The sequence below is a fragment of the Tamandua tetradactyla genome, chromosome 10, assembly GCF_023851605.1.
Source record: "Tamandua tetradactyla isolate mTamTet1 chromosome 10, mTamTet1.pri, whole genome shotgun sequence".
Classification (NCBI taxonomy): Eukaryota; Metazoa; Chordata; class Mammalia; order Pilosa; family Myrmecophagidae; genus Tamandua; species Tamandua tetradactyla.
The window spans coordinates 1,917,893-1,978,840 of record NC_135336.1 but is presented as its reverse complement, the minus strand read 5'-3'; the positions used below and the strand labels follow the sequence as shown (position 1 = coordinate 1,978,840).

Below are 60,948 nucleotides of genomic sequence, written 5' to 3'. Positions count from 1 at the left end.
CCCTGACAACTGTCCTCATGGTATTTCCAGGGAGCTCAGGCTATCAGGAGAAGGAATAAAGCCCTGGGCTCAAGCAGAGACCCACACACTAGGCAGCAGCTGCATGAGTTCCACAGACTGGAAGGCTGGATGGCGGATGAGATCCCCAACCGTTACCAGGATCAAGGCGGAGGCAGAAGGCAACTGCAGCTTGGCACCACTCTGACCTCTGAAAGGAAAACCAGCCACTGCCCTTCTCTGTACCACACCTCCCCCTTTTCCTGTGCTTCTAGTTTCTGCATTTGATGGGTTTACCTGTGGGCAGTGGTGTGAAACAGTTGTAATAACTCAGATAAAAAGTGTTGCTTTATGAAAAAAGAAAAGAAAACCCACTCCCAACCAGTAAATTCTACATGCATTCAGTGGCTGCAGTCACTGGCAATGACCAAACCACACAGCATTGGTTTCCTAGGCTCAAAGTGGAAAGAAATATTGTTTTAAATGTAGGGATATGCCTAAGGATAAATATAAGTAACTTTTTCTTTGCAAAAATATTTTTCCTTAAAAAAAAAAGTCTCCCTCGTTGAATGCACTTTGATGGTGACTAAGAAATTTAACTTTATAATAACCTAAAAAAATTTAGGTTTGCTTCATCCAGGAGGACAAGTTAAACAAAAACAGTAAGACGCCAACAAATTCATGCCTCGCCATGACAAAGTAAAGCTTTCTAAATGTGAAATCTCTTCAGCATGCAGAGAAGTTAAGTCTACTCCCAGATGATCCCAACTCCTTTAAGCAGCTTTTGTTTCTCTGAGAAGCAGATACATCCAGTATGACATAAAAGCACCGCAGAGACCTGAAACGTAAAATAATATGAACCCACATTCTTTCTCACAGAATTAGCAAGCATATTATCACCTGTTTCTTTTCAGATCATTTATTCCACTATCTCTTTTTTTTTACTTGCAGGACTGTCCAAAACTTCAATCTTGCCTTTCCCACCTTGGGAGTTAGGAAGCTTAATGTTGTTTATGTTGACTTCGTAAGGCAGGCTGTCGTCCTCACCCTCAGACTCTGAGCTCTCCTCTGAACCGTCGTCTTCTTTTGAATCAGACTGACTCATCTCAAATAAGGCGACATCCATTTGTACAATTCTCCCAAGAGTCCCATCAACATTCTCAATATTGAATCGACCAGGTGGTGCAGTTGCCATTTCTCTCCTCAGCTTTTCATTTGCCTGGGCCATCTGTGGAAGAAATGTCCACACTTGGTCCAACAAGGGAGTCCTCTCTACCCGAACCGTTTGAAGAGTGGAGTTCTTTTCGGAACTGGGCCTGGAGTTGATGAGCAGCCTATCCAATATGCCTGCGCCGCTGCCGCTCCCGGCCGCCAGCAGCTCCTTAGACACCGAGACCCGGGCACAACCCCGGGAGGGGGTCGGGCAACTCGGCGCACGCTGGTGCCCACCGCACAGCTCCATGCTCCCGCGAGCCTCCTGCGCCCGCCTCTGAGCAATAGCTCCTTTTTTTTTATTACTCTCATTAAAAACCAATGAATGTAACTGTGAATTAATCTGGCTATTTAATTTCTAAAGAAATTAACTCAGTTTCAAGAGTTTTGTGATAATAATATAATACTCATAAGGAACTCAAATAGAAATACAGTCTAAAATCTAATTTTATTATTATTATTATTATTTTGCATGGGCAGGTACTGAGAATCGAACCTGGGTCTCCGGCATGACAGGCAAGAACTCTGCCTGCCGAGCCACTGTGGCCCACCCTAAAATCTAAGTTTCATAGAAAAAATTAAGGCTCCTACCATGCAAGAAAGGACTTTGGAAGGAGATGTGATTATCACCACCCTCATTGTTAGCTCCACATATTTTTGTACATCTATTATAAGCAAAGATCTTTTGGGTAAACAAAACTTCCAAATTGTTTCTATCTAGAGTTTATTGTTTGTGGCAATAAACTATGGATCTGTGAAGTTTCCAAGAACATAGTCATCAATGAAAGGCTGGGGGCGAGAGGAGGGTTGCGGTTCCTGGGTCCCAGAGAAGCTCACCCCACAAAACACCTTCTCCAACATGGCCCCCTTTAGGGGGATTTGTTTTAATCTTTTAAATAAATCATGTACCTGACTGGTACCTTGCCATGTTTAATTTAGAACGTGGAAATTTGCTATCATTTGCTTTGGCCAAATGCAATTATATTTTTCAGAACTATTTCTTTACCTCCTTTTCATAGTCAGTGTGGGGAAATTATAAGCAAAACAAAAACAAGGTAATTACTTAGCAAAGCAGTAAGTATTTAAACTCCGTTAGATTAACGAATTGCATTGTCATTGCTTCTAAGTTAGCTTTTGTATCACAAATTAATTTCTAAATGGGGTTTAAGAGTTATGTACATGCAACTAAATTCTTATTTTTGTTTCTTTACATATTGAACATTCTTAAAACTTTCAGAGAATTGAGGATCAAAATATTTTTCTGGGGTGGGCCACAGTGGCTCAGCAGGGAGATTTCTCACCTGCCATGCCAGAGACCAGGTTCAATTCCCAGTGCCTCCCCATGCAAAAAAAAAAAGTTCTTCTGAAAGCAATGTACCATGCCAACCTGATTCCCTGATATTGCAAACTAATGTTATTTTGCCATCAAATAGGTTTACCCTACTTCTTTGAAAGTGGGTAATGTTTATAAAACGTTACCAAGGTCTAAGTGCATTCAAGGCATTAAACCCCAACTGTATGTTGTGCTTGTCTGCCAAGGCCCAGCTCAGATGCCACCAGAAAGAATCCTCACCTCTTCTCTCCCCAACCCCTCTTTCCTGCTGACAGAATTCCATTTTGCCTTCCTTGGGATCTCCTTATGTTCTATGTACATTTTAAATGTTGTCTTCCCAGGAAGACCATCCTCACCCCAAACACAGCCTTCCCATGGCTTTCCCACATCTAACTCACCACGTGTCCAGTGCCTACTTGGTGCTGCCTCTGGCCAGTATCTGGAGTACGTGAAGGCTGAGGGCTGGACCACAAGGAGAGAACCCTGTGTTCTCTCCTTGGCACCTAGGGTGGCACCAGCTCCCTGCAGCCTCTGTGAATGTGGTAAAGGAGTGAAGGTTTCCTTTATCTTCACTACCAAGCCTGTGCAATAAAATAAGGAATTGGTCTCTCATTTTTTTGTTCTAATGCTTAAGAAGGGGCTGGCCCACATTCACGGTTAATTAGTATTTGTTGAATGAGCAAATAAAACTCCACAGTCATTTACAAGGGAATCAAATGCATATTATAATCACCATAATTTATTTTACATAAATGTTATCAGTATATATATATATATATATATATATATATATATATATATATATATAATGTATGATATGTTTGTTACAATATATTTCCTTAAATATTAGCTCAATGAGTTTGGATTCACTGTGTACTTTTGGAAATTCTAGCACAAAACTGAGCCAACTCCTAACACGTATGATATTGCTTACGTGGATGGCAACAGTGTAGTGGCAGAGCCCGGGTGTGAGATTAGAGGGAGAGAATGCTGACACTGCTTCCTCCTTTCCAATGACAGGGGGAGGGGCAACCTCTTTCATCCCCCTCACACCTCCCCTTATGCCCTCCGCCCTCCAGAATATCTACACATATTTGAGTAACGAGTGTATCCAGTTTCTACCCAGAAGCAAGATCAGTCCCTAAAGAAACTGTTGTTTAAATTTATTTTAAATTAATACATTTTAAATTTGGACTATTATTTTACTCTCCCTATATGTTTCTCTCCATATATGTGTGTTTTTTTTAAGCAATTGAGTTTTGTTTTTTTTTTTTTGCTAGAACAGTGAAGGGAAAATATTGCATGGGTCTTAACACCTAACATCAAATGTGTCCTTGAACAATGAGCATCTTCATGTGAACAGTTTATGAATTACTATTTCAACACACTGCAATATTGACATTCCTTTGTTCTTCCTCATGCAAAAACATTTTAAAATTTGTACATTTACTCACTATCATTATACATTATAGGCATTTCTAGATTATACCATCTCAGTCTTTATTGCCTATCTTTCCTTCTGATATCCTTTGTGTCCCCAGGCCTCCTCCTTCTTTCATTCTCAAATTCAGCTTCATTCAGTGTTCTAATATTATTGTATTAGGTAGTTTTGTCTATCCATTTCTGAATTTTTACAATCAGTACTTTTGCACAATCTGTATCCCTTCAGTGCCAATTACTCTATATCTACCTTATTTCTATCTTCTGAAGGTCTCTGTTACCAACTGAAATTCTCCAAGTTCATTCACTAATATCAGTTCATATCAGTGGGACCATACAGCATTTTCCTTTTATTTCTGGCTAAAGTCCTCAAGGTCCATCCATGTTGTTACATGCTTCATAATTTTATTCCGCCTTACAGCTGCATAATATTCCATCATATGTATATACCACAGCTTGTTTAACCACTCATCTGTTGATGGACATTTTGGCTGTTTCCATCTCTTTGCAGTTGTAAATAATGCTGCTATAAACATTGGTGTGCAAATGTCTGTGTCCTTGTCCTCATGTCCTCTGAGTAGGTACCTAGCAATGGTATTGCCAGATCATATGGTAATTCTATACTTAGCTTCCTGAGGAACCGGTAAACTGCCTTCTAAGTGGTTGTACCATTTGACATTCCCACCAACAGTAGATAAGTGTGCCTCTTTCTCCATATCTTCTCTGGCACTTGTCATTTTCTGTTTTATTGATAATGGCCATCCTTGTGGGTGTGAGATGATATATCATTGTGGCTTTGATTTGCATTTCCCTAATAGCCAGGGAAGTTGAGCATCCTTTCATGTGCCTTTTGGCCATTTATATTTCTTCTTCTGAGAAGTGTCTGTTCATGTCTTTTGCCCATTTTGTAATTGGGTTGTCTGTCTTTTGGTTGTTGAGTTGAACAATCTCTTTATATATTCTGGATACTAGACCCTTTATCTGATATATCATTTCCAAATATTGTCTCCCATTTGACAAAAGTAGGTTGTCTTTTTACTTTCTTGATGAAGTTCTTTGATGCACTAAAGTGTTTAATTTTGAGGAGTTCCCATTTCTTTCTTTCTTCAATGTTTGTACTTTGGGTGTAAGCTCTAGGAAACTGCCTCCTACAAGATTTATAAGATATTTCCCTACATTTTCTTCTAAAAGTTTTATGGTCTTAGATTTTGAGTTAATTTTTGTATAGGGTGTGAGATATGGATACTATTTCATTCTTTTGCATGTGGATATCCAGTTCTCTAGGCACCATTTATTGAAGAGACTGCTCTGTCCCAGGTGAGTTGGCTTGACCACCTTATCAAAGGTCAATTGTCCATAGATGAGAGGGTCTATATCTGAACACTCTACTCGATTCCATTGGTTGGTATATCTATCTTTATGCCAGTACCAAGCTGTTTTGACCACTGGAGCTTCACAATACGCCTTAAAGTCAGGTAGTGTAAGACCTCCAACTTCATTTTTCTTTCTCAGGATATTTTTAGCTATTTGGGGCACCCTGCCTTTCCAGATAAATTTGGTTACTGTTTTTTCTATTTCTGAAAAGCAAGTTCTTGGGATTTTAATTGGTATTGCATTGAATCTGTTAGTCAACTTAGGTAGAATTGATATCTTAACTATATTTAGTCTTTCAATCCATAAACACAGGATGCCCTTCCATTTATTTAGGTCTTCTGTGATTTCTTTCAGCAATTTATTGTAGTTTTCTTTGTCTAGGTCTTTTGTATATTTAGTTAAATTTATTCCTAAATTTTTTATTCTTTTAGTTGCAATTGTAAATGAAATTGTTTTCTTGATTTCCCCTTCATACTGTTCATAACTAGTGTATAGAAACACTACAGATTTTTGGGTGTTGATCTTATAACACTTTGCTGTGCTCATTTATTAGCTCTAGTAGTTTTGCTGTGGATTTTTCAGGGTTTCCAATGTATAGTATCATATCTTCTGCAAACAGTGAGTTTTACTTCTTCCTTTCCAATTTTGATGACTTGTATTGCTTTTTCTTGTCTAATTGCTCTGGCTACAACTTCCAACACAATGTTGAATAATAATGGTGATAGTGGACATACTTGTCTTGTTTCTGATCTGAGTGGGAAATTTTTCAGTTTTTCCCCATTGACAATGATGTTACCTGTAGGTTTTCATATATTCCCTTTATCATTTTGAGCAAGTTCCCTTCTATTCCTATCATTTGAAGTGTTTTCAACAAGAAAAGATGTTGAATTTTGTCAAATGCCTTTTCTGCATCAGTTGAGATTATCATGTGATTTTTCTGCCTTGACTTGTTGATATGGTGTATTATATTAATTGATTTTCTTATGTTGAACCATCCTTGCATACTTGGGATGAATTTTACTTGGTCATGGTGTATAATTCTTTTAATGTGCTGCTGGATTCGATTTGCAAGAATTTTGTTGAGGATTTTTGCATCTATGTTCATTAGAGAAATTGGTCTGTAGTTTTTTTCTTGTAATATCTTTGTCTGGCTTTGATATAAGGGTGAAGTTGGCTTCATAGAATGAATTAGGTAGCTTTCCTTCCTCTTCAATTTTTTCAAAGAGTTTGAGCATGATTGGTACTAATTTTTTCTTGAATGCTTGGTAGAATTCACATGTGAAGCCATCTGGTCCTGGACTTTTCTTTTTGGGGAGCGTCTTAATGACTAATTCAATTTCTTTACTTGTGATTGGTGTGGTGAGGTCGTCTATTTCTTGCCTTTCTAGGAAGTTGTCAATTTCATCTACATTTCTAGTTTATTAGCATAAAGTTGTTCATTGCATCCTCTCATTACCTCCTTTCTTTCTGTGGGGTTAGTGGTTATGTCTCCTCTTCCATTTCTGATCTTATTTATTTACATACTCTCTCTTCTTCTTTTTGTCAACCTTGCTAAGGGTCCATCATTTTTATTGATTTTCTCCTAAAACCAACTTCTGGTTTTGTTGATTTTCTTCATTGTTTTCATGTTCTCAACGTCATTTATTTCTGCTCTAATTTTCATTATTTTTTTCCTTTTCCTGACTTTGGGGTTAGTTTGCTCTTCTTTCTCTAGTTCTTTCAAGTAGACAGTTAATTCCTCAATTTTTGCTCTTTCTTCTTTTTTGATATAGGCATTTAGGACAATAAATTTCCCTCTTAGCACTGCCTTTACTGCATCCCATACGTTTTGATATGTTGTGTTTTCATTTTCATTTGCCTCGAAATATTTACTGATTTTTCTCATAATTTTTTCCTTGACCCACTGGTTGATTAAGAGTGTGTTGTTGAGCCTCCCTATATTTGTAAATTTTCTGGTGCTCTGCCTATTATTGATTTCCAACTTCATTCCTTTATGATCTGAGAAAATGTTTTGTATAATTTCAATCTTTTAAAATTTATTGAGACTTGCTTTGTGACCCAGCATATGGTTTATCTTTGAGAATGATCCATAAGCAATTGAGAAAAAGGTGTATCCTGCTGTTGTGGGGTGCAATGTTCTATAAATGTCTGTTAAGGCTAGCTCATTTATTCTATTATTCAAATTCTCTGTTTCTTTGCTGATCCTTCATCTAGATGTTCTGTCCATTGATGAGAGTGGGGAATGGAAGTCTCCAATTATTATGACAGATGTGTCTAATTCTTTTTTCAGTGTTTGCCTCATGTATTTTGGAGCATTCTGGCTTGGTGCATAAATATTTATGATTATTATGTCTTCTTGTTGAGTTGTTCCTTTTATTAATACATAGTGCCCTTCTTTGTCTCTTTTAACTGTTTTATATTTGAAGTCTAATTTGTTGGATATTAGTGTAGCTACTCTTGATTTTTTCTGATTGTTATTTGCATGAAATATCTTTTTTCAACCTTTCACTTTCAACCTACGCTTATCCTTGGGTCTGAGATGGGTTTCCTGTTGACAGCATATAAATGGGTCCTGTTTTGTAATCCATTCTGACAGGCTATGTCTTTTGATTGGAGAGTTTAATCCATTAATGTTTAGTGTTACTACTGTATGGGCAGCACTTTCTTCTACCATTTTGCCTTTGGGATTTTATATGTCATATCTAATTTTTCTTTTCTTTTCTTTTTTTTTTATCTTTACTGATAGTTTTCATTTCTACACTCTTCTCCACACCTATCTCTTCTGTTTTTTCCTATCTGTCTCTAGTGCTCTCTTCAGTATTTCTTGCAGAGCTGGTCTCTTGATCACAAATTCTCTCAGTGATGTTTTGTCTGAAAAAGTTTTAATTTTACCCTCATTTTTGAAGGACAATTTTGCTGGATATAGAATTCTTGGTTGGCAGATTTCTCTTTTAGTAACTTAAATATATCATCCCACTGTCTTCTTGCCTCCATGGTTTCTGCTGAGAAATCTATACATAGTCTTATTGGGCTTCCCTTGTATGTGATGGATTGCTTTTCTCTTGCTGCTATCAAGATTCTCTCTTTCTCCTTGACATCTGACATTCTGATTAGTAAGTGTCTGAGAGTATGTCTATTTGGACCTATTCTGTTTGGGGTGTGCTGTAACTTTAAGTCTTTCATAAGAGATAGGAAATTTTCAGTGATAATCTTCTCCACTAGTTTTTCTCCTCCTTTTCCCTTCTGTTCTCCTTCTGGGACACCCACAACACATATATTCATGCTCTTCATGTTGTCATCCAATTCCCTGAGTCCCTGCTCATGTTTTTCCATATATTTTCTTTTGCTTGTTGAATTTCAGATGTCCTGTCCTCCAGTTCACTAACTCTATCTTCTACCTCTTGAAATCTAACATTGTAGGTTTCCATTGTTTTTTTTTTTTATCTCTTCTACCGTGCCTTTCATTCCCATAAGTTCTGGGATTTGTTTTTCAGACTTTTGATTTCTTCTTTTTGTTCATTCCTTGCCTTCTTTCTATCTTCCCTCCATTCACTAATTTGATGCTTGATGAGGTTTTCTATGTCTGTTCGAACATTCTGAATTAATTGTTTCAACTCCTGTATCTCATTTGAATTGTTGGTTTGTTCCTTTGACTGGGCCATATCTTCAATTTTCCTAGTATGATTTGTTATTTTTTGCTGCTGTCTAGGTATTTAATTACTGTAATTAGTTTATTCTGGATATTGTTTTCACTTTTTTACTAAGATTTTCTTGCTAGATGACTTTGTCATCCATCTGTTCTTTGACATTCAATTCAGCTAATTCTAAAGCTCTAGCTTAGGTTTCATTTAAAAGATCAGAATTTTTGAGGTCTTGTTTTCTTGTGTCTTGCCTTGCCTGTATGGTGCCCTTTTTTCCACCCCTTGGAGGGTCTACTTAGGTATTACAGACCCCAGACACATTTTCCCAGACCAAACTGGCCTCCCCTCTGGAGGAAAGAGTCACCTGTAACAGTTTTCCCTGAGGGTAGATCCAAAGGTTGAAAGACTTTCCTATGAAGCCTCTAGACTCTGTGTTTAGCTAACCTGCCCAGCATGTGGCACTTGTCTGCCTGCAGGTCCCACCAGCACAAGGTGATGTGGTACCTTTAATTAACTTCAGTGGACTCTCCTTGGTGAGGGAGTGGTTGACACAGAGAAGAGGTTGTAGGCTGGCTTTAATCGCTTCACTTTTCCAGACCCTGGGGTCTGAATTCCTTGAAGGAGGGATTCCACCAGAGCTGGGCCCCACCCCTCTCCTGAGGAAGGCACAGACTCCAGATAAACCCTCAAACAAGTTTCATTCTGCCTATGCCTGGGGCAGTTGGAGCCAGAGAAGCCCTGCCACTGTATCCAAAGAGTAGTAAAGCCATAGAAACACAGCCACCAAAAAGAAAAAGAAAAATATATTTCAGAGCAGGACTCTCATTCCTGAGGTTTGCCAATCAAGAGCTTAAGTTGGTACATTGCTTTGTGTATTTCCAGGTAACTATGTGTCCCTTCCTTTCCCTCAGGGCCCAGGCCCTTTCAAATACTAAGTGATATCTGATTCAAAACACCTCTGTTTTATTTATTTTTCTTTTTCTGTCAACTCTGCCCCCTCAGCACTGGGGCAAAACCCAGCAACCTCAGCTTCTACTCAAAGTTCAGCTGAGCTGGGGGCCTATTCTTAATAGTCAGAATTTGTTAATTCCACAATTGGAGCTTGGTTGCACTCAGCTCCTGCTGCTAGTAAAGTCACTTTCCTTTCCCCTCTGGGAAGCAGAGGGGTACCAACCAACACAGCTTGGAGAACACACAGTTTTGGGTGGGCTCGCAGCCAGTCCAGCTTGTCCAGATTGGGGTACACTGTGTGTCAGTCACTGATGTGGCCCCAGCAGTTGTTCTGTACTGTTCCTGGCTATTTATTAGCTGTTCTGGAGGATGAACTAAATCCCACATCTCACTAAGCCGCCATCTTGGCCACACACCTTGAACTTTAAATTCTTGAGGAAAACAGACATTTCCTCCTGAAAACCTCTTCACATTGTATATAGAGAATCAGCTTATGCTAATCTCATTTCCATTTTCAGGAAGAAGTTAAGGGTAAGGTTGCTTTATAACATCTGTGGAAGAATTGCATAAATGAAATTTTGGTTTGATACCTGTGTTCTGCTAAGTACTTAACTGAGGGAGGCAGGCAGACTAAATTCAAGGCACACACATCTCCTGTTGGCCACAGATGTAGTGGAAGCTTGGAGAGTATTCCTCTCTTTCACCAAGCAGGAAGATGCGTGCACATTAGCACCCAGTCCCATAGCAGATGTGGTTGCTAATGCCCATCCACATGACTTAGGGAAGCCGCACTCCTCCCACCTGGCTTGCTCTGGTCCCTGCCTCCTGGCTGTGGTTACTGAAATGAGCTTTGATTCTTTGTTGTGGAAATTGTCTTCAGGCCCTGATGATTCATTGGCACATTGCTTCTCAATGCCAGAACTTAGTGTTCAAAAGGCAGGAGCAGCAGGTGGATTCTCTGCTAGAGATCCTGATGGGTAGGTGTGGCCCCTGTACTGTGAGCTTCCTTGGCACCTGCTGCACGTAGCATTGTTTATGGCAGGGTATGCCTCAGAAATGAAAAGTTGGCATGACTCAGTGCCCACCCTACAATGGATAGAGCATTCTGACAAAAATGCCCAAGAGTGGGCGCTGCAGAAGGAAGTGTGGTGTAGGAGGAGGCCAAGGGAAAATAAGTGGGAAGCTAAAAAACTGGGAAGTTCTGAGGGGTGTCCAATCTTGCATTGAGGCAAGGCAGGCAACTGAGCAGTCTGGTTCTGAGCTCACTGATGCTCATGGGGACTGTCAAGGAAACCAAGGCAAGAGGTTTCCAGCAGAGACCATCAGGGGACCCTTAATGTGAGAAGGCTGTTGGTAATGCTGTGCATATAAGGCGTGGGGTGGAATGTGAGATTGCCCCTGTAGAGATGAGGGATGAGGCACAGGTGGACTGAGGTATCCACAAGCAGGTGGCTGTGATACACTGGAGTTCAGAAAAAATCTGGGAGATAAAGATGGGTTAGCTACTGGCAGCCCTCAAGTGGGAATGCAGGCTGTGCCTGGCAGCCCAGCAAGAGGAGCATGTGGACCTCCCTGGAGGGAGAAGATAATGAGTCTACAATAGCAGACAGCCTGGAGGATTGCCAGGCAATGGGTCAAATGTGGGCTCGACCAGAAACCCTAGAAGTTGTGACTTCCCTTTCTCAGGGAAACTGCTGGGCACCCCTACACAAAGCCAGCTCATATTTTGCACATCTCCACCTCGCCACATGTGCTGGGGGCAAAGTGGTCACCTGAAAAGGGCTACCCTTAATCTATGCCCTGAAAGTAAGTGTAAATATTATTATATCATGAATTCATACAAAAAATGACCAGGATTCTTAATTTGATCTCCTAAAATGGTTATTCTGGCACAGATATAAAAGGTGCCCTCTCTACCTCTTCAATTCCAATTACAAACCCACGAATATAAATTGTTTGAGTTATTTTTTAGATTGGCTTTGTCAGAGAGAGTGGACTGTGGCACAATAGGTATATTTAAAGCAGGTGGGGAAATCATTGTGAGCTTGTCTGAAAACTGGTTTCTATATAGTTTAATGAGGAAGTCATGTCAAAAGCCAAATAGGAGAAAAACTAGGACTTGTGCCAAATTAGCAAAGTAATGAATGCAAAGGAAATGCTCTTCGATGAAATTAAAAGTACTGCTCGGTGACATGAAAGTTAAATGCCCTTATTGCTCATATGGAGATAGTTTCAGTTGTTTTTATAGATGGTCAAAATAGCCACAACATTTCATTAAGCCAAAGCCTAATCCAGAGCAAGGTCCTAACTCTCTTCTAGTCAATGAAGGCTGAGAGATTTGAGGAGTCTGGAGAAGAAAAGTTTGAAACTATTCTTGATTCATGAGGTTTAAGGAAATATACACTCTTCATTAAAAAAAGGGCACGGTGAATCAGGAAGTGTTGATATAGAAGCTGCAGCAATTTATTCCCAAGAACTAGTTAAGCTAATTGATGAAGGTGGCTCCACTAAACAACAGATTTTAAAGTAGATGAAAGAGTCTTCTATTGAAAGGAGATGCCATGTAGGGGTTTCACAGCAATAGAGGAGAAGTTATTGCCTGACTTCAAAGCTTCAATGGACAGGCTGACTTGCTTGTTAGGGACTAATGTAGCTGTTGACTTAAAGTTGAAGTCAGCTCTTTCACTATTCTGAAAACTTTAGGGCTCTTGATAATTATGCTAAATCTACTCTGCCTACATTATTTAAATGGGATTAAAGAAAACCCTGGATGACAAAAAACGCTTGAATGACAGCACATCTGTATATAAGATGGTTTACTAAAGATTTTTAGCCCACTATTGAGTACTACTGCTCATGAAAAGATTCCTCTTGAAATATTACTGCTCATTGACAGTGTACCTGTTGTACACTCAGATTAAAGTCATTTACCTACCTGCTAACACAACATCCATTCTGCAGCCCATGAATCAAAAAGTGATTTCAACTTCACCTTATTACTAAAGAAATATGTTTTGTAAGGCAAAAGCTGATAGAGATACTTCCAATTGATCTTGATAAATTAAATACCATTTGTAAAGTATTCAGCATTTTAGATGCCATTAAGAACATTCACAATTCCTGATAGGATGTCAAAATATCAACATTCACTATGGTTTGGAAAAAGTTGATTTCATCCCTCATTCATGACTTTGAGAATTTCAAGAGTTCAGTTGAGGAAGTAACTACAGATATGGTGGAAATAACAAGAGAATGAGAATTAAATGTGGAGCCCAAAGATGTGACTTGTTCTACTTTCATGATTAAACTTTTACAGATAAAGAGTTGCTTCTTATGGAGGACCAAAGTGGTATCTTGAAATGGAATCTATTTTACTGGTGAAGAGGCTATGAACATTGTTGATATTACAACAAAGCGTATAGAATATGGCATGAATTTAGTTGATAAGGCATTAGCAGGTGCTGTTGAAGAGTTACATGGTATTTAGCAGTTTTTAGCAATACATTTTTTAATTTCATAATTTTTATCATTGGCATCCATTCTATGTTTAACATGTTACTTATACTGTATTAAACATGGCTTTAATATTAAACTTCTTTAATATTCAAAGTCCTAAGTTCCTATGTAGGCCATGACTCCCAGGTGTGTAAATCTCCCTGGAAATGTGGGACAGAACTCCTGAGATTCTCTGGGACCCAGCATCATGGAGTTGAGAAAGCCTTCTTGACCAAAAGTGAGAAGAGATAAATGGACAAAATAGTATTTCAGTGGCAGAGAGATTTCAAACAGATTTGAGAGGTTATCCTGGAGGTTCTTCTTATGCATTATATAGATATCCCTTTTTAACTTATTATGTATTGGAGTGGCTGGAGGGAAGTACCTGAAATTGTTGAGCTGTGTTACAATAGCCATGCTTCTTGAAGATAACTATATTATGATATAGATTTCAAAATATGACAGTGTGATTTTGAAAACCTTGTGTCTGATGCTCTTTTTATCCAGGACATAGAAAGATGAGAAACAAAAAATGGATAAAATGCAAATAAACAATAGAGGGATAAGGGTAATATATATTGGGTAGATTAAAATACCAACAATCAATGAGAGGAAGGGCTAAGGAGTGTGGTGTGTACAATGTTTTCTCTTTTCTTTTTCTTTGTCCAGAGTGATGCAAATATTCTAAAAATGATCATGGTGATGAACACACAAATATGTGATGATACTGTGAGGAACTGACTATATACCATGTATGGACATATGTGTATGAAGATATGTAAGTAAAAATATTCAAAAAATCAAAGTCACCATTTCCATTCAGTAAATACAAAAATATATACTTAATACCTCTTGCAGTAATGATTTTGGTCCAAACAAAACAGGATCAGAAAAACCAATAAATTCACTTTAACAATCCCCAATTTTTACAAAGATTTCCAAATGGATTAAGACAACTTTGAATAATGAGATTTAAGTAATAAAATCTGAGACAAGATGAAACAGACAATAAAAATATTTCTAACACAAAATTAAAATTTCAAGGTCACAGATTTATTTTCTACCAAAAAAGTACTGAAACAAATTAGTATTTACACATTTTATAATAAAATAGTGAAAAAGGTAAGGTAGGTGATAAACATAAGAATGGAATTGTGGAAATAGCATATAATTAGTAAGCTGAGAACTAGATAGCTCTAACAAGTCCTTAGCATGCACCAACTTTTAATCAGTCTTCCTCTATCAGAAAAGTTTAGTGCACAATGCATCCAACTCATTCACTTCACACAAATACCAGCACAAACTCAGCATGGAAATTATTCATTTCAGTATCCTCTAATCTATAAAAATCTCCTCACATATAATTAAAACTTCAAAGAATTCCATAAATGCATGTCAATCCACACTAATGGCGCAAGAAAGAGGTGCTATACAAAACCATTTGGGTGTGGACTCCATAACTGGGTACAGCCAGACCAGGTAAAATTAGTGAATAATTTGCTGGATGATATAATATTTTTGCTGAAGAACCATTCATCATTCAAGCTATTTTTATAAGGGTTGGGTTGGGTTTGGGTGGCTTCTATATAGCAAGAGCAAGGAGGAAAATCCCAAAATTAAAGGTGTCCTTAGGCAGATCTGACTTCAGATAAGTCCAGCACATAGCACAACCCAGTAGCTGAATGCAGGGCACCAGCTGTTGTTAATAAACTATAGTGTATATATCCATTGTGACTCATTTCCCCTATCTAACAGCAGTCTTTTTCTTGTGAGCAGAAACTGAAGTTTCAGAAGGGAAAAGGCTGGGCCGGGCTGCAGGTATGGCAGGATTTGCATCAAATGTGAACACCTGATAGATTACTGATAGGGAAGTTGAAATTTATAGTGCTGCTGCCAATTATAAGTTGTTTCAGAGCCAAATTAGGTATTAGCAGTTGCTCCAGAACCTAATACAGACTGATGGAGCTACAGGAGTTGGATTGCTTAAGCCAGAAGATAGTCCAAACTTAAAGTTATCATCATTCTTGGACACAAATTTAAGCCAGCAATGGGGACTTGGGATTGTGATATCTGCTTAGTGCACAAGAAACCTGAAGCAATAAAATGTGAAGTTTGTGAAACACCCAAACCTGGAATTGATGTTAGGCATGTCGTTACGTTGCCAGTGACTTCAGAAAGTGCTCTAAAGATGACTACTCCACCTGCTGGCTGCACTATGGCCACTGGTACCTTAGAATTTGGAGATGAGTTCAAAAGACCTATAGACTACTGGGAGTGTCCAATAGGCTGTGTTTCTAATAATGGAGAAGAAAATATGTGTCCTGTATGCCGCGAAACCAGAGAATTCACTACCTGCTTCAAGTAGCAGCACTCTAGCTGTCTCTCTGTCAATTTTTTTCTCATTTCTCCAGATTTAGAATGAGATGAAACCTCAAACTTAAAATCTCCTGTGGGTTTTCAAATTTTAAAGTCTCCACTCATCGAATTCATGGACCAGAATCTGATGCCACACCAATTATGGAGCCTCCTTTACCTCCAAATGTAAAGTTTCCAGTGTTGGTTAAAGTCTGAGAAGGCCCAGAAGAGGATGATGAGGTTACAAATCTGAAGGTTGGGGTTGCTGGATTTGAAGATGAGGAAGATGTACCAAAGCCTTTAAACTCATATTTTCTGCCTTGCTTTGCACATTCACATACTACACATTTGGCAGACTCTTTACTAGGCATACTTCACAGTCCCAGCTTCCCTCAGGTTTCTTCAACTTTTCCAATCCGAGATGCCTTCCAGATGACAGAGAGACAGCTAGAGTGCTGCTACTTGAAGCAGGTAGTGAATGCTCTGGTTTTGCAGGTATACAGGACACACATTTATTTTCTTCTCCATTATTAGAAACACAGCCTATTGGACACTCCCAATAGTCTATAGGTCTTTTGAACTCATCTCCAAATTCTAAGGTACCAGTGGTCATAGTGCAGCTAGCAGGTGGAGTAGTCATCTTTAGAGTGCTTTCTGAATTCACTGGCAATGTAGGCACACGCCTAACACCAATTCTAGGTTTGGGTGTTTCACAAACTTCACATTTTATTACTTCAGGTTTCTTGTGCACTAAGCAGATATCACAATCCCAAGTTTCCATTGCTGGCATAAATTTGTGTCCGAAGCCTGTCCATGATGCAGAGACAGTTGGTTTGCCATTTATATTTGGTGTGCCAATTACGGCACTTCTGGCAACCTTGCAACTTGACAGCCCTTGCACTTTGCATCTGTAACTTTGTTCTGGAGTAGACATATATCACACTGCCATGGTGGATGTGCTTTTAAACTTTCTGTAAGTCCAATTTCACTAGGAGTAAAGCTACCTATTTCTGGTCTTGTATAAAATAGCTGGTTTGTCATAGCAGGCTGAGCAGCAAAAGAATCTACATTTGGTGATATGTAGCCACGGCTTCTCAGAAAATCTAGGATACTTTCTTCTTTTAGAGATTTTGCATGTCTAAAAGGGTCCTTATGATCTTCATCTGGTTTCTTCTCACAGCCTGTACTATTCACTGCAGTGATATCTTGAGCTGAAGCACTTATCATTGGGTCTGAAGCACAATTGGTGTCAGAAACTTCTTCTTTTACAACAGGCATATTATCTGTAAATTCATCCTCGTGATCTTCATCTGGTTTCTTGTCACAACTTGTACTATTCACTGCAGTGATATCTTGAGCTGAAGTACTTATCATTGGGTCTGAAGTACAATTGGTATCAGAAAGTTCTTCTTTTACAACAGGCATATTATCTGTAAATTCAGTAGATGATGAAGGTAGTTCATCTGCCTCAGTAAGTTTTATAATAGGAGGTGAAAATATAAACACAGAACTGTCACTGCTGCTTGGAGAAATCATTTGTACCTTATTTGTTAATGATTGTGAAGGATTTATGGGTGATGGAGAGGAAGGTGTAATCACAGAGGAACAAAATCTGCAAACAGGCAGTGAAGAATTGGTGATTGGTGGAGAGATTTTTGGTAATACTGGTACTTCCATTTCCTGCTCCACTGGCAGTTTAATAGCAGTGAAGTGTGTTCTCTCTTGTCTTATTTTGCCAACTCCATTCCCTAATCCAGAAGATAAGCCATTGGCTGCAGGCAGACTGAAATTTGGATATGGAATTCCACTTTCTTGTCCTCTGTTTTGTCCTGTTGTCACACATTTTTCACATTGAGTATGGTACTTACTAACTATTCTTTGATTAGTCTTTCTCAATTCAGGAAATGGGGTCAGAGATGGGTTAAAATAAACAGTTTGCTTTGTTGCTATGGGAACTGGCTTTGGGGTCATGAGTCTCTGAACAGGGGGATACTGAGAGTCCATCTTAATCCTTTTAGTCTGAAAGTTTGTGGAATCTCTATCACCTCTATCAAGATAATTCACAGAAGAAAGACCAAAAGGAATTCTTTTTGCATCCAGCAGAGAGCTTGACATCTTCTCTAAGGACTATAATAATATACGCCGAGCTGCTAAACTAGTCACACCATAAGATCTTGCACTGAGTTGCTTAGCTTTTATCTGCATTATAACTGATGCCTGATATGGTGTACCTCGTAGTTTAGACTGTCTTCCAGCAGCTGCCACCCCACCATATGTTGTTTTTCCAGGATAAAAAAGAGAATAACCAAGCTGATTTGTTTTAAGGATCGGAGAATTCCCAAGTGAAGAGGAAAGTGTTCGTGTTCCAAAGGCAGACAGCCTGAATGCTTGTTTTCTTGCTCTGGTGGCAATGTACTGTGGAAGTGAACGAGAATGCTCAGCCTCTGTGGACCACAGAGGTGGGACTGAAGCATTCTTCAGAGCAGCTTTATCTTTATCAGAAGCTCTTGGAAAGAAAACTGCTGTTGTTGAGCTGTTATCATTTTGAGAAGTAGAATATTCGATTTCCTTTACAAAGGAAAATCCAGAACAGCCAGTTGGCAATGCTGATGATGTGGAGGGCTGATGGTGTAAGGCAGGGGATTCCAACATGGAGAAGTTCAGATGGCTCTCCTGAAGAGAAGGCCTTGTTGGCACATCTGTGTAATCTAAAGCAGAACTACCTGTTGAGGGTTCTTCTCTATTATCAACTGTTGGTGCAGGAGTGCCCTTTTCATCACTAATATTAGCGCTCTCCTCAGTGGCCTGAGTGAGACGTTCATCTTCTCTATTTTCCTGCCCACGTGGTACCTCCCGTGTCTGCTGAGCACGTGCGTACATCTTCACTCCTGTTGAAGTATCTCTGCAGCCATCCTGGCACAATATTCTTAATGGAGTCTGTGAGCCTGCTGAGGATGCCCTGATGCTGCTGTCGCTCCTGCGTGTAAGGCCGGGAAGGCCCCTGGCAGCCACGCCGTGTCCGGATCTTGCTGCCGCCCCTTCCTAGTCCTCTGGCTCTGGAGACCATGGCCAGGCTCTACAGCTGCTCCTCGGGCTGAGGTGGGGCTGGCAAAGGTGCAGGTAAGGGGCTGGGAGAGGCGGAGGCGGGACCTCGGGGCAGTCCCCCGCCAGGGCCTGGCCCTGATGTCCGCCAGATAGGGGTACAGGCACCCTGGGCACTGCAAGGCTGAGAGAAGGAGTAGATTAACAGTGCACAGTGGGAGAGGGGAGCTCTTGACTCCGGAAAGACCAAGAAGCTGCCTCCTGCCCCTTAGCTCCCCGCAGAACCCGTGTCTGTGATGTCACGTCTCCATGGAGCTGCCCGGCAGAGAACACATGGGAGGCCCCATGCGCTGCTGAGGCCCAGCTGGAACCACGGCCTTGTGGATTCTTTTAGCGTGGCTCGGGCGGTCGCTACTGCACCTGAGGGCCCCCAGTGCTGCCTGCCTTCCTCTCCCCTCCCCCTCCTCCCCTTTGCGCACAGCATCGCCCCCCTCCGTGGTGTCAGTGCTGTTGTGCATATTTTGTTTTATTTTTTGCATTGGCAAGCACTGGGAATCGAAGTGGGTGTCAGGCATGATAGGTGCGATCTCTCCCTGCTGAGCCACCATGGCCCACCCTATTCCGTTGTTTTTAATTAAGGTATGCACACTCTATTTTAAGCATAATTCTATTGACTACTTCTTATACTACAGCATATTGTGAACACAACTTATTTTTTTCAAGTCGTGTCTTATGCCTTATTAGGGGCATATGACCTTTATTCACTTTTTCAATCTTTTCTATGTTAATTGTCTTTTCAACTTTTCCTTAAGAATATTTGGTTTCCCTTCTGTTCACATAAAAAGAGAACCCTTCAAATTCCTTTACTGCCCTCCTCTGATCAGTAGTGTAATAAGTAGAATTTTACATGTAGATCCCTAGGTCCCCAGACATAATTGTGTATTCCTTAGCACAGACCACTCTATTAAAAAGAAACTATGGAGACTTCCAGAGAAGATGGCGGCTTAGTAAGACGCGCGGGTCTTAGTTCCTCCTCCAGAACAGCTACTAGGAAAGTAGAAACGATACAGAACAGCTTCCGGAGCCATGACAGAGACCAAGAAGACAGAGTACCCCATTCTGGAATGGCTGACTGGCTGGGAGAACCCACTGCAGTGAGATCACCGAGGTGCACGTGCTTCCCCGGGCTGGGGTGGCAGGTGGCTGGAGCCCCTCACTCCCTCCTTCCCGGGCCAGCTGGGAGAATTGGAAAGGTGATCCCCTCAAGCCGCAGCAGCTGGTGCACCCCCATGCACGGTCCCCCCGGACCAGCTGGGAGAATTGGATCGGAGATCCCCCAAGCCTCGGAGACCGGCGACCGGGATACTTTCCAAACACGTGGCTTCCCGGTCTGGCTGGGAATGGTGGATAGCCATTCCCCCAAGCCGCTGCAGCCAGCGCCCCCTGCCATGCTTGGCACCTTGGGCCGGCTGGGAAATTTGGACAGGCGCTCCTCCAAGCCACAGAGGCCGGCAACCCCCCACCACGCTTGGTGCCCCGGGCCGGCTGGGAAATTTGGACAGGTGCTCCCCCAAGCCACAGAGGCCAGAGACCCTCCCCATGTGCGGATTCTTGGGCCAGCTGGGAGATTCGGATTGGCACTCCCCCAAGCCACTTCAGCTCGTGACCCTCCCCTACAGTGAGAGTTTTCCAAAGTTAAAGGACCCACAGCATCTTTTACTGGTGGGACCCGCAGACAGACGAGCGCAATGAGCGCCACCTACTTGGCAGGATAAGAAAAACAGAGCCCAGAGATTTCACAGAAAAATCTTTCAACCTGCTGGGTCCCACACCCAGGGAAATCTGATTAAATGCCCAGACGCCAGCAGAAGATAACGGATCATGCTCAGAAAATTGAAAATATGGCCCAGTCAAAGGAACAAACCAATAGTTCAAATGAGATACAGGAGCTGAGACAACTAATGCTGAATATACGAACAGAAATGGAAAACCTCTTCAAAAACCAAATCACTAAATTGAAGGAGGACATGAAGAAGACATGGGCTGAACAAAAAGAAGAAATAGAAAAACTGAAAAAACAAATCACAGAACTTATGGGAGTGAAGGACAAAGTAGAAAAGCTGGAAAAAACAATGGATACCTACAATGGTAGATTTAAAGAAACAGAAGCTAGAATTAGTGAATTGGAGGATGGAACATCTGAATTCCAAAAAGAAACAGAAACTATAGGGAAAAGAATGGAAAAATTCGAACAGGGGATCAGGGAACTGAATGACAATATGAAGCGCACAAATATACGTGTTGTGGGGGTCCCAGAGGAGAAGAGAAGGGAAAAGGAGGAGAAAAACTAACGGAAGAAATTATCACTGAAAATTTCCCAACTCTTATGAAAAACCTAAAATTACAGATCCAAGAAGTGCAGCGCACCCCAAAGAGAATAGACCCAAATAGACGTTCTCCAAGACACTTACTAGTTAGAATGTCAGTGGTCAAAGATAAAGAGAGGATCTTGAAAGCAGCAAGAGAAAAACAATCCCTCACATACAAGGGAAACCCAATAAGACTATGTGTAGATTTCTCAGCAGAAACCATGGAAGCTAGAAGACAGTGGGATGATATATTTAAATTACTAAAAGAGAAAAACTGCCAACCAAGACTTCTATATCCAGCAAAATTGTCCTTCAAAAATGAGGGAGAAATGAAAACATTTTCAGACAAAAAGTCACTGAGAGAATTTGTGACCAAGAGACCAGCTCTGCAAGAAATACTAAAGGGAGCACTAGAGTCAGATATGAAAAGACAGAAGAGAGAGGTATGGAGAAGAGTGTAGAAAGAAGGAAAATCAGATATGATATATATATAATACAAAAAGCAAAATGGTAGAGGAAAATATTATCCAAAGAGTAATAACACTAAATGTTAATGGATTGAATTCCCCAATCAAAAGGCATAAACTGGCAGAATGGATTAAAAAACAGGATCCTTCTATATGCTGTCTACAGGAAACACATCTTAGACCCAAAGATAAACATAGGTTGAAAGTGAAAGGTTGGGAAAAGATATTTCATGCAAATAACAACCAGAAAAGAGCAGGAGTGGCTATACTAATATCCAACAAATTAGACTTCAAATGTAAAACAGTTAAAAGAGACAAAGAAGGACACTCTATACTAATAAAAGGAACAATTAAACAAGAAGACATAACAATCATAAATATTTACCCACCGAACCAGAATGCCCCAAAATACATGAGGAATACACTGCAATCACTGAAAAGGGAAATAGACACATATACCATAATAGTGGGAGACTTCAATTCACTACTCTCATCAATGGACAGAACACCTAGACAGAGGATCAATAAAGAAATAGAGAATCTGAATATTACTATAAATGAGCTCAACTTAACAGACATTTATAGGACATTTACATTCCACATCAGCAGGATACACCTTGTTCTCAAGTGCTCATGGATCATTCTCAAAGATAGACCATATGCTGGGTCACAATGCAAGTCTTAACAAATTTAAAAAGATTGAAACCATACACAACACTTTCTCGGATCATAAAGGAATGAAGTTGAAAATCAACAATAGGTGGAGTGGCAGAAAATTCACAAATATGTGGAGGCTCAACAACACACTCTTAAAAAATGAGTGGGTCAAGGAAGAAATTGCAAGAGAAATTAGTAAATATCTCGAGGCGAATGAAAACAAAAACACAACAGATCAAACCTATGGGACGCAGCAAAGGCAGTGCTAAGAGGGAAGTTTATTGCCCTAAATGCCTATATCAGAAAAGAAGAAAAGGCAAAAATGAAGGAATTAACTGTCCACTTGGAAGAACTGGAGAAAGAACAGCAAACAAACCCCAAAACAAGCAAAAGGAAAGAAATAACAAAGATTAGAGCAGAAATAAATGAAATTGAAAACATGAAAACAATAGAGAAAATCAATAAGACCAGAAGTTGGTTCTATGAGAAAATCAATAAGATTGATGGGCCCTTAGCAAGATTGACAAAAAGAAGAAGAGAGAGGATGCAAATAAATAAGATCAGAAATGGAAGAAGAGACATAACCACTGACCTCACAGAAATAAAGGAGGTAATAACAGGATGCTATGAACAACTTTATGCTAATAAATACAACAATTTAGATGAAATGGACGGGTTCCTGGAAAGACATGAACAACCAACTTTGACTCAAGAAGAAATAGATGACCTCAACAAACCAATCACAAGTAAAGAAATTGAATCAGTCATTCAAAAGCTTCCTAAAAAGAAAAATCCAGGACCAGATGGCTTCACATGTGAATTCTACCAAACATTCCAGAAAGAATTAGTTCCAACCTTGCTCAAACTCTTCAAAAAATTGAAGTGGAGGGAAAGCTACTTAATTCATTCTATGAAGCCAACATCACCCTCATACCAAAACCAGGCAAAGATATTACAAAAAAAGAAAACTACAGACCAATCTCTCTAATGAATATAGATGCAAAAATCCTCAATAAAATTCTAGCAAATCGAATCCAGCAACACATTAAAAGAATTATACATCATGACCAAGTAGGATTCATCCCAGGTATGCAAGGATGGTTCACCAAAAGAAAATCAATTAATGTAATACACCATATCAGCAAATCAAAGCAGAAAAATCACATGATCATCTCAATTGATGCAGAGAAGGCATTTGACAAGATTCAACATCCTTTCCTGTTGAAAACACTTCAAAAGATAGGAATGCAAGGGAACTTCCTTAAAATGATAGAGGGAATATATGAAAAACCCACGGCTAATATCATCCTCAATGGGGAAAAATTGAAAACTTTCCCCCTAAGATCAGGAACAAGACAAGGATGTCCATTATCACCGTTGTTATTCAACATCGTGTTGGAGGTTCTAGCCAAAGCAATTAGACAAGAAAAAGAAATACAAGGCATCAAAATTGAAAAGGAAGAAGTAAAACTATCACTGTTTGCAGGCAATATGATATTATACGTCGAAAACCTGGGAAAATCCACAAGAAAACTACTAGAGCTAATAAATGAGTACAGCAAAGTAGCAGGTTACAAGATCAACATTCAAAAACTGTAGCTTTTCTATACACTAGCAATGAACAAGCTGAGGGGGAAATCAAGATTTACAATTGCAACTAAAGAATAAAATACTTCAGAATATATTTAACTAAAGAGACCAAAAACCTATACAAAGAAAACTACAAAAAACTGTTAAAAGAAATCACAGAAGACCTAAATAGATGGAAAGGCATACCGTGTTCATGGATTGGAAGACTAAATATAATTAAGATGTCAATCCTACCTAAAGTGATGTACAGATTCAATGCAATACCGATCAAAATCCCAACAACTTATTTTCAGAAATAGAAAAATCAATAAGCAAATTTATCTGGAAGGGCAGGGTGCCCCGAATTGCTAAAAGTATCTTGAGGAAAAAAAAACGAAGCTGGAGGTCTCACGCTGCCTGACTTTAAGGCATATTATGAAACCACAGTGGTCAAAACAGCATGGTACTGGCATAAAGATAGATATATTGACCAATGGAATCGAATAGAGTGCTGGATATCCGTATGCAAAAGAATGAAAGAGGACCCGTATCTTATACCCTATACAAAAGTTAACTGAAAATGGATCAAAGATCTAAACATTAGGTCTAAGACCATAAAACAGTTAGAGGAAAATGTAGGGAGATATCTTATGAAACTTACAATTGGAGGTGGTTTTATGGACCTTAAACCTAAAGCAAGAGCACTGAAGAAATAAATAAATAAATGGGAGCTCCTCAAAATTAAACACCTCCGTGCATCAAAGAATTTCATCAAGAAAGTAGAAAGACAGCCTACACAACAGAAGACAATATTTGGAAACGACATATCAGATAAAGGTCTAGTATCCATAATTTATAAAGAGATTGTTCAACTCATCAACAAAAAGACAGCCAACCCAATTACAAAATGGGAAAAAGACTTGAACAGACACCTATCAGAAGAGGAAATACGAATGGCCAAAAGGCACATGAAGAGATGCTCAATGTCCCTGGCCATTAGAGAAATGCAAATCAAAACCACAATGAGATATCATCTCACACCCACCAGAATGGCCATTATCAACAAAACAGAAAATGACAAGTGCTGGAGAGGATGCGGAGAAAGAGGCACACTTATCCACTGTTGGTGCGAATGTCAAATGGTGCAACCACTGTGGAAGGCAGTTTGGCGGTTCCCCAAAAAACTGAATTTAAAATTGCCATATGACCCAGCAATACCATTGCTAGGTATCTACTCAAAGGACTTAAGGGCAAAGACACAAACGGACATTTGCACACCAATGTTTATAGCAGCATTATTTACAATTGCAAAGAGATGGAAACAGCCAAAATGTCCATCAGCAAAAGAGTGGCTAAACAAACTGTGATATATACATACGATGGAATATTATGCAGCTTTAAGACAGAATAAACTTATGAAGCATGAAATAACATGGAAGGACCTAGAGAACATTATGCTGAGTGAATCTAGCCAAAAACTAAAGGACAAATACTGTATGGTCCCACTGATGTGAACCGACATTCGAGAATAAACTTGGAATATGTCATTGGTAACAGACACCAGCAGGAGTTAGAGACAGGGTAAGATAATGGGTAATTGGAGTTGAAGGGATACAGACTGTGCAACAGGACTAGATACAAAAACTCAAAAATAGACAGCACAATGATACCTAATTGTAATGTAATTATGTTAAAACACTGAGTGAAGTTGCATCTGAGCTATAGTTTTTGTTTGTTTGTTTGTTTGTGTCTTTTGTTTTTTTCTTTTTCCTTTTCTTTTTTTAATATCATTATTTTTATTTTTTTCTCTATATTAACATTCTATATCTTTTTCTGTTGTTTTGCTAGTTCTTTTCCTAAATCGATGCAAATGTACTAAGAAATGATGATCATGCATCTATGTGATGATGTTAAGGATTACTGATTGCATATGTAGAATGGAATGATTTCTAAATGTTGTGTTAATTTCTTTTTTTTCTTTAATTAATAAAAAAAGAAACTATGTCTCTTTTCTTAAAGTAGTCTATGTTAAACAGGTATGGAAATGATTTTCTTATTTGTAGTCATTTTTTACTTCCTGGTAATCAAATTCCAGACTTGTTTAATGAGTTCAAATTAGAAAAACAATTAATAATTGCAAATGAAAACTAACAATATGAGAGATATTTATCTCAAACCACATATTTGAGACTTCCTGATAATACTAAGCTACATTTAGGAAACTAGAAGTCTCTCCCCTGCATATTGTGAATGACTTGACATTACTGTTTGGTGATCCCATACTTTCCATGCAGACTTGCCAGGAACTCTATTTTGTTTCAACGTTTATTGACCTACAAGGTCACTATAATTTGGGTAGCAATAATTCATGCTAGATTCTTTTTTTCTTTAAATTTTAATGTTTATTTCCCCAATACAGCCTAGTCTCCACAATACTTGGATAAATTTTAAAACTAGTTTTCTGCTGCTTCTAGTTTTAAACTTTAACCACGTTTCTGATGACAAGGAATGCTGCAAAAATACTCCAGTTCAACAAAGATCACAAAATACTTTTTGTCCATTCTACAGTGTTTCAGAATTACCAGTTGATTTTAAAATATGAAGCAGACATAGATGCTAATGATGGCTAATCTGGTATGTTCTGTATAGCAAACTGTTGTTCATGCAATACTTGTGGTCAAAGGGAAAGGCACAGAGTTTCCTACAATGAGTCACCTTACAAAGAGTTCTTTTTGTACAAATTAATTTATGTCACATTTAATTTAGTGTGCATAACCTCAAATTTGAGGTATGTCATGGTTAGACACATGTGTCAACTTGGCCAAGTTGTGGTACCTGCTTATCTGATTGGGCAGGTGCTGGCCTGTCTGTTGCAATGAGGACATTTCATAGGATTAGGTCATGATCACGTCAGCTGCATCCACAGCTGATTCCATTTGTAATCAGCCAAAGGGGAGTGTCTTCTACAATTAGTGATGCTAAATCTAATCACGGGAAGTCTTTTAAGGAGGGCTCAGAGGAGACAGATTCCCATTTCTGCTTAGGTTGGTGAGCCTCTCCTGTGGAGTTCATCCAGACTGTCCATCAGAGTCGTCAGCTTCACACCTTGCCCTGTGGCTTTTGGACTCTGAATTCCTGCGGCCATGTAAGACACTTTTATAAATTTTATATTTGCAAGTGTTCCCCGTTGATTCTGTTTCTCCAGAGAACCCTAACTAATACAAGGTATTATTCTAATTTTTAAAAAACACTTGCATACCTTTTATGCAAGTTTTAAAAATAAGACAATGTTTTCTCCCTAAAGTGGCTCAAAATAGATCGTTTATGGCTGCCTACATCTAAGGTAAAAAGATTCTAAGCAATTGAACAGAATAAGCATATTATTAAAGGTGTTCAAACCATTCCTTGATTTGTACATCTACTCATCATGGGTCTTTATCCAGCAGCACATATGCACCAAATTCCATTTTAGAAGTTTCCATAGAAAACAAAATTTGAAAACAAATAACACTTAAACACAGCATGGTATTCTATCACAACTGAAACTTTTTGTTTCTTCTTCTTTACAGGACTCAACAAAATCTAAAAATGAACTATGCTGTAGATTTATCTCATGCAAAGATCTTTATGTTATCTCTGAAAATGAGAAGGGTGCTTTTTAAGCACATTTTACTGCTTTATTCTATTATGGTACTTGTGTACTGAAACACAGTCTATTTTGAGGAAAACTTATGATTTTTTTTCTCCTGCAAAAAAATCTACACAAATTAGTTTTGATGATATGGAAAGCTTTTCATGCATCAAACATTCATCTGGTGCAAATGCACAGGGAAACCTTCCTGAAAAGTTTTCTGACTTGAGAAACAACTAAAAAGCCATACTAGGTAAAGTAAATAAAGACCAAAATTTTAAAATGGAGGTGAGGCAAGAGAGGGGATAGAAAACATAGTTCACAGAGTAAACCATGTCTGCTGCTAAACCTGTCTTTGTTTCCAGTGTATATTAACGCTTATGATCTCAATTTGATGATTTACTAGGTTTGTTTTCAACCCCCTGAAGGTGAATCAAGCTTGCATGTGTTCACATACAGCACCAAAACCACACTCATGTACACAGTCACTCCAGCACTAAGAGTCTGCTTCATGAGTGAAGAGCCCTGGATTTGAAAGCGAACCTGGCTCTCCATGACTGAGCCAGACAATCATTCAACACTGTCCAGTCACACACTGCTTCATAGCAAGGCCTGGGTTCATTTTCCTTTGATTTATATGGGCATTGTGCTGGTTTGAAAGGATGTATGTACCCTAGAAAAACCATGTTTTAATCCTAATCCCATTTTGTAAAGGCAGCCATTTCTTCTAATCCCTATTCAATGTTGTGTCTTTGAAACTGTAATTAGATCATCTCCCTGGAGATGTGATTTAATCAAGAGTGGTTGTTAAGCTGGACTAGGTAGAGATGTGTCTCCACCCATTTGGGTGGGACTTGATAAGTTTCTGAAGTCTTATAAAAGAGGAAACATTTTGGAGAATGGAGATTCAGAGAGAGCAGAGCAGAATGACAAAGCCAGGAGAAGCAGAGTTCACCAGCCAGGGGCCTTTGGAGATGAAGAAGGAAAATGTCCCCCAGGGAGTTTCATGAAACAGGAAGTCAGGGGAAAAAACTAGCAGATGATGCTGTGTTCACCATGTGCCCTTCCAGCTGAGAGAAGGACCCTGACCATGTTCACCATGTGCCTTTCCAGATGAGAGAGAAACTCTGACTGTGCTCGCAATGTGCCTTCTCACTTGAGAGAGAAACACTGAACTTCATCGGTCTTCTTGAACCAAGGTATCTTTCCCTGGATGCCTTTGATTGGACATTTCTATAGACTTGTTTTAATTGGGACATTTTCTCGGCCTTAGAACTGTAAACTAGCAACTTATTAGATTCCCCTTTTTAAAAGCCATTCCCTTTCTGGTATATTGCATTCCAGCAGCTAGCAAATTAGAACAGGCATCCTATTCTCTTTTATGCTTAAAAGACTTGAAGATGACATTACTACACTTTCCCACAATTGATACAGAGTAAGTCAATGTTCCTTCTCAGGCACTGAAGATCTGTGACCTGTATCCCTTTTTACTTTGAACAACCTAAATAAGCATTCATGTGAAGTTTTTGTTACATTTTGCCACTCATTCTCACTTGCAACCACTCACCATCCTGACTTCATTTGGGCATTTCCTATGATTCCAAATAAAATCTTCACATTTTTGTCCCAGATTTAATACAGCAGCAGATCACATGAGCCAAGCTTTTAATATATAGGTGTGTGTATATATATATGTGTGTGCTGCATTGTAGCTAAATTCCACAACATGTTTCTAAAATGAACCCTTCTGTTGGTACATTGGCAGATGAATTGAAACCAAATTTTCTACTTTTACACCTTGTATTGCCTCTGGAACAAGGCTAGGATCTTCATCAATATCAACCTTGGTAGTTAGATTCAGTTGTCAACTTGGCTAGGTGAAGGTGCTTAGTTCTGTTCCTGTGGACATGAGCCAATGGTACATGAACCTCATCTGTTGCTAATTACATCTGCAGTTGGCTAGGAAGTGTGCCTCCTGCAATGAATGACATTTGAGTTAATTGGCTGGTGCTTAAATGAGAGAGCTCAATGTAGCACAGCCCAAGCAGCTCAACATACCTCATCTCAGGACTGCAGCTCAGCCCAGGCCCTTGGAGCTGCAGAAAGGAATCACCCCAGGGAAAGTTGTTGGAACCCAGAGGCCTGGAGAGAAGGCCAGCAGAGATTATCCTGAACTTTCCCATGTAAGAAAAAAACCTCACATGAAAGTTAGCTGACTTTCCTCTGAAGAACTAACAAAATAAATCCCCTTTTATTAAAAGCTGTGTTAGTTAGATTCAGTTGTCAACTTGACCAGGTGAGCATACCTAGTTCTGTTGCTGCAGACACAAGCCAATGGTACGTGAACCTCATCTGCTACTAATTACATCTGCAGTCGGCTAGGAGGCGTGTCTGCTGCAATGAGTGATGTTTGACTTAATTGGCTGGTGCTTAAATGAGAGAATGCAATGTAGCACAGCCTAGCAGCTCGGCATTCCTCATCTCAGCACTAGCAGCTCAGCCCAGGCCTTTGGAGATGCAGAAAGAAGTCACCCTGGGGAAAGTTGTTGGAACCCAGGGGCCTGGAGAGAAGACCAGCAGAGACTATCTTGTGCCTTCCACATAAAAAAGAACCTCAGTGGAAAGTTAGTTGCCTTTCCTCTGAAGAACCAACAAAATAAATCCCTTTTTATTAAAAGCCAATCCATCTCTGGTGTGTTGCATTTTGGCTGCTAGCAAACTAGAACATCATCCAAAGAGAAAAACTGATCAATGATCTCATAGGCCAATTTGTAGATGTCTTCATTTTCATGACTTTGAAGCTGTTCAATCGTCTCCATTCCTCCACATTCCTCTATAAGATTGGCTATCATTTCTGCCTCATTTTCAGCTATTTTTAATGTATTACTTAGTCCATCAAGTAATACTTTTACAATTGTACATCTTTTTTTTTTCTTACATGGGCAGGCACCAGGAAACAGATGTGGGTCTCTGGCTTGGCAGGTGAGAATTCTGCCTTTGAGCCACCATTGCACCACCCTGTGCATCTTTTACATTAAGCAAATTACAAAAAGATGGGATAACATTTTGTTGGATGAAGTAGGCCACTTGATCTTTCCTTCCACTAATTGTAAATTTTTTCTCTCTGAGTGCCCAAATCCTCCTTATCCAAAAGGTGTACTATCATTGGTATGAGGTTGGCATCAATTACTGTGTGAACCTGCTGCTGATTTTGGGCAGTGATGTTGTAAAGGGACCACACTGTTTCTTTATTATTTTTTTCATGGGGATATGTCAGAAGTGCAGGAAAGTGTGAAAACACATCATAGTTCAAAATTACTTGTGTTTGCTCATCAGTTCCAGTAACAATATTGCCAACAGCTCTAACAGCAACAGTCTGAACTTTTACTTCCTGGTGGCTGAATAGAGGAAACAAATAAGGAACTACTCCAGAGTCTATTACCAGAGAGGGTCCAGATAGCATCTACCAACATATTTACATCTGTGTGATGAATTAAAACACAAAGGGCTGGAAGAATCTCTTGAATAATTTCCACTGGGGGTGGTGGGTCTTTGTGGTGACATAAGTTGACCATAACACAAGTAACATTTCTTAAGAACATAACAGGAATAGATGGACTTATAAAGGAAAGTAAAGGTTTCACAACTTCAAGACTTATGACACAATCTCTACACTGGGGTCCATCACCTATAATATTTCCAGTACCCACACTGCTTGCTCACAGATATTTTGGTGGGGTGAATGGAGAAGCCTGAGAAGAAGTGGCAGAGCATTGGATTGAGATTGTTCTAAGGTTCCAGATGCAATGTTTGTCAGGGTCATGTGGCTTCGAACTGTAAAAAAAAGACCATCATCTCTTTCAAGTCAATGGACAAATAGGCAATTTAGTCATCAATTGGTGGATTTCTGTCACTGGATAAAAAGTTTCCTAGCAGCTTGAACTGCAATTAGCTGAATTCCTTGGTTATCACTCAAAGCATTTTGAATAGCTTCCAGAAAGGTATTTTGCACTCTATAATCTATAATATATATCAGAGTCTTCACGGATATCTTCATGTGGTACATTCCTTCTTTTTAAAAGGTGTTCATCTCTTTTATTCTTCCTTAACTCAGCTACAATTTCATTTCGTTGTTATCTCATAGTCTCCAAGTCAAGGCCTTTGTTCTTGAAATTCTTAAGCTGTTGGTTGTCCAGTTTCTTGTTGTCCTCCATGGACGGACCTGTGACTCCTTCCCCCACCCGGGCCTGCGGCATCTGCCCCAAGGTCAGAGCCGCAAGAACACTCCCAGCAACTGGGCAGCCGCCTGAGCTGATGTCCCTATGGCGCCGCCTCTTCCTCCTCTCACCTGCCTCAGCCGCTGCCTTCCTCTCCTCTCCCTTCCTGCACCCCCTGCCCTCACCCCAGTGCCACTGCTGCTCTGGCAAAGACGATGCTAGATTCTTGAGACAGCTACTAGTTGCTCTAAGGTGAAAACATATAAATTGATTTTAATAAGGTATGACAACCATATTTGACAAATTTACAGAGAAGAATATGTCATAGCAATAGTAATGGGAGAAGCCACCCTATTAATTAGTTGAAAATCCGTGGACAGATTCCTTTGGAAGTTTTCCAGGACAGAAGAGCGTTCAGGTGCTTTGTTTCAAAGTCAAGGCACACCGAAGTTTGTTAAGAGAAAAGCTTGATTTTTCCTTCTTGGATTTCATCTGCCAGAATCTAATTCACTATAGAGGAACAATTTCAGGATAGAGAAGCTAAGATGCTCATGTCAAAATTATGAATAACCTGTGTTGATGATCATCAGGATTTTGGGGAAAGGGCTTTGGTTTTCCTCTACCAGTGAATAATAGTGGAAATAATTGCAATACTGCAAAAAGTTTGCATTTATAACTCATTTGATTCTTACAACAACCCACAATACATTATCATTCCTCATTTTGCAGTGAGGAATTTGAAGTCCAGGAATGTCAAGCAACATACCCCTGCCAGAGTTAGTGCAATACTGTGTGTGTGATTGCAAGTCATTCTGCACCCAGCACTGCCGGTACAGCAATGGGAAATGCCACTCGGGTCCCAAATGTTATCTCTTTATCTCACCTACTTGCCTTTCCCATGCTCTGGAATAGAAACAGTAGAAGACGTAGCCATGGCAAAAAATGCCACCTCTGCCTAAGTTAATTTATTTCTTTTAATGCCTGGCCTTGTATTAGGAGAAAATAGAGCATACAATTTCAAATTAGAAGATCAGTAGAGGGAGTAAATATAGTTGACAGGTGCCTTCTTGCCATCAGAGAGGAGGATACTGTTGAAGACTATGGGAAATATCTGTTTATTGAACTCTTACACCGAACTCATTCACAATTGTGCAAGGTACCTGACCCTGCTTGTTTTAACTAAAATCACCACAAAGTCTTATTTTGGTTGAAGTAAAAAGAATAATCCCATGCTAAATTAAGTTTCCTACAGTGCTTCTCGGTTCCTACTGCAGCATCTTTCAAAACTAGTTCTTTAGTGTTGTTCTCAAATACCATGGAATAAAAGAAAGCATAACAGAACAACCATTATGCAAAAATCTCCCCCCAGAGCTTATTACATTATGTACTTATTTAACTCTGTTCTACACAAATAATGTGTCAAAATCCTGGATTTCATTGAGAAGGAAAGATTGATTTGTTTGGTAGTCTTAGAAGAGATGTTGCAATGTCAGTAGAAAAGTACCTCTCTGCATCACCAGAGGAAGCTAATCAGGAAAGACTGTCTTTCAGTAGCATAGACATTAATCTCCAGCTGGATTATAGGACCATTATGTGGTGTAACTAATTGCATAGTTGCAACTGATCTCAGGCTGTAATAACATGCTCCACAGTGGCATCAGAGGATGTATGAGATGGATATTGCACGTAAAGAGAAAAATACTGTTCAGCTGCAATATGAACATGATTGTGCATGGCACAGTGATGGTGAGTGGTGAATGGAGCTACTGCTTTTCCACAATAACACATTTTCCATATCCTGTGACAAAATCATCACCAGCTGTCCTCAGGGAGCCATTTAAGACACACAGGTTTTCATAACAACTTATTTCTAAGAAATGACCTCTTGGCCAGATGCACTGCAGTTTTCTCCTCAGGGTCCTGCCCGGCTTCCTTTATGTCCAGAAGATCTATGCAGTGCAGCATTGCAAAGGCCAGAAACCCCACAAGAGGGGTGGGGTCTCCTCCTCTTCACACAGGCTGGATCCAGAGTGCTTCAGGAGGCTGAACTGTGCCTTGCAGCCAACCATGAAATGCCCAGAGTCAGTAAATCAAGGATATGGATGAGAGATGCAGAAATGAAGATACAAAGTATTTAACTTGGTGGGGGGAAATGACCTTGGCATGAGTCTGTTCCCAGGTGGGCAACCAGAGCTCAGTGGGGCCTAAATCCAACATCAAGTCCCTTCAAATGATGCACCAAGGAGATATAGGAAAGGGTAGGTCCTCTTGTGAGACCTTTCCCTCTGGAATTTCCCCTGACCTCGAGTGTTTCTACTTCCTCAAAAGTACTAACTTCAAAGTGGTAAACACTATTTACCTTTATGGTTTATGTTCACAGAGGTATATGCTGCAAGTACTTTAGTGGGAGCCCAGGTTGGAATGGGCACTCTTGTGAGCCCACATGAGTTGGGGAACAAGTGGGTGGGCCTAAAGTTCACTGTGTCCTTGCACCTGACATTTTTTGGGTGAGTTGAGAAGAAAACAAAGAAAATAAAAATAGATATGCACATAGCCCTTCCCATGTGGTCTCTACCGACTCTCTGAGGCATCAGAATGGGCAGCATGGAAGCAGTGCAGCAACACTGCCTTGTGCAGAAACAGTTGGAGTGAGGAGCTTCTAGAGTTCATAGTTTTTCTGGGACTGGGCAATGCCCCAGGTACAAGGCAAACCCTCTTCTCTTTGCCTGACAAGATTTTCCACTGGCTGCCACTGCCACAGCACAACCTTCTCCCTCTAGAGGCTCTGCTCTGTCCCCAGACTGTTTCCATAGAGCCCCTGATGGAGAAGGTTTGTGTGCTGACTACTGGACTCTTTCCATAGTCCAGCCTAGCCATGGACCTTGACTCTGAGTGGGCCCCGACAAGATTGCTGGGCCCCAATTACAGAAGATCTGGATCCTGCCCTGAGATCACTTGTTCCTATACTCTTAACCTCCAAGTTGCCCTTTCTCTGAGCAGGGTTTCCAAGAGGCTTGGACAGGATCTATCATTTTTACCTCCTTGTATAGTAAACAAACACATCTATAAAGCAGTTCTCAAAGGAGGACAATATTGTGGTGTATTTTAAACGTTTACACTTAGAAATGATCTGTCAACACACACATCTTTTATAGCCCCTACAGTTTCACGTGGAAATTAGGGCACTCTCTAAATTTAAGTCATTGTGTGTCTGTGAGGACTTGGTTCTGCCCCTGACTAGCCATGCAAAATCTATGCAATGAATTCTGTCCCCTTTGCTCTTATTTGTACCACAGTTTAGAATGTTGTACCTTTCAAAACATTGATGAATTTGAACCTTGTTAAATCATGGCACCTTGATGGTGCTTTATCCCCAGTATTCTAATTAAACAATAAAACATAGCTACCATTCTGCTCTTGCAATGGCAGCTTTTCTTCCTAATTTATAGGGAATCCCTAAACTCACAGGAGATATGCCTTCTACAATGCTGGCCATTCCTAGGACCATTCCTAGTGGACAAAGTTAGTGGCCAAAAGATCATATCTGAGCCATTTACCAGAGAAGGAAGTTCAAACAGCTGGAAAGGAAAATGTGTGCAATTAGAATGGCACTTCATGACTTCCCCCACCACTGAGAAGCTTCTAAACAGTCCCAAGTGCAGCAAAGCCCAGGATCTATTGCAATAAAGCATTAGATCTAGGAATTAATACAGGACACCCTCTACACCTGGAGGGGTTCACTTCAAGGAAGCACATGCAACAGGATGAGTGTTTTATGCTGAGCTGTCAGATGGGGAGAGACAGGGAGAGGTACATTTTCCTTGCTGTACACATGTGCTCCAGTATGAAGCCCAAGAAAAAAATTGCCACTCAGGTGTACTGAGAGCCCAAGAATAGTTAAGGAATGGCTTTCAATTCTCTGGTATAGAGTGCTGGAGATAAGAAACATGGGGTTCCCAGTTTACTGCAAACCTTGGTGAAGTTTACACTCACGCGGTCTAAAACAAAGTGACTGACATTGAAATTATCTTTTAAAATGAAGACAAGAATCTTTGGAGTTTATTGCTGTTTTATGATCTGAGCTCAAAACTTGAAGAAGTATGCTATAACTGAAGGTGGGGTGATGGACCAGAATTTCCACTAAAGAATGACTACAGAATCCTCTTCCTTGAGGTTTCTATCAGGATAGGCCAGAGGTTCCTGAACTGTTGCTTGTAGGTATATGAAGGTATTGGAAAGTCTCCATGAAAGCATTTATTTGGTCCAAAATTAAAATTTTCCATAACACACTATCCAATTTAACCTATCTGGTCATTTTATTTAAAAAACCTAATTATGTGGAACTTAGAATAGAGAGTGAGATTCTGTTATTCTGTATAGGTTAATGTAAGGCCCCAACAAATCCCAGAGTATTGGGGGCAGAAAAGTGAAAAGTATTTGCAAAGGCCTTTTGAGGGAACAGGGTAAAAATGTGGAACTATTAAACTTCCCCACCTGAAGGATTTCTGATATTCTCTCAAGCATTAGGGACTCCCAATTCAATAAGCCAAACCCTCAATCTTGAGGCACGCCCTTCTGAAACTTATCTCTGCAATGGCAAAGCTACACTTATTTATAACCATTCCCTTTGGTCAACCCCAGAGAACTTCTTTTGTTGCTCAGATGTGGTCTTTCTCTTCAAGCAAACTCTGCAAATAAACTCACTACCTCCTTCCTATATGAGATATGACTCTTAGGAGTGTAAATCTCCCTGGCAACATGGAATATGACTCCTATGGCTGAGTCTGGCCTTGGCATCATGGGATTGAGAAAGACTTCTTGACCAAAAGAGGGAAAGAAATGGAACAAAATAAGGTTTCAGTGACTGAGACATTTCAAATAGATTCAACAGGTCATTTTGGATGTTACTCTTATACAAGCTTCACACAGATATTTCATATTGCTACAGTATACAAAGTCCCAACCAACAGCAGTCCTCTAAACCCTAAAGATATCCTGGGGTCTATCTAAGACTCTATAAAAGTTTTTCTTAGTAAGTTATGTTTCTCAGAAAATAAGGCCTCCAGTTTGTACCAATGCCCCCCAAGTCCCTGAATCCTAGAGGTCCCATCTCTCCAAGAATATCAGCCAGTTTCACTTCTCTAGCCCATAAAGTCAACTCTTTCCAGCATGAATAAGTTAAAACAGTCACTGCTCAGATATTCCTAAAGAAGAAGAGAATTGTCATGAGAGAGAGACAGTGTAACTGAGAAATTAGGGTTTAACAAATGATTTTGACTGCGGACCTATTATATAGATATTTCTTTTTCATTTCTCATGTATTAGAATAGCTAGAAGAGAATACTATAAAATTTTGAACAGTAATCAAGTAGAGATGCCTTTGATAATAATTGTATAAATACATCGCAAAAAAAGCCAGTTGTCCATGTTTATATGGATCTACTTCTGAATGCTCTATTCTTTTTCAATGAACTATGCATCTATATCCGAAAATACTAAACTGTCTTAGTTACCCTACATTTATTGTAAATCTTAAATTGAGTACAGTGTAATATTAAGGGCCAATAAGATGATGGGATTAGTGTTATGGGTCTTTTCATTTTGACATCCTTTTCTGGAGTAATGCAAATGCTCTAAAATTGATCTTAGTGATGAATGCAAAACTATGTGAAGATACTGTAAACCACTGATTGTATGTATGTGAATACAGCAAAAAATTACATTTTAAAAAAGAAGTCTCCATGAACACTAAAGAATTCTTCTGTTTAGAATTCTGTAAGGCTGAAAAAGTAGACATTTCAGAATCCAGCAGTCAACAAATATTACTGTGAAATATTCTGTGACTATTGGCTTAGGTGGTAATTTTTTTATTATTACTATTCTTTTATTAACGGAAAGAAAAAAAAGAAATTAACACAACATTTAGAAATCATACCATTCTACATATGCACTCAGTAATTCTTAACATCATCACATAGATGCATGATCATCGTTTCTTAGTACATTTGCATCGGTTTAGAGGAACTTGCAATACAACAGAAAAAGATATAAAATGTTAATATAGAGAAAAGAAATAAAAGTAGTAATAATAACAAAAAAAACAAAACAAAACAAAAAAAACCCTATAGCTCAGATGCAGCTTCATTCAGTGTTTTAACATGATTACTTTACAACTAGGTATTATTGTGCTGTCCATTTTTGAGTTTTTGTATTTAGTCCTGTTACACAGTCTGTATCCCTTCAGCTTCAATTACCCATTGTCTTACCCTGTTTCTAACTCCTGCTGGACTCTGTTACCAATGACATATTCCAAGTTTATTCTCGAATGTCCGTTCACATCAGTGGGACCATACAGTATTTGTCCTTTAGTTTTTGGCTGGACTCACTCAGCATAATGTTCTCTAGGTCCATCCATGTTATTACATGTTTCATAAGTTTATCTTGTCTTAAAGCTGCATAATATTCCATCGTATGTATATACCACAGTTTGTTTAGCCACTCGTCTGTTGATGGACATTTTGGCTGTTTCCATCTCTTTGCAATTGTAAATAACGCTGTTATAAACATTGGTGTGCAAATGTCTGTTTGTGTCTTTGCCCTTAAGTCCTTTGAGTAGATACCTAGCAATGGTATTGCTGGGTCGTATGGCAATTCTATATTCATATTTTTGAGGAACCGCCAAACTGCCTTCCACAGTGGTTGCACCATTTCACATTCCCACCAACAGTGGATAAGTGTGCCTCTTTCTCTGCATCCTCTCCAGCACTTGTCATTTTCTGTTTTGTTGATAATGGCCATTCTGGTGGGTGTGAGATGATATCTCATTGTGGTTTTGATTTGCATTTCTCTAATGGCCAGGGACATTGAGCATCTCTTCATGTGCCTTTTGGCCATTTGTATTTCCTCTTCTGATAGGTGTCTGTTCAAGTCTTTTTCCCATTTTGTAATTGGGTTGGCTGTCTTTTTGTTGTTGAGTTGAACAATCTCTTTATAAATTCTGGATACTAGACCTTTATCTGATATGTCATTTCCAAATATTATCTCCCATTGTGTAGGCTTTCTACTTTCTTGATGAAGTTCTTCGATGCACAAAAGTGTTTAATTTTGAGGAGCTCCCATTTCTTTCTTTCTTTCTTCAGTGCTCTTGCTTTGGGTTTAAGGTCCATAAAACCGCGTCCAATTGTAAGATTCATAAGATATCTCCCTACATTTTCCTCTAACTGTTTTATGGTCTTAGACCTAATGTTTAGATCTTTGATCCATTTTGAGTTAACTTTTGTATAAGGTGTGAGATACAGGTCTTTTTTCATTCTTTTACATATGGATATCCAGTTTTCTAGGCACCATTTATTGAAGAGACTGTTCTGTCCCAGGTGAGTTGGCTTGACTACCTTATCAAAGATCAAATGTCCATAGATGAGAGGGTCTATATCTGAGCACTCTACTCGATTCCATTGGTCGATATATCTATCTTTATGCCAATACCATGCTGTTTTGACCACTGTGGCTTCATAATATGCCTTAAAGTCTGGCATCGCGAGACCTCCAGCTTCGTTTTTTCTCCTCAAGATGTTTTTAGCAATTCGGGGCACCCTACCCTTCCAGATAAATTTGCTTATTGGTTTTTCTAATTCTGAAAAATAAGTTGTTGGGATTTTGATTGGTATTGCATTGAATCTGTAGATCAGTTTAGGTAGGATTGACATCTTAATTATATTTAGTCTTCCAATCCATGAACACGGTATGCCCTTCCATCTATTTAGGCCTTCTGTGATTTCTTTTAGCAGTTTTTTGTAGTTTTCTTTATATAGGTTTTTTGTCTCTTTGGTTAAATTTATTCCTAGGTATTTTATTCTTTTAGTTGCGATTGTAAACGGGATTTGTTTCTTGATTTCCCCCTCAGCTTGTCCATTACTAGTGTATAGAAAAGCTACAGATTTTTGAATGTTGATCTTGTAGCCTGCTACTTTGCTGTACTCATTTATTAGCTCTAGTAATTTTGTTGTGGATTTTTCTGGGTTTTCTATGTATAGTATCATATCGTCTGCAAACAGTGATAGTTTTACTTCTTCTTTTCCAATTTTGATGCCTTGTATTTCTTTTTCTTGTCTAATTGCTCTGGCTAGAACTTCCAACACAATGTTGAATAATAGTGGTGACAGTGGACATCCTTGTCTTGTTCCTGATCTTAGGGGGAAAGTTTTCAATTTTTCCCCATTGAGGATGATATTAGCTGTGGGTTTTTCATATATTCCCTCTATCATTTTAAGGAAGTTCCCTTGTATTCCTATCTTTTGAAGTGTTTTCAACAGGAAAGGATGTTGAATCTTGTCAAATGCCTTCTCTGCATCAATTGAGATGATCATGTGATTTTTCTGCTTTGATTTGTTGATGTGGTGTATTACATTAATTGATTTTCTTATGTTGAACCATCCTTACATACCTGGGATGAATCCTACTTGGTCACGATGTATAATTCTTTTAATGTGTTGTTGGATACGATTTGCTAGAATTTTATTGAGGATTTTTGCATCTGTATTCATTAGAGAGATTGGTCTGTAGTTTTCTTTTTTTGTAATATCTTTGCCTGGTTTTGGTATGAGGGTAATGTTGGCTTCATAGAATGAATTAGGTAGTTTTCCCTCCACTTTGATTATGTTGAAGAGTTTGAGGAGAGTTGGTACTAATTCTTTCTGGAATGTTTGATGGAATTCACATGTGAAGCCGTCTGGTCCTGGACTTTTCTTTTTAGGGAGCTTCTGAATGACTAATTCAATCTCTTTACTTGTGATTGGTTTGTTGAGGTCATCTATTTCTTCTTGAGTCAAAGTTGGTTGTTCATGTCTTTCCAGGAACCTGTGCATTTCATCTAAATTGTTGTATTTATTAGTGTAAAGTTGTTCATAGCATCCTGTTATTACCTCCTTTATTTCTGTGAGGTCAGTGGTTATGTCTCTTCTTCCATTTCTGATCTTATTTATTTGCATCCTCTCTCTTCTTCTTTTTGTCAATCTTGCTAAGGGCCCATCAATCTTATTGATTTTCTCATAGAACCAACTTCTGGTGTTATTGATTTTCTCTATTGTTTTCATGTTTTCAATTTCATTTATTTCTGTTCTAATCTTTGTTATTTCTTTCCTTTTGCTTGCTTTGGGATTCGTTTGCTGTTCTTTCTCCAGTTCTTCCAAGTGGACAGTTAATTCCTTCATTTTTGCCTTTTCTTCTTTTCTGATAAAGGCATTTAGGGCAATAAATTTCCCTCTTAGCACTGCCTTTGCTGCATCCCATAAGTTTTGATACATTGTGTTTTCATTTTCATTCGCCTCTAGGTATTTACTAATTTCTCTTGCAATTTTTTCTTTGACCCAGTTGTTGTTTAAGAGTGTGTTGTTGAGCCTCCATGTATTTGTGAATTTTCTGGCTCTCCACCTATTATTGATTTCCAACTTCATTCCTTTATGATCTGAGAAAGTGTTGTGTATGATTTCAATCTTTTTAAATTTGTTAAAACTTGCTTTGTGACCCAGCATATGTTCTATCTTTGAGAATGATCCATGAGCACTTGAAAAAAAGGTGTATCCTGCTGTTGTGGGATGTAATGTCCTATAAATGTCTGTTAAATCAAGCTCATTTATAGTAATATTCAGATTCTCTATTTCTTTATTGATCCTCTGCCTAGATGTTCTGTCCCTTGATGAGAGTGGTGAGTTGAAGTCTCCAACTATTATGGTATATGTGTGTATTTCCCTTTTCAGTGTTTGCAGTGTATTCCTCATGTATTTTGGGGCATTCTGGTTCGGTGCATAAATATTTATGATTGTTATGTCTTCTTGTTTAATTGTTCCTTTTATTAGTATATAGTGTCCTTCTTGGTCTCTTTTAACTGTTTTACATTTGAAGTCTAATTTGTTGGATATTAGTATAGCCACTTCTGCTCTTTTCTGGTTGTTATTTGCATGAAATATCTTTTCCCAACCTTTCACTTTCAACCTATATTTATCTTTGGGTCTAAGATGTGTTTCCTGTAGACAGCATATAGAAGAATCCTGTTTTTTAATCCATTCTGCCAGTCTATGTCTTTTGATTGGGGAATTCAGTCCATTAACATTTAGAGTTATTACTGTTTGGATAATATTTTCCTCTACCATTTTGCCTTTTGTATTATATATATCATATCTGACTTTCCTTCTTTCTACACTCTTCTCCATACCTCTCTCTTCTGTCTTTTTGTATCTGACTCTAGTGCTCCCTTTACTTTTTCTTGCAGAGCTGGTCTCTTGGTCACAAATTCTCTCAGTGACTTTTTGTCTGAGAATGTTTTAATTTCTCCCTCATTTTTGAAGGACAATTTTGCTGGTACAGAAGTCTTGGTTGGCAGTTTTTCTCTTTTAGTAACTTAAATATATCATCCCACTGTCTTCTACCTTCCATGGTTTCTGCTGAGAAATCTACACATAGTCTTATTGGGTTTCCCTTGTATGTGATGGATTGCTTCTCTTTCACTGCTTTCAAGATCCTCTCTTTCTCTTTGACCTCTGACATTCTAACTAGTAAGTGTCTTGGGGAATGCCTATTTGGGTCTAATCTCTTTGGGGTGCGCTGCACTTCTTGGATCTGTAATTTTAGGTCTTTCATAAGAGTTGGGAAATTTTCAGTGATAATTTCTTCCATTAGTTTTTCTCCTCCTTTTCCCTTCTCTTCTCCTTCTGGGACACCCACAACACGTATATTTGTTTGGTTCACATTGTCCTTGAGTTCCCTGATACGCTGTTCAAATTTTTCCATTCTTTTCTGGATAGTTTTTGTTTCCTTTTGGAATTCAGATGTTCCATCCTCCAAATCACTAATTCTATCTTCTGTCTCTTTAAATCTATCATTTTAGGTATCCATTGTTTTTTCCATCTTTTCTACTTTATCCTTCACTTCCATAAGCTCTGTTATTTGTTTTTTCAGTTTTTCTACTCCTTCTTTTTGATCAGCCCATGTCTTCTTCATGTCCTCCCTCAATTTATCGATTTCGTTTTTGAAGAGGTTTTCCATTTCTGTTCGTATATTCAGCATTAGTTGTTTCAGCTCCTGTATCTCATTTGTACTATTGGTTTGTTCCTTTGACTGGACCATATTTTCAGTTTTCTGAGCGTGATCCGTTATTTTCTGCTAGCGTCTGGGCATTTAGTCAGATTTCCCTGGGTGTTGGATCCCACAGGTTGAAAGATTTTTCTGTGAAATCTCTGTGTTCTGTTTTTCTTATCCTGCCCAGTAGTTGGCGCTCGTGGCACATGTTTGTCTATGGGTTCCACCAGTGTAAGTTGCTGTGGGTCCTTTAACTCTGGAAAATTCTCGCCGTAGGGGAGGTTCAGCAGCCGAAGCCTCTTGGAAGAGTGCCAGCTGGCCCAGGGTTCCAAACGCAGGGAGGGTCGCCGGCCGCCGCAGCACGGGAGAACGTCTGGCCAAATTACCTATTCGGCCCGGGGTGCCAAGCGTGGCAGGAGGGCGCCAGCTGTCGCAGCCCGGGAGAGTGCACTGTTCCCAGCTGGACCGGGGAGTCACATGTTTGGAAGGGACCCCCCGGTCACTGTTCTCCGCAGTCTGGGGATTTCCGACCGAACTCTCTCAGTTGGTCCGGAGGGCCTCGCGTGGTGGGGGTAACAGCCGCCATGGCCCAAGGGGACTGCCTGTCCAATTCTGCCAGCTGGCCTGGGAAGGAGGAAGGGAGGGACTCCGGCCGCTTGCCGTCTCACCCAGGAAAGCCCACGCCCCTCGATGATCTCACCGAAGCTGGTTCTCTCAGACAGTCAGCTGTCCCTTTGATCTCCGTCATGGCTCCAGGAGCTGCTCTGTATTGTCTCCACTCCCCCAGTAGCTGTTCTGGAGGAGGAAAGGTGAGGGTGGCAAGGCTGCAGAGGCCGGTGGCGGAGGAGCCGGTGAAGGGTGAAGAGGAGGGCGGGCGGGTCGTCTGCTGTGGGGCGTGGGCGCCGCGCGGCGGGCCGGTGGACAAAGAGAGAGGGGAGAGGAGGGCGGGTGGGTTGGCTACTGCAGGGCGTCTTAGCTGGTAATTTTTGACATTGTAGAAAATCATTTCTAGAAAGTCAAAAGTTTATGAAATCCCTCTGAAAAATGAAGGGAATGAACTGGATATCTCAGACTTCAAAGATCAAATTGTCTCCCTCTTTTTTTTTTTGGCATGAGCACACATTGGAAATCAAACCCGGGTTTCTAGCATGGCAGATGAGAACTTTGCCTGCTAAGCCACCATGGGCCACCCTGTCTCCCTTTTTGGACATGTTTATTGGTTGATTAGAGTTTTCCCATTGAAAGGTGGCTTACATTTTCTGTTTGAACTCTGAAATAAAAGTCACTTATCAACATTCTTATGGGTTAATGTTACAACCTTTGGGATATTTTCAGTTATATAGCATGCATTGAGCACCTTCTATGTGTTTTTTTCCCTGTGATGTGGTGGGACTCTAATTTAAAATTTTCTAGTATAAAAAAATTGATGCAGAAAACATAGGATTAAACCTTCATTATCATGACTATAAAGTGGAAAATATGGGTAATAAAATAAAAAATAGACAAAAGTATACTTTATCAAAATTAAATTCTCATGTATATCAAAAGGCATTATCAAGAACATGAGAGGGCAGGGCACAGAATAGGAGAAAATTATTGAGAATAAATATCTGATAAGGTTTTAATGTAAAAAATACATAAAGGATATCTCAACTGAACAAAAAAATGACAAAAAACTGAAGTTAAAAATAAAAGTTCTTGAGTAGCCATTCTTCTAAAGTTGTATAAATCGTTAATACACAAAAACATTCTCAATGTCATTAATTATTAATGAAATGGAAACCAAAACAGTGAGATAGCACTTTACATAAACTAGTGTGGCTATTATCAAAAGGAAAACCAAATATAACAAGTTCTGGTGAAGAATCAGAGAAAATGGAACGCTTGTGCATAGTTGGTGGGAATGCAAAATGGTGAAGACAATGTATCAAACATTGCAAAACAAAGCAAGATATTCCCGGAAGAGTCCCATCAGGAGACCCTAAAAATGAGAGAGCCACTGGCTGTGCTGTGCAGTCAGGGCATGGGGTGGGACATGGGGTTGGCCCCATGGAGAGCAGAGGCAAGGTACAGATGGACTAAGGTGACTGTGATGCTCAGGTTTTCTGAAAAATCTGGGAGATAAAGATGGGTCAGCTGCCAGCAGCCCTCAAGGGAATGCATGGGGTGGGGGCTGGCAGCCTGGCAAGAGGAGCAGATGGACCTCCTTGGAGAGAGAAGATGATGAGGGCTACTATAGCACACAGCCATGAGGATTGCTTGGGAATGGGGCAAGAGGTGGGTTGGGCCAGAAACCCCAGAAGCTGTGACTTTCCTTTCTCAGGGGACCTGCTGGGGCCCTCTGCACAGAGACAGCTCACATGTCACACCTCAACCTGGCTGTACATGCTGTGGGGAATGTGGTCACCTGAAAGGAGCTGCCTCTAGTCTACACAGCACTGTATGCCCTGAAAGTAAGTGTAAATATCAATATATCATGAATTCCTACAAAAATGTCCAGGAGTCTTAATCAGATTTGCTCAATTGGTTTTTCTGGCACAGATATGAAAGGTGCCCTTACTGCCTCTCCACCTCCAACTGCAAACCCAGAAATATAAATTGACTGAGTAATTTTTGAGACTAGCTTTGTCAGAGAGAGTGGAGTGTTGCACAATAGGTAATATTTAAAGCAGGTAAGGAGACTGTTGTGAGATGATCTGAAGACTAGTTTCTGTATCAGACTAGATGTATGATGCTTCATGGCACAAAGCCACTACTGCCAGTGCTAGAAAGTATAGATTGTTTGTTTTGAACAAAACTTGTTGGGATCAGATTCTGAGAAGCACTCATGAAGAGCTTAAATATGCCATCAGGACAGCTATACAGAGAAACTGAGGAAACCCTATGTTGAGTGATGTTATCTACTCACGACCAATACTGAAATTTAGTGGCATTTACCATGTAGCTTTCAGTTTTTAAAATAGTAATATCATCTGTAAATGGAAAACCCAAGTGCTGAGATTTCCATGATGTGTCACATGTGATTATTAAATTCCAGTCCTAACAGGTGTCCATGCAAGGCCACTAGCAGATAATGATGGTGTCAGATTCATACAAGTTATTATTCTTTGTTAAACTATTTTGAATATGTGTAGAAGGAATTGTGCACACAGCTGCGGTCCGGCAGGCCCCAGTGGCACCACTGAGGGAAGTCATGTCCTTGGTGGCCATGGAGTTCTCATTGCTGCCCTTAGCATGCCTGAGATTGGGGTCCTACCTTGTAGACAGAAGCTTGCTCATGATGGGCAGAGAAGGGGTGGTGGCAGATGCCCCCACCTAGTGCTTTAAGTGAGGGTGGGAAAACATGGCTGCTTGGACCTGGGGACCCAGAATGGAGACCTCACAGAAAAATACAGGTGTTAACCTGATTGCATGGAAACCACAGAGGCAAATGTGTCTGAAGGAGTCATGTGCCATTTAGCATGTGAATGTCTGCCAAGGACATATGTACCCTCCTTGGATTTGCATGCCCACCTGGGACATGTGTGTATATGTGTGTGTCCACCTGGGACATGAATAGTTACCTGGGATGTGTGCCCACCTGGAACATGCATGCCCACCTGGTTCATACATGCCCACTGGGACTGTTGGCCAGTTGAGTCTACCTGGAGATCTAATGTGAGTGCACCACACGTGTTCCCACATGGCCTGGCTCCTGGGGCACAGAGCAGGGAGGAGCAGGCAGGAGGGTGGGTTTGTATGTTCAGGTGGCATATGTAAAGCAACATCCTCTCCCACTTGGGCAGGTGTAGAGTTTCAGAGGCTCAGGCCTTATCTGGGGACTCCAAGTTTCTCTGTTTGACTACAAGGATAACTTCTAGAAGCTTTTCCAGTTTCTAGAAGCCAGTGCACTGCTTAGCTCTGGAGGTAGAGTGAAAAGGGGGAGGCAAATTCAATTAGCTTTTAAAGAAGATGAAAGCCCCATCAGCAAACACAAAGCCTAGATGCTGAGATCAGGTAGGAAATCCTGCAATACCCACTTGCCTCAGCTCCTTCCATGCTTGTGTGTGCTGGAGCTGTCCATGAGACCTCCTCCTCATTCTAGTGGCTGTCCACTGTGAATTATGTCCTTGCTCCCAGGAGATGGGCACAGGGTGTTTGCTCTGGCACAGGTTTGAAAGGATTTGTGTATCCTAGAGAAGCCATGTTTTAATCCTAATCCCAGTTTGTAAAGTCAGCTATTTCTTCTAATTCCTACTCAGCAGTGTATGTTGGAAACTCTGATTTGATTATCTCCATATAGATTTGACTCAGTTGAGTGTGGGTGTTAAACTTGATTAGGTGGAGAATCCAGTGAGTCTTGATTACTTTACTGGAATCCTTTCAAAGAGGAAACATTTTAGATAAAATGACATAGCCACGAGAAACAGAGAATCCACCAGCCAGTGACCTTTGGAGATGAAAAAGGAAGGCACCTCCAAGGTCATGAAAAGAGGCCTGGAGAGAAAGCCATCAGATGCCACCATGTTCACCATTTGCCCTTCCGGCTGACAGAGAGACACTGAACGTCATCAGCCTTCTTGAACCAAGGTGTTTTTCCCTTGCTGCCTTAGATTAGACATAGATGTGTTTTAATTTGAACATTTTCATGGCCTTAGAACTATCTAGCAACTTATTAAATGCTCCTTTTTAAAAGCCATTCCATGGGTGGCAACAGTGGCTCAGTGGCAGAGTTCTCATCTGCCATGTCAGAGACCCGGCTTCGTTTCCTGATGCCTGTCCAGGTAAAAAAAAAAAAAGCCATTTCATTTCTAGTATATTACATTCTGGCAGTTAGCAAACTAGAACAGTGTGTTAGATCCTTAGTCTCTGTCCTGGAGCTCCACCACATCCCTTCCCCATGCCTCCTTTATTTGTTAGATGTCAGTAAACATTTTTATCAGAAAATGCGAAAATGAGAAATTTACGTGGATAGGCATGCCCTTATAAAAATAAAAAATTGGGAGCTGACAACTTGTCCTTGATACAAAATTATTACATATACATAATCTAAAATAGAAAAACTTGAATTTTCAGGTAAAGAAGAAAGTAAGAAAGTGTGAATAACAAAAGTTTTGCATAGTGCCAAAAGCAGTGTTATAATCTTGCATTCACATCTGCCTAAATTAAACTTTAATATTTTATCAATATTAAATTTAATATGAACATTTTAAAAATATGATTCTTTTCAATTAGATATCATTAATAAAATAGTTTGTTTAAAATGTATTCATGAAAAATTATTTCCAAATAAAACTGGTATAAAAGCCTATATTTAATATTTCATACCAACAAAAAATTGCACCACTTACTAAATAGTGAGGTGGACATGACTTAATGTGGTTCACTATGTCTCCCTGGTGATAGGAAGATGGACACTTCCCATCCCCCAGTGCTTGAGGTGGCCCTTTCGGCTGAGGGGAGTCGCAGCCCCACCCATACCCAAGTGAGCCACAGTTCTAGCAGGTGCGTGTGATCTGTTGAAATGCCTGGGGCCCAGCACCAAGAGGAAAGCAGCTGCCCCTTCACTTCCTTAGGTTTTGTACAGACTTCTCTGTGGCTACCTCTTAGCCATGGGCCATCCAGGAGGGGGAGTTCCTGCAAGCATGGGGTCACCTTGTTCGGGGTTATTTCTTGGTCTGTACTTCTCTGAGCTCAGTGATGGGGGTGGGCTTTTGCTGGCCAGGTCTTTATCATCAGGATGCTAACTTGGAAAAAGGAAAGGGAAGGGGAATCAGGGCAGGTTACCCCGTCCCCACAGATCAGGTATGATCACCAGGATGGTGAAAGGAGGGTCCCCAAAGGAAAGCCCGAGGGTGCCACATACACTGGCCACCCCTGAAACATGTAATCATGTCAGGTGAGTAGCCATACCTCGAAGAGAGATATTTCCCAGATCAAAAAGAAGTACACAACCAGATTGCTTATATACTGAGGACCACCTTTTGTATGCATTTAAAGGAAGGATGCCCACTAAAAGGGGTAGCCTAGCCCATGGGTGTCCCATGTGCTGGGGACAGGTTTATGGAATCTCCTCTGACCTGGTCCCATCAGGGTGTCCCTCTGGATCCTTGTGGCCTCTGAGACACACATCCCTCAGATAATCTGTCCTGTCCGAGCAACTAGGAATTGGTCTGGCATCTCAGGTGTGCTGCTCTGTAAGGGAGGTTTGGAGTACACCTGGCTCTCATCAGCCACTCCTGGCTCCCATCTGCATGTGGCCCTGGCTGACCCAGCCTTCTGCTTAGAAAGCCAGTGCCTTGACCCTGAGTCTGAGCAGGTACTGGTCACTTCCACCCCGAGCAGGCCCTAAGGACTGCAATCCAGGCATCTCAGCTCCTAAGGCTGCCTCACAACAAAGACCACTCCCCATTTCCCATGGTATCTGTGGTCAGCAAGGGTGGTGGCTTGGCCAGATGATTCTGGCTTGGCCTCTTTGTTGGGCTCCTCTCAAGGTTTCACCATAGCAACAAATCATACTTCTGGGGTGCTAGCTCCTCTGTGACCATTGGTTTCCTCAGTCCCCTCTTAAGTACCTCTTCACAGGGCTGCCTGAGTATCCCACAAACATGGAGGCTGAGCTTATCACCCACTAGCCCAAGGCAGAAGCTGCTGTGACTTCGTTGTCAGAGTCCTTGGACTTCAGAGTCTTCCCTGAGGCCTCACTCAATCACAGTCCAACACCCCCACCTCCAGCATCCAGTGGTCCCCCAGACAGACCCCAGAGGACCCCTCCCCATCCCATACTAAGCCCAGGTCACCATGGCTTCTTTGAACATTGAGGTGTCCTCCTTGTTGTTCTCCCTTCTCTTGACCTCACATGGAGCCATTCCCAATGCACAGCCAGGCTGGTTGTGACACATCAGCAGTGGGGACAACACTCTGGCTCACAGCCTGCCCTAGACTCATCTCACTCAATATGCCTCAGGGTGAAGTGGCCCCAACAAACTTCCACCTTACACTCCCTCCTCACTCCCTGCCTCACACTGCTCCCTGTCTTCCCTTGGATACAGGGCACATTGGCTGCCCCTCTGGGTTTGTGTAGCTGCTCTCTCTTCCTTGAATGTTTTTTGTCGCCTCCTCAGTGACTCAGATGCCATCTCATGAGCAAGGTTTTCACATCTCCCCATCCACAAAGCCACCCCCTGCTACAAAGCCAGATCCCCAACCACATAGCCAGTCCCATTGACTACAAACCCAAATGTAAATCCTGCGCCCCAACTACGGGGTGGTTTATCTCTTCCCATTTGACATCTAAATCGCCTTCCCCAATGTTAATTCTCCACCCTTCAAGTCCATAAATTGATTATTACATCTCTCTTTTGCTTTCAATCTTGCAGAGGAGCTCCAACAACTACCGATTGAATACTAAGTTCTCTCTTTGATATTTCAGTTTCCTTGTTAACTGAATGCACACACTACTTTCCTATACAAAGTCAACACCAGACACTTTGACAGCTGCCTCCATTTTTCCTACCATTGTGGCTACTCAGGCTGTTTCCTTCAGCTGGACTTTCCTCCTAATGTCTCCTCATGCACACTTTTTTGGAGCTGACTCAAATGCCAACTCTTTTGTGAAGTGTTCCTTAATTTCCTGGCACAGGTGACCTCTTCTGGCACCTAATGTGCCCTGCCTTGCCTGCCCCACTCATTTTCTGCATTTTGCCATGAATTGCACCGTTGGCCCATCTACCTTCAGTGAGGCAAGGATACCCCTTACCCCAGGGCTAATTTCCATGTTCTTAAAGTTCCTCATATAACACCACATCATGGAAAGTGCTGAATACAAGTTTTTGCTATCAAGTCAGTCTTCTCAGTTCGAATCACAGCTTGGATGTGTTGTGCATAAAACACTGCTAAAGTTGCAAATCAGGAAAGGAATTTATTTTCAATAAAATGAAATGTGAGGCAGTTTCAGCATTGCAAAGGTATTTTCCTTTCAAGATATTTAAACAAATATACATTTCCCCCAAAAGTTCGGAAATTAACAGATTTGAAAATTAGTGAATGATAAATTAATTTTTCTCCTTCAACACACAGTCATACTTTATGGTGGCTTAAGCCACCTATATCTTCATGCAGTGAGTGAATTGTCAAAATTTGGAAGATCAAATCACAAATTGATGTAATCATCTCAAAGTCTAAGAATCAGAGACCCACTTCTATGGCACATTACCATGATGGAATAAGAGGGATTGAATTTACACTATCACCTGCAACAACTAAAAATTGCAGGCAAAATACATGAAATGAAGGACATCAGTCAGTGAATGACAATGACCCCTGAGAAACAGGAGAGAGTTGAGGTGAGCCTCACAGTTGCTCCAGCTTCCTGGCTTAAGGGAGCAATTCACAGATGGAGAATGCAGGTGAAACCTGGCAGATACCCTGGTTAAGGAGACAAAGGTATGCCTGCAGAGGAAAAGGTGGCTAGAGCTGCAAAACAGGGTGCCAGAGGAGAGATGTGCTGAGGACCCCACCAAGTATTCCACTAAGTGCTGACATGTGCATGAGTTTGAAGAAACTACCCGAGCAAAGTCAAGAACCACCTGACACGATTGGTGGGAACAGTACTGAGAACACACACAGGCTGAGAATAGTGCTTATTCCCAGCAGCTAGGCAAGAAAACCTCATAATTCATGGCATCATAGGCTATTCAGAATTGTCTTGCCTCAGTTGTGGAGAATAGCTAGCCCTAGACTAAGTACTGCTCTGATCCAAACTAGCAAATCTCAAAAGGAATACCCCCAAAGTACCATTGTCAAATTATTTAAATGCATCCTACAATCAAGTTCAAGAATATTTATAAGAATACAAAAATGTCCAGCACATTACAAGGCAAAATTCACAATGTCTGACATTTCATTAAAGATTACTGAGTACTCAAAGAATCAAGAAAATATGATGCATAATGACAAAAAATCAAAACCTATCCAGAACATTCTAACGTGCTAAAATTAGCAAGTGAGAAGTGACAGCACCAAAAATGGCAGAATAGAAAACTCCAAAACCCAATCCCTAAGTGAGAAATATGAATAAACTGGCAAAAACTGTCAGAAAAAAACCTTTTGGGGAACTCTGGAATCTAATAAAAACTTACAAATAATCAGAGGAATTCTTAATGAAGAAAAAGGCTGCTGAAGTTTTATATGATAGGCCAGGACCAAATGACTTGACTGGTGAATTCTACCAAATAATTAAAGAAGATTTAACACCAATGCTTCACAAACCTTTCCAAAAAATAGAAGAGGAAGGCATGTTGCTTAACTCATTCTATGCAGTTAAACATTTCTATGGTACAAACTAGGCAAAGACAGCACAAGGTGAAAAAACCCCAAGCATGACAAGCCAATATCCCTTATGACTATAGAAACAAAAACCCTCAACAAAATGCTAGCAAACTAATTCCAAGAGCATATTAGAAGGATTAAATGCCATGACTAAGTAAGATTTATCCCAGGGAGGCAAATACGCTCTCTAATATACAAACATCAATCAATATAAAGCACCATATCAGTAGAACAAAGAAATGAAAACCACATGATCAACTCAAATGATGCAGAAAAGGTAATTTGATTAAATAAAATACCTATTTTTGATAAAAACACTGAAACAAAATAGGACTAGAAGGAAACTTCATTACATGATAAAGGGCATATATGAAAAACCCACAACTAACTTCATACTCAGTGGCTTAAGACTGAAAGTTTTTCCTTTAAGATCATGAACAACTCAAGGATGCCACAACTGCTATAAAAAGATTGTACTAGAAGTTCTAGTGAGAGAAATCAGCCAAGTGAAAGAAATAAAAGACATTCAAATTGGAAAGAAACTAGTAGAACTATCTACACTCACAAATGACTTGATAAAGAAAATCCTTAAGAATCCACAAAACTATTAGAATTAATAACCAAATTCAGCAAACTTGAAGACTGCAAGATCAACATGCAAAAATTACTTATACTTGTATACAATGGCAAGGAAAAATCCTAAAAAGAAATTAAGAAAATAATTTCATTTATAATAACATCAAAACTTAATGAAATACTAATTAAACCAAGTAGGTGCAAAACTGGTACAGTGAAAACTGTGAGACATTACTGAAATTCAAATAAAATCTAAATCAATGAACTGGCCATGCTATCTTCATAGAGTCAAAGACTTAATATTCATCGCATAAAAATACAGTATTCTAGTTGGCTTCTTTGTAGAAATTGACAGAAAAATTGAGTTCCTGACTTCAAACTTAACTACAAAGGAAAGGGCATCAATGCAGTGTGGTAGTTGTGTAAGGACAGGCATATAGATAAAAGGAATAGAATCAAGAGTCAAGAAATAAACCCAGGCATCTATGAACAACTTATTTTTGGGAAGAGTGTCAAGATCATTCAACTGGAAATGAATAGTTTTTTCAACATATAGTGCTGAGAGTACTGGATGCACAAGATTGAAGTTGGAACTTTACCTCACACCATGTATAAACGTTGAATCAAAATGGATCACAGAACTAAATGCAGGAGCAGAAACTATAAAATTCTTAGAAGGAAGCATAGGGGTAAATCTTCACGACCTTGAATTTGGAGATGTATTCTTAGATAACACCAAAAACACAAGTGACAATATAAAAAAATTTTTTGACTTAATCAAAATTTCAAACTTTTTGTGTTTCACAGGACACTTCAACAAAGTGAAGAGACAACCAATAACTGGGAGAGTTATTTTTCAATCACATCTGATAAAGGACTTGTATCAAGAATATATAAAGAACTCTACCATTCAACAAGAAAAAAGCAAATAGCCCAAATAAAAATTGTCAAAGGATCTAAATAGGCTGCTCCAAAGAATTTACAAAAGGTTAATAAGCACATGAAAAGATGTTCAACATCATTAGCCATTTGGCAAACAAAACCAAAAGGAAATACCACTTCTCACCTACTAGTATAGCTATAATAAAAATGTCAAGTAGAAACAGGTGTTGGGTGGAAACAGAGAAACTCAGACTCCACTAGTAGAAACGTAGTATGCTACAGCCATTTTGGAAAACAGCCTGACAGTTCCTTAAATCACCGAGCATAGAGTTACCACATGACCCAGAATTTCCACATATAGGTGTATACCTAAGAGAAATGAAAAAATATTCCCATGTAAAATTTGCAAATGAGTCTCCCTAGCTGCTTTATTCATGTGGAACAGCCCAAATGCCTAGCAACTGGTGAATAGGATAAGTAAAATTTGATATGTCCTTACCAATTTATTTTTATTATCATTATTTTCAACTATAAAAGGTAATGAAGCTATGTTACATGAACCTTGAAAATTTTATACTAAATGAAACCTTGAAAACATTATGCTAAGTGAAATTAGCATAATGAATTATGGAAGAAGTTGGCCATAAAATACTACTGATTCTGTGATTCCATTATATGAAATGTTTAGTATAGAGATGGAAAATAGCTTATTAGCTTCTTAGTGTTGAGTGGGTGGAATGAAAGGAAGACATAGGCGAAAGGAGGTCTTTTTTTAGGTGGTGAAAATGTTTTAAATTTACAGAGGTGATAGTTGTGCATAGCTGTGAATCCATTAAAAACTATTGAATTGTGCACTTTACACGATAAATTCCATAGTATTTGGCTTATATCTCAATACAGCTGCTTAAAAATACAATTAATATAATACACCATTTTAGTAGGGTGAAGGGCAAATGCTGCATGATCCATTGTGCAGACAGAAAGTCTCTTTCAGAGAACCCAGCACTCATTTGTGAAGGAAGCATTCAACAACAGAGAATGGAGGTACAGGGAGCATCTGTGCAAAACTCACAATGAGCATCACACTTGATGGTGAAATATCAAGTGATTTCCCCCAAAATGTGGAGCATGAAATGATATTCTCTCTCTTGACTTCTAGTGAACATTGTGCTTGAGTTTGTCACTTGGCCAACCAGCCAAGATGAAGAAATGAAGGCATTCTGTTCTGAAAGAAAGAAATGACTCTATTTCCATTTACAGGTAGCATGATCTTATATGCAGAAAATCCTAAATAATTTAATAAAATACTATTGGACAGAATTAGTGGGTTCAGCAAGCTTGTAAGGTGCAAGAGTATTATACAAATATTAATTGTATTTCTATAGACTAGCAGTTAACAATCTTAAAATAAAATTAATAAACAATTCCATTTATAATAGCATAAAATAATAAAATGCGTGGAGAAATATAACAAAACACATGAAAAGTTGTCCCCAAAACTATAAAGCATGATTGAAAACAATAATTAAGATTTAAATAAATGAAAATGCATCTCTTAAGATGTATTGAGAGTCTTAATATTGTTATAATGGTCATAGACCGAGGTGGAATTTTTGTTGAATTTATCTCCCATTTTCTGACACGTAAATGCCTTCCTAGTAAGCCTAGAGTAATTGATACTTCTTACATACTAGATCCAATCAACATGATATCATCAATACAATGGACCAGTGTGGCATACTGTGGGAGGGAGAAATGAACAAGGTCCCTGCAGACAAGATTATGATATGGGCATGGAGAGTGGATATACCCTAGGCAAGACAGTGAAAGTATAGTGCTGACCTTGCCAGCAGAAAGCAAACTGTTTCTGGTGGTCCTTACTAACAACTACTGAGAAAAAAAGCATTTGCCAGATCAATAGCTGCATGCCAGGTACCAGGGGATGTATTGCTTTGCTGAAGCAATGATATCACATCCGAAAAGGCAGCTGCAATTGGAGTTACCACCTGGTTGAGCTTATGATGAACCACTGTCATCCTCCAAGACCCGTCTGTTTTCTGCACAGGCCAAATAGGAAAGTTGAATGGGGATGTAGTTTTGGGAATCACCAGCCCTGCATCCTTCAAGTCCTTAAGAATGGCAGTAATCTCTGCAATCCCTTCAGGAATCCAGTATTACTTCTGATTTACTATTTTGCTAGGTAGGGCAGTTCTAGTGGCTTTCACTTTGCCTTTCCCACCATAAAAGCCCTCACTGTGCAAGTCAGAGACCCAGCGTGGGGATTCGGCCAGTTGCTCAGTATTTTTATTCCAGTTATGCATTCTGGAACTGGGGGAAATAACTACAGAATGGGCCAGGGGGTCCACTGGACCACTGTGAGGCAGACTGAGATAAAACTCCATTGATCATCTTGTCTTCATAAGCCCCAACTTTGACTGTTGGACTAGAGTGATGTTTTAAGTCCCCTGGAATTAATGTCACATCTGAACCAGTGTCTAATAGTCCCCAAAATATCTGATAATTTCTTTTTCCCCAGTGCACCATTGCCCTGGTAAAAAGCCATCAGCCTCCTTGGGGAATGCTTGGAGGAAGATTAATAGCATAAATTTCTGACAGTGTAACAGGTTTCTCCCCCAAAGAGAACTGGCCTTCCTTTCATTCAAGGGGCTCTGGGGTCTATAAATTGTCTCAAGCCTGGAAATTGACTAAGGGGCCGTGACTCTATGTTTTGGTAATCCAGGTTAGACTTCCATTCACTTGACCTAGAACTCTTTTGTTTATGCAGCTTGAACAAGAATTTAGTAGACTGCCCATCTATTGTATTCCTAGGTACCCCATGATTTACTAGCCAATGCCACAAATTTCTGTGGATCAGATTATTCTGATTCCTGCTTTGAGTCTGCTGTCTATTGTAATAGCCACATCCACCCTGTCTTTTGTGATTAAGTGCTGCCACCTGGCTTCTGCCAACTCAGGATCCCATCATCTGCATTGTGCTTAAGGATTCCAGCTCAGTGACAGCAGTTACCACAGTAATAGCTGACCTACAGAGAAGTGTAACTACAGCACTCTTCAGGGATGATGGTGCTAGTCTCACAAATTTATTTCTCACTGCTCAGGTAAAAGGTGGATCCTCTGGGAGCTCCTGGGGTGTAAGACAGGCTTTGCATGATAAATCCACTCTAATATTTCCAGCCTCTCTAAGGTCTGGATCCCCTCATCTACATTATACCAGGGCAGCTCTGGCATTTCAACCTCAGGTAATGATGGCCACCTTTTGATCGATGTTTCAGCCAACCATCCAAACAAACTGGTAATGTCTTTTCTAACCCCTCAAGTTATTACATTGAATGCAGAATCTCTGGTTATTGGGCCCATATTGGGGTTTCAGCCTTATATTCTTCCCACCATTATCCCACACCCTTAAAATCCATTGCCACACAAATTCCCCTGATTTCTGTTCATATAAATTGGAAAACTCAAGCAGTTCTTTTGGAGTAGAACATACCTCCTCATGTGTGATACTTTGTATTTCACCTTTGGGGGCCTGTTGGGACTTTAGCCTAGTTATAGGTCTGGAAGAAATGAGGGGTGGTGGGAGTGTGTCATGAAAAGAATTAGAAATATCTTCCAAGCCATTTGCTTCAGGGCCTTCATTTTCAGTTTCATCTGGTGAAACAGGATTAATCACTCCAGGTCTAATCCCTTCAGGGTGAGTTTGGGTGGCCAACTCTTCAAGGCAGGCTGGAGGTGGGGCTGTTAGGTCCTCAGGACAAACTATTACAGGTTTATCAAGAAAGTACTCAGCATAACCTAAGGTTTCAACCATGCCCCAAACATCATTATCAGTCTATATGTCACCATCTCATTTTTCAGAGTCCCACTCCTTTCCAATCAATGCCCTCACTTTAATGGCAGACACCATGAAAGATTGAGATTTCAGTTTATGTTGCAAAGTGGCTACCCTAAAAATAAGATTCTGAGTCTGATTTTCAGAGATCTCCAGTCTACGGCTACGGGAAATAAGATTTTCCTTCAGGAAACTCCTAAAAATGTTTACATCTGTCAGACAGCATTTAAGCTTCTTGTTTGAAGCCTTAAGCCCATCCCTTTCACTCCTTAGTGTATCCAGCGTATCTAACAACAACCAGCCAGCATCTCTAAACCGCCTATTTCCACAAAACTCCATAAAGGTGTCAAAAACATTATCCCCCAGAGCCTGGCTCTGTACAAGCAAAGCATTCAATTCTTCTGAATTGAATGGTGATATTTGACTATCTCTTCCCATGGATTGGCAGCATCATTCTGATTATGGGAATCAGAGTCCTCAGTGCCTTTGAGTCCAGTCAGAGTAGAAAACTATTCATAAAAATTTATTTTTAAATTTCTGTTTCTGAAGAGCGACTCCTGGTAACAAGTTGTATTAGTTAGGGTTCTCTAGAGAAACAGAATCAATAGGATATATACATAGAAATAAAATTTATAAAATATTTCCCATAACAATGGAATTATAGAATCCACAATCCATAGGAAGGGCTGAGAAGCTGATGATTCCGACTGAGGGTCTGGACGAACTCCACAGGAGATGCTTGCCAGCTGAAGCAGGAAGAGAGCCTGTCTCTTCTGAATCCTCCTTAAAAGGCTTCCAGTGATTAGATCAAATTTCACTCATTGCAGAAGACAGTCCAATTGGCTGATTACAAATGCAATCAGCTGTGGATGCAGCTGACATGATCATGATTTAATTCTATGAAATGTCCTCATCACAACAGACAGGCCAGGAGTTGCCCAACCAAACAGGTACCACCACCTGGCCAAATTGACGCATGAACCTGACCATGACAAGGGGTATAGGGGGAAAACTAAAAATGCATGCTATGGCCACTAGAGATCCCTTGTAGAGCTGGTCTCTTGTTGACATATTCTCTAAGTAATTGTCTGAAAATTTTAGTCTCTCACTCAGTTTTGATGGACAATTTGGCTGGGTTCAGAATTTTTGACTAGAAGTCTTTCTCTTTCAGGATCTTAAATATATCATTCCACTGACTTCGCACCTCCATAATGCCAGTTGAGTAGTCTGAACTCAGTCTTTGTGGTTTCCCTTGTTTGTAGCATATTGTTTTTCTCTTGCAACTTTCAGGATTTTCTGCTTCCCTTAAAAAGTTGACAGATTGATTAGTCAGTCTGTCTTGGGGTAGACCTATTTGGATTGTCATTTTTTTTTCTGTGACGTATAAAGAATCCATATATATTATTTTACAAGTATTTTCATCCTATCTCTCCAAGTAAGAGAACTAGAAGTTTTTTGTTTGGTTCTGGCCACACCACTACTTCAAAAACTGACAGAGGACCTTAGGTTTCTTCTAATTACTACACTCCTTCTCCTCAATGTCCATCTAAATGGTTGGAAATAATACTCTGTCTCTCCACTTCTATGAATTTTCATATTTGAACAAAGGTTAATAACAAGCAGTAAAAGTGGATAATTGTGGCCGATGGCCTTATGGAGGATTTTCATTGTTTGTTTTTTTTATTTTTAAGCTTTGAAAATGTTCAAATATATTCCATAAAAATATTTATAATGTTAAAATTGGAGGAAATAAATGATTAACCGTGACTTTTCTGATCTAAACTTCTCTCATGCTCCCCTTGAAACTATAGTTTTCACCCCCAGCTCATGTAACATTTAGTTGGTTAAACACATTTGATGAAACAGCAGCCACTCTACTAACTCTAAAATCTGGCTCTTAATCATTTTTACAGAAATCCTAAGACCCTAGAAAATAGAAACCTAAAGTTCTAAAATTTCTATATTAAAGAAAGAATATTTTTAGAATTAAACCCATATTATTTAAAACATCTTCACATTCACATAATTCATATAAACATTTCACAAACAGCAGTAGTTCAATATTTTTAGTTAAATAAAAGCAATCACGTCTTCTGAGTTTCAGCTTTGAGTATAAGTATAAAATTTTATTGTACTTGGGTATGTCCTCCCTACATTTGCAGAGTTTTACTGATAAAATAAGATGGCATTATATCTATTAGATCTTTAAGGTGATGAAAATTGTAAATTTGTGTTTAAAGAGATGGTGTTATTATTTTGGCAAATTTCACTTTAAGAAGAGTTGTGCTTGTAGGATGTTGGCTTGAGAATTGATTTCAAGATCATTTTTGATAATTTAAATATATAAATTATTCAGGACGTGTTTTTGTTAAGGAAAGAGAGAGTATTTTTTCACCCTACAGTAAAATAACTGCTGCAGAATGAAAGACAGAAATGTTTAGGACAAAATGGATGGATATAAAAAATTGCAGAAGGGCTGTCTGAAAGGAAATTTATTGCTTGCGGTTAAGGTTAAGGCTAAGATTCAATAGCTTTAAAAGATTTTTAAGAGTTTTCTTATCAAATATATCTTCATGTAAAGCAAAATTTAGTATTTTCACTGTTAAAATGAAAATGTTTTATTGTTTTTTTGTGTTTGGTTTGGTTTGTTCTTAATGAGAAGCTATAAAAATTTTTAACCATCTGATTGATCTGCCCAGATGATGAAGATTCTATGTCATATCAGAACAATACACTTACTAATATTACATTGATTTACTCATCACTTACATTTTTTAGACAATATCGTCTCATTTTTTTATTAACGGAAAAAAGTTAACACAACATTTAGAAATCATACCATTCTACATATGCAATCAGTAATTCTTAACATCATCACATAGATGCATGATCAACGTTTCTTAGTACATTTGCATCGGTTTAGAGGAACTAGCAACACAACAGAAAAAGATATAGAATGTTAATATAGAGAAAAGAAATAAAAGTAGTAATAATAGTAAAAAAAAAACCCCAAAAAAACAAAACAAAAACAAAAAAAACCCTATAGCTCAGATGCAGCTTCATTCAGTGTTTTAACGTGATTACTTTACAATTAGGTATTATTGTGCTGTCCATTTTTGAGTTTTTGTATCTAGTCCTGTTGCACAGTCTGTATCCCTTCAGCTCCAATTACCCATTGTCTTACCCTGTTTCTAACTCCTGCTGGACTCTGTTACCAATGACATATTCCAAGTTTATTCTCGAATGTCCGTTCACATGAGTGGGACCATAGAGTATTTGTCCTTTAGTTTTTGGCTGGACTCACTCAGCATAATATTCCCTAGGTCCATCCATGTTATTACATGCTTCATAAGTTTATCTTGTCTTAAAGCTGCATAATATTCCATCGTATGTATATACCACAGTTTGTTTAGCCATTCTTCTGTTGATGGACATTTTGGCTGTTTCCATCTCTTTGCAATTGTAAATAACGCTGCTATAAACATTGGTGTGCAAATGTCCGTTTGTG

The 60,948-nt window shown here is 39.6% G+C and overlaps 1 protein-coding gene and 2 pseudogenes across 1 annotated transcript; all 3 read right to left on the bottom strand.

Moving 5' to 3' along the window:
* Nucleotides 1-759: 759 nt before the first annotated feature.
* Nucleotides 760-1,469, bottom strand: LOC143647779 (NOP protein chaperone 1 pseudogene; annotated as a pseudogene).
* A 13,864-nt stretch (nt 1,470-15,333) lies between these two features.
* Nucleotides 15,334-18,865, bottom strand: LOC143647778 (nuclear pore complex protein Nup153-like). Its single transcript, XM_077117526.1, is given in 7 exon segments — nt 15,334-15,473; nt 15,836-15,935; nt 15,938-16,159; nt 16,162-16,674; nt 16,677-16,979; nt 17,127-18,652; nt 18,654-18,865. Coding segments are annotated over 7 exon segments (2,979 nt in total). The 3' UTR covers nt 15,334-15,370.
* Nucleotides 18,866-29,265: 10,400 nt separating this feature from the next.
* On the bottom strand, nt 29,266-31,747 carry LOC143648895 (importin subunit alpha-3-like; annotated as a pseudogene).
* Between the last annotated feature and the right edge of the window lie 29,201 nt (nt 31,748-60,948).